Source organism: Arachis ipaensis, chromosome B10, assembly GCF_059453495.1.
Source record: "Arachis ipaensis isolate K30076 ecotype BB chromosome B10, ASM5945349v1, whole genome shotgun sequence".
NCBI classification, from domain to species: Eukaryota; Viridiplantae; Streptophyta; class Magnoliopsida; order Fabales; family Fabaceae; genus Arachis; species Arachis ipaensis.
The window spans coordinates 88,698,438-88,770,526 of record NC_142435.1 but is presented as its reverse complement, the minus strand read 5'-3'; the positions used below and the strand labels follow the sequence as shown (position 1 = coordinate 88,770,526).

At 38.4% G+C, this 72,089-nt stretch overlaps 2 non-coding genes across 2 annotated transcripts; both read right to left on the bottom strand.

Moving 5' to 3' along the window:
* Window positions 1–30,291: 30,291 nt before the first annotated feature.
* LOC148580794 (small nucleolar RNA R71) lies at window positions 30,292–30,399 on the bottom strand. The gene has a single exon (XR_015899144.1). It is a non-coding gene; the product is annotated as a small nucleolar RNA R71 (small nucleolar RNA).
* A 19,227-nt stretch (window positions 30,400–49,626) lies between these two features.
* On the bottom strand, window positions 49,627–49,734 carry LOC148580793 (small nucleolar RNA R71). Its single transcript, XR_015895515.1, has one exon. It is a non-coding gene; the product is annotated as a small nucleolar RNA R71 (small nucleolar RNA).
* Between the last annotated feature and the right edge of the window lie 22,355 nt (window positions 49,735–72,089).

Below are 72,089 nucleotides of genomic sequence, written 5' to 3'. Positions count from 1 at the left end.
GTGGAACTGGAACATAAAGCCTACTGGGCAACCAGATTCCTAAACTTTGATGCCAAATTAGCTGGAGAAAAAAGATTGCTACAGTTGAATGAGCTAGAGGAATTCAGATTCACTGCTTTCAAAAATGCCAAGCTTTATAAAGAGAAATAAAAAAGGTGGCACGACAGAAAGATGTCATCTAGAATCTTTGAACCAGGACAAAAGGTTTTGTTGTTTAACTCTAGGCTCAGGCTATTCCCTGAAAAACTAAAATCCCGGTGGAGGGGACCATATGTGATTACAAGCGTATCACCATATGGTTATGTGGAGCTTCAAGATATTGATACTGCTAAGAAGTTCATTGTTAATGGACAGAGAATCAAGCACTATCTTGAAGGCAATATTGAGCAAGAGTGCTCAAGGCTGAAGCTAGATTAAAAGCTCAGCAAGGTCCAGCTAAAGACAATAAAGAAGCGCTTGCTGGGAGGCAACCCAGCCATGGGGCATCACTTCCTCTAAGCATTTTGCCCTATTCTTGATTTTATTTGTTTATATAAAGTTCATTGATACTAAGGTAAAGAGTCAATTGTAGAAGTTTACAGGGTTACAAAAGGATTCTGCACACAAAACAGAGAAAAAGAGCTCACTGGCAAGAAAACGCCAGTAAAAGTCTGTTTTGGGCGTTCAACACCCAAAAGAAGCATCCACTGGGCGTTGAACGCCAGTAAGGATAGCCATCTGGGCGTTTAACGCCAGATTTACAGCGTCCTAGGCGTTCAGAAAAATCCGCAGTGACAAAGGAGTTCCTAGCATTCAACGCCAGAAAGAAGCAACAGCTGGGCATTGAACGCCCAGGAGAAGCAGCAGTTGGGCGTTGAACACCCAAAACATGCAGCGTTTGGGCGTTCAAACGCCAGGATGGTGGGGAGGAGGTAAATTCGTTTTTACTTCATATTTTTCATTTTAATTTTAATTTTCATATTTCAATTCATGATTTCTTGCATAAACATGTTACAAACCCTGATTTCTAAAATCCCTAATTTCTAAAAATCCTACTTTAAAAATATCAAATGTATCTTAATCCATAATCACAAATCCTTTTTTTTTTCAATCCAACTCAACTCTTTTTCAAATTTTCAAAACAAATATATATCTTTTCATTCTAAAATCTTTTCAACTAATCAATATCTTTTTCAAATCTCCACATTATCTTTTTTCAAAATCCAAATTTATTTTTTTCAAATATCTTTCATATCTTTTCAATTTTAAATTATATCTTTTCTTATTATACTTATTTCTTTTTAAATCATATCTTCTATCTTATCTTTCTCTTTATTTTCGAAAACCCACCCCCCTCCCTTTTAAAAACACAATCGACCTCCCTCCTCTCATCCACCATTCGACACTAGCTCTCCTTCTATCCTTCTCCTTTCTTTTCTTTTGCTTGAGGACAAGCAAACCTCTAAGTTTGGTGTGTTTATCCGTGATCACTAAACCATACCCACTAAGATCATGGCTCCTAAAGGAAAACAACCCACTCCAAGAGGCAAGAAAGAGAGTGTTCCAAAACCACTTTGGAATCAAGGGAGGTTCTTAACCAAAGAACATTCAGACCATTACTACAAAATAATGGGTCTAAGATCAGTGATCCCGGAAGTCAAGTTCGATCTGAAAGAAGATGAATATCCGGAGATCCAAGAGCAGATTCGAAACAGGAACTGGGAAGTCCTAGCTAATCCTGAAATGAAAGTGGGAAGGAATATGGTTTAGGAATTCTACGCTAATATGTGGCAAACAGACAGGCAGAGAATATCTGGAACTGCCTTCTATGACTATAGGACTGTGGTCAGAGGAAAGATTGTTCACATCCACCCTGACAAAATCAGGGAGATCTTTAAGCTACCTCAGCTGAAAGATGACCCAGACTCCTTCAATAGGAGAATGATGAAAACAAACAAGGGTCTGGATAAGATTCTAGAGGATATATGCATCCCTGGAGCCAGGTGGACCACCAACACGAAGGGTGCCCCAAATCAACTCAAGAGAGAAGATCTCAAACCAGTCGCCAGAGGATGGCTGGACTTCATTGGGCGTTCTATATTGCCCACCAGTAACCGTTCTGAAGTCAATATTAGAAGAGTAGTGATGGTCCATTGCATTATGTTGGGAAAAGAAGTAGAAGTCCATCAACTGATCCCATCTGAATTCTACATACTTGCCAACAAGAACTCCAAGGATGCCAGGTTGGCTTATCCAAGCCTAATCTCTATGCTTTGCAAAGATGCTGGAGTAAAGATGGGAATAACAGAGTATATCTCAGTGGAGCAGCCAATCACTAAAATCACAATAGAAAAATAACAAGTGCAGGATGACCCCATCAAGAGGAGGGCGCAAGAATTCCTACCAGAACTCCCTCAATTTGAATACTGGGAACATCTTGAAGCATCTGTTACTAAGTTGCAAGAAGCTATGGACCAAATGAAGGAAGAACAGTAAAATCAAAACAGCATGCTCTACAAACTACTCAGAGAACAAGAAGTGCAAGGGCGTGAATTGAACGAATTAAAGCGTCAGAAATTATCTCTTGAAGGGCGAAGCACTCCACAAACTAAAGAGGCATCCACTTCCCAACTTCAAGGTTGTTGAGTTCTGATCTTAACCTTAACCCTGTGATAACTGTTCTTATTTGTGCTTTACCTTAGAAGTTACATATAAGTAGTAGTAATTAGTATCTATATTTTGATTTTATCTCCAATTAAGCTATAATTTATTTTTCTCATCATCATTAAACATGAATAAAATAGAAGATTTTCTTTAGGATAAGGAGGCAATATTTTTCGAGTTTTTAATACAAGAAAAAGCAGTGAATACAAAGCTTCCAAAAAAAAAAGCAAGCAGAAAAAGCCAATAACCCTTAAAACCAAAAGGAAAGGGTAATAAAAAGGATCCAAGGCTTTGAGCATCAGTGGATAAGAGGGCCTAAGGGAATCAAATCCTGGTCTAAGCGGCTAAACCAAGCTGTCCCTAACCATGTGCTTGTGGCGTGAAGGTGTCAAGTGAAAACTTGAGACTGAGCGGTTAAAGTCAAGGTCCAAAGCAAAAAGAAGAGTGTGCTTAAGAACCCTGGACACCTCTAATTGGGGACTTTAGCAAAGCTGAGTCACAATCTGAAAAGGTTCACCCAATTATGTGTCTGTGGCATTTATGTATCCGGTGGTAATACTGGAAAACAAAGTGCTTAGGACCATGGCCAAGACTCATAAAAGTAGCTGTGTTCAAGAATCAACATACTGAACTAGGAGAATCAATAACACTATTTGAATTCTAAGTTCCTATAGATGCCAATCATTCTGAGCTTCAATGGATAAAGTGAGATGCCAAAACTGTTCGGAAGCAAAAAGCTACTAGCCCCGCTCATTTAATTAGAATCTGAGCTTCACCCAAAAACTCTGAGATATTATTGTTTCTTGACTCATTTGTATTCTATTTTATTTGTCTAGTTGCTTGGGGACAAGCAACAGTTCAAGTTTGGTGTTGTGATGAGCGGATATTTTATACGCTTTTTGGGGTTAATTTCATATAGTTTTTAATATGTTTTAGTTAGTTTTTAGTCTATTTTCATTAGTTTCTAAGAAAAATTCATATTTCTAGACTTTACTATGAGTTTGTGTGTTTTTCTGTAATTTCAGGTATTTTATGGCTGAAATTGAGGGAGCTGAGCAAAAATCTGATTCAGGCTGAAAAAGGACTGCTGATGCTGTTGGATCCTGACCTCTCTGCACTCGGAATGGAATTTCTGGAGCTACAAGAGTCCCATTGACGCGCTTCCAATTGCGTTGGAAAGTAGACATCCAGGGCTTTCCAGCAATATATAATAGTCCAGACTTTGCTCAAGGATAGACAACATAAACTGGCGTTCAACGCCAGTTCCATGTTGCAGTCTGGCGTCGAGCGCCAGAAACACGTTACAAGTTGCAGTTCAACGCCAGAAACAGGTTACAGCCTGGCGTTGAACGCCCAAAACAGCCCAGGCACGTAAGAAGCTTTAGTCTCAGCCCTAGCACACACCAAGTGGGCCCCAGAAGTGGATTTCTGCACTATCTATCATAGTTTACTCATTTTCTATAAACCTATGTTACTAGTTTAGTATTTAAACAACTTTTAGAGATTTATTTTGCATCTCATGACATTTTAGATCTGAAATTTGTACCTTTTGGCAGCATGAGTCTCTAAACCCCATTGTTGGGGGTGAGGAGCTCTGCAGCGTCTCGATGAATTAATGCAAGTACTTATGTTTTCCATTCAAACATGCGTGTTCCTCTCTAAGATACTCATTCGCGCTTAACTATGGAGAGGGTGATGATCCGTGACACTCATCACCTTCCTCAATCCATGAACATTTGTCTGACAACCATCTCTGTTCTACATTAGAATGAATGATTATCTCTTAGATTTCTTAATCAGAATTTTCGTGGTATAAGCTAGATTGATGGCGGCATTCATGAGAATCCGGAAAGTCTAAACCTTGTCTGTGGTATTCCGAGTAGGATTCTGGGATTGGATGACTGTGACGGGCTTCAAACTTGCGAGTGCTGGGCGTAGTGAAAGACGCAAAAGGATAGTAAATCCTATTCCAATATGTTCAAGAACTTCCAGATGATTAACCGTGCTGTGACAGAGCATTTGGACCATTTTCACTGAGAAGATGGGAAGTAGCCATTGACAATGGTGACACCTTACATAGAGCTTGCCATGGAAGGAACTTTGCACTTTTTCATGCATGAGGGAAGAGGAATACAAGAGAAAAGCTGGAATTCAGAAGACAAAGCATCTCCAAAACTCCAACATATTCTCCATTACTGCGTAACAAGTATTATTTGTGTTATGCTCTTTTACTTTTTACAATTCAAACTAAAAATTATTATTGATATTATATCCTGACTAAGAGTTACAAGATAACCATAGCTTGCTTCAAGCCAACAATCTCCGTGGGATCGACCCTTACTCACGTAAGGTATTACTTGGACGATCCAGTGCACTTGCTGGTTAGTTGTGCGAATTTGTGAAGAATTGTGATTTCCAATTTCGTGCACCAGAACTCAAGACTATACAAGGAGAAGATGAAGGCTATACATGATCAGCACATCAAGAGAAAAGAGTTCCAACCTGGGGACTTAGTCCACCTTTACAAATCTCGACTGAGGCTCATACCAGGCAAGTTGAGATCAAGATGGGAAGGTCCATATAGAGTAGAGAAGGCCGAACCGTACGGAGTTTATCACCTAAGCCATCCTTCAAGCTCTGAACTCATCAAAGTTAATGGACATTGTTTGAAGCTATACCATGGAGAGAGGATACAGAAGAACAAGGAGCTCGAGATCTTCCTCTTGGAAGATCCCCACATAGCCGAAGATTGAGCTTGTGGAGCGTCCAACTTACGGACGTTAAAGCAAAGTGCTAGGTGGGAGACAACCCACCATGGTATGATCGTTTTTTTCTTTATTTTTAATTTTCTTATTCAATAACTCTTCTCTTTATTAGTACATTTCGTGCATCTGCATTTACATACTTTAAAAAAAAAAAAATTTTCACGCGATGTGACCGCATCATTGACGCGTCCGCGTTGCAAGGAGATGGGAAAAAATAATAACCGAACAGAGAGTCACGCAGGAGCGTGGCTGGAGGTGTGCCAATGGCACAAATTACCCCACGCGACCGCGTCGCTGACGCATCCGCGTCACTAGGGAATATTGGCCTCCCACGCGACCGCGTTACCGACGCGACCACGTCAATCAGTTTCAGTGCAAGTCGTGCGACCGCGTGCCCCACGCGACCGCGTCGCTTGCGCCGCACAGCTTCCCTAATTTACCAACTATCTTATCTTTTTCTCCCCAAATCCTATTTTCTCTTTTCCCTCCTTATTCCTTCTTTCTTCCTTCTTCCTTCTTCCTTCTTTCTCACTTTTTACACTCTCACACTCTCTCTCACCCCCATTAACAAGGTTTTTCTATTCTTCTTCCCCCCTTACTTTTCTATTTTTCATCTTATTTTTATATGTTATCTTCTTTTCTTTTCTTTTTACTTTCATTATTCATATTTTCTTTTTCTTTCTTTTTCCTTTTTACTCGGTGTTAGAATTTTATTTGAGTCATTTTTTCTCATTATATGCTTATGGATTGTTCTAAATTTGTTTGGCAATTATATATTACTTTTTAAAGGGTTGCTTGCATGTTCAATTTAATACTTTCTATACCCTAATTATCATGCATGCTATGTGTTTGTGAAAAAGCCCATATGGCATTATGCACTTTTCTACGTTACTCTACTATTCAATGCTTGCCTTTCACAAATTCCCTTTACTATTGTATTAATTGAAAATTAATTGTCAATACAAACGTGATGGTTTGTTAGGAGTGATGCTTGATCTATGCTACTCATGCCTTTGCCAGCATGCCAATAAACACCTTGCATTCACTTGTCATCATATGCACTAACTATTTTCCATTGCTGAATTTTCACATGTAGTCATGACCATGTGTTAACATCATTTACCTTTTACTATGCATTCATCACCACCCTCCTCCGTTCTCTCCCTTGCTCTATCTCTTTGAATTTAATTTACTTTCTCTTCCCTTTTTCAAAATGGCCACCAAGAAGGGCAAAGAGAAAGCTACTCCCAAATCAACAGCAAGGAGAGGAACAAAGAGAGCACTAGTGGCAGAGCCCTCTTCAACTGCGGTTAAACCCTCAACAAAAAGAACTAAGAGGATTATAAAGGTTAATGATAAAGAAAGAGCCTTCCCAGCAAAGGACACTGCGCGATTTCCCAATCGCTACTGTGAGCAGATGTTCCCTATCCTGGCAGAACGGAGCTACAACAACGAATACTTTCTTATCCTCCCACCCAATATTGCTACTTTTGTTGAACCACAAATTGAACGAAGACAATGGGATTTCCTACAGAGACAGCCGAGGCAGGTCAATCTTTCTTGGGTAGTCGAGTTCTACTCCAACTTTCACCTGTCAACCCTGCAGTCTGTCTTTATCCGTCAGAAGAAAGTCCCCATTACAGAAGAGGCCATTCAAAAAGCTCTAGGTCTTCCCCCTGTTCAAGAAGGATTGGACGCTGATGAGCGGATAATTTATACGCTTTTTGGTATTATTTATAGTATATTTTTAGTAGGATCTAGTTACTTTTAGGGATGTTTTTATTAGTTTTTATGCTAAATTCACATTTCTGGACTTTACTATGAGTTTGTGTGTTTTTCTGTGATTTCAGGTATTTTCTGGCTGAAATTGAGGGACTTGAGCAAAAATCAGATTCAGAGGTTGAAGAAGGACTGCAGATGCTGTTGGATTCTGACCTCCCTGCACTCAAAGTGGATTTTCTGGAGTTACAAAACTCCAACTGGCACGCTCTCAATTGCGTTGGAAAGTAGACATCCAGGCTTTCCAGCAATATATAATAGTTCATATTTTGATTAAGGATAGACAATGTAAACTGGCGTTGAACGCCAGTTCCATGCTGTATTCTGGAGTCAAACGCCAGAAACAGTTTGCAAAGTGGAGTTAAACGCCAGAAACAGGTTACAAACTGGGTTCAACTCCAAGAAAGACCTCTACACGTGTAAAGCTCAATGCTCAGCCCAAGCACACACCAAGTGGGCCCCAGAAGTAGATTTCTGCATCAATTACTCATTCTGTAAACCCTAGTAACTAGTTTAGTATAAATAGGACTTTTTACCATTGTATTTAGACTCTCTTTGATTAGTTTTATGCTATCTTAGATCACGTTTGGGGGCTGGCCATTTAGCCATGCCTGGACCTTATCACTTATGTATTTTCCATGGTAGAGTTTCTACACTCCATAGATTAAGGTGTAGAGCTCTGCTGTTCCTCATGAATTAATACAAAGTACTATTGTTTTTCTATTCAATTCAATTTATTCCACTTCTAAGATGTTCATTCGCACCCAAGAACATGATGAATGTGATGATTATGTGACGCTCATCATCATTCTCACTTATGAACGCGTGCCTGACAAACACTTCCGTTCTACATGCAAACAAGCTAGAATGAGTATCTCTTGGATATCTAATACAGGGGACCGAGTCCGAGTTATTAGTATCTTCGTGGTATAAGTTTTTCGCGCCGTTGCTAGAGATCACAATTTCGTGCACCAAGTTTTTGGTGCTGTTGCCGGGGATTGTTCGAGTTTGGACAACTGACGGTTCATCTTTTTGCTCATATTAGGTAACTTTATTTTAATTTGAAGTTTTTGTTTTTATTCTTTTAATTTTCGAAAAAAATTTCCAAAAAAATAAAATAAAATAAAAATATTTTCAAAAATATATTTTTCTTCAGAATTTTTTAAGAATGAATTCTAGAGTTTCATGAAGCACGTTGAAGCCTGGCTAGCTGTAAAGCCATGTCTAATTTCTTATGGACTGAGGCTTCCAAACCATCATCACAAGAGCAAGCTAGCTGTTCCTAATCCACCTGCTACTGTATGACTGATTTGTATTCTAAAGCTTGGCTGGCCATTGGCCATGTCTAGTGTTTTGGACCGGAGCTTTCACTGAAAGCTTGGCTGGCTAGTGAGCCATGTCTAATTCCTGGACTGGAGCTTTAGACTAAGAGTGCAAGATTCCTGGAATTCATATTAAAAATTTTGAAATCCTGATTTTTCTTTTTCAAATAATTTTTGAAAAAAAAAATCCAAAAAAATTTATAAAATCATAAAAATCAAAAATATTTTTATGTTTCTTGTTTGAGTCTTAAGTCAATTTTTAAGTGTGGTGTCAATTGCATGTTTTTACTCTTCTTGCATTTTTCGAAAGTGTGTTCATATGTTCTTCACGATCTTCAAGTTGTTCTTGGTAAGTCTTCTTGTTTGATCTTCAAAATTTCTTGTTTTGTGTCTTTTGTTATTTTTCTTATGCATTTTCAATTTGTTAGTGTCTATACATGAAAAATTTTTAAATTTGGTGTCTTGCATGTTTTTCTTTCCTTAAAAATTTTCAAAAATAAGTTCTTGGTGTTCATCTTGACATTCAAAGTGTTCTTGGTGTTCATCTTGACATTCATAGTGTTCTTGCATGCATCATTGGTTTTGATCCAAAATTTTCATGTTTTGGGTCATTTTTATGTTTTTCTCTCTCATAAAAAAATTCCAAAATAAAAAAAAATATATATCTTGTCCTTTTTTCTCTCAAAATTTTGAAATTTCGGGTTGACTTTTTTAAAAATTTTTAAAATTTAATTGTTTCTTATGAGTCAAGTCAAAATTTCAATTTTAAAAATCTTATCTTTTTCAAAACTTTTTCAAAAATCAAATCTTTTTCATTTTTTCTTTATGATTTTCGAAAATTTCAAAAATTATTTTCAAAAATCTTTTTCTTAATTTTATTTAAAAATTTTCGAAACTTAACTAACAAGTAATGTGATTGGTTCAAAAATTTGAAGTTTGTTACTTTCTTGTTAAGAAGGTTCAATCTTTATATTCTAGAATCTTATCTTTTAGTTTCTTGTTAGTCAAGTAATCAATTTTAATCTTAAAAATTAAATCTTTTTAATTATATCTTTTTATCATATCCTTTATATCATATCTTTTTCAAAATTTTATCTTTTTCAAAAAAAATTTGATTTTAAAATATCTTTTCCAACTTCTTATTTTCTTATCTTTTCAAAATTAATTTTCAAATCTTTTTCAATCAACTAACTAATTGACTTTTTGTTTGTTTCTTATCTTTTTCAAAACCACCTAACTACTCTTCTCTCTCTAATTTTCGAAAATACCTCCCTCTTTTTCAAAAATTCTTTTTAATTAATTAATTATTTTAAATTTTAATTTAACTTAATTTCAATTTTAATTTTCAAATTTTAACCTTAATTTTTATTTTTAATTTGTCTAAATTTTTGAATTCTTCTCTCTCTCATCTCCTTCTATTTATTTAATTACTTACTAACACTTCTCTTCATCTCATATCTCTGCTCATATCCTCACCCTTGTGTTTGGATTATCCATTCTTCTTCACTCTAATTCCCTTTCTTCTTCTACTAACAATAAGGAACCTCTTTACTATAACATAGAGGATTCCTCTTCTTTTCTTGTTCTCTTCTCTTTCATATGAGCAGGAACAAGGAAAAGGGCATTTTTGTTGAAGCTGATCCAGAACCTAAAAGGACTCTGAAGAGTAAACTAAGAGAAGCTAAATTACAACAATCCAGAGACAACCTTACTGAAATTTTTGAACAAGAAAAGGAGATGGCGGACGCACCTAACAACAATAATGCAAGGAGGATGCTTGGTGATTATACTACACCTACTTCCAAGTTTGATGGAAGAAGCATCTTAATCCCTACCATTGGAGCAAACAATTTTGAGCTGAAACCTCAATTAGTTGCTCTAATGCAACAGAACTGCAAATTCCATGGACTTCCATCAGAAGATCCCTATCAGTTTTTAACTGAGTTCCTGCAGATTTGTGAGACTGTTAAGACTAATGGAATAGATACTAAATTCTACAGGCTTATGCTTTTCCCTTTTACTGTAAGAGACAGAGTTAGAACATGGTTGGACTCACAACCTAAAGTTAGCCTGAACTCTTGGGATAAGCTGGTCACAGCCTTCTTGGCTAAGTTCTTTCCTCCTCAAAAGCTGAGCAAGCTTAGAGTGGATGTTCAGACCTTCAAGCAAAAAGATGGTGAATCCCTCTATGAAGCTTGGGAAAGATACAAGCAGATGACCAAAAGGTATCCTCCGGACATGCTTTCAGAATGGACCATTCTGGATATATTCTATTATGGTATGTCTGAGTTCTCCAAGATGTCACTGAACCATTCTGTAGATGGATCTATTCACCTAAAGAAAACGCCTGCAGAAGCTCAAGAACTTATTGACATGGTTGCAAATAATCAATTCATGTATACTTCTGAGAGAAATTCCGTGAATAATGGGACGCCTTAGAAGAAGGGAGTTCTTGAAATTGATACTCTGAATGCCATATTGGCTCAGAACAAAATGTTGACTCAGCAAGTCAACATGATTTCCCAAAGTCTGAATGGATGGCATAATGCATCCAACAGTACTAAAGAGGCATCTTCTGAAGAAGAAGCTTATGATCCTGATAACCCTGCAATAGCAGAGGTAAATTACATGGGTGAACCTTATGGAAACACCTATAATTCATCATGGAGAAATCATCCAAATTTCTCATGGAAGGATCAACAAAAGCCTCAACAAGGCTTTAATAATGGTGGAAGAAATAGGCTCAACAATAGCAAGCTTTTTCCATCATCTTCTTAGCAACAGACAGAGAACTCTGAACAAAATACCTCTAATTTAGCAAACTTAGTCTCTGATCTGTCCAAGGCCACTCTAAGTTTCATGAGTGAAACATGTGATGCCAGGGCATTTTGGCCAGTTTTACTGACCTTTTCTTTACTGTTTTAGGGTAGTTTCATGCATTTTCTTAGGAAATAAGCAAGTTTTGGGTAGAATTTCACTTACATCTTGATTTAAGCATACATTGTGCACTTTACATGATTTCATGAGAATTTTACATGAATTAGATGACAAATTGGATGATGCATGTCTCATGATGTGGATTAGAACTTTGATGCACTTTATTGCTTGATTTCAGGACAAAGGAAGCAAGAAAGAACCACGTTAGCAGCCACGTTAGTCTAACTAACATGACCACTAACGTGGAATGGGAGCTAGCTTGCAACGTTAATGAGAAAAGTAATCGCCAATAACGTCCTCGAAGCCATCATAGCCCACGTTAAGAGTCACGTTAACTAAGTTAACGTGAACTCTAATGTGGAAGAAAGAAAGTGGAGCCAACGTTAGTGACACTCACCTTTGCCACTAACGTTGGACCAAGTTCATATTGGCCACGTTAGCCTCCACGTTAACTTAGTTAATGTGGACTCTAACGTTGGGAAGCAAAAGAGTGGCCAACGTTAGTGACACTCATTATTGTCACTAACGTTGGGCTAAGCCACCTTGAGCTACGTTAACTTAGTTAACGTGGAAGCTAACGTAGAGAAAGCAAACAATCGCCAACGTTAGTGACACTCACCTTTGTCACTAATGTTGGAATAAGCCACAATGAGCCACCATGACCCACGTTAACTCCCACGTTAACTTAGTTAACGTGGAAGCTAACGTTGAGGATAGGATGATGAGCCAATGTTAGTGACACTCACCTTTGTCAGTAACGTTGGAGATGGCTATCATTACCACGTTAGAAGCCACGTTAACTTAGTTAACATGGACTCTAACGTGGGAAGTAGGGGCACCTTGGAACGTTAGTGACAAAGGTAAGTGTCACTAACGTTCTCGAAGAATTGGCAAGCCTACGTTAAGAGTACGTAAGGAGGGAGGACTCTCAACGTTATTGGAAAAGGTGAGTCCCAATAACGTGTGCGAAGGACCAAGAGGCAACGTTGGTGGTCACGTTGGTGCCACTAACGTTGAAGTTAACGTGGATCATCCCTGGGTGGGGAACGTTAGTGAAAAAGGTGATTGTCACAAACGTTCTCGAACCCACACTCTCACTTAACGTTAACGCCACTAACGTCCTGAGCTAAAGACCCTTCCTACTTCTCACTTTCTCTCTGCAAGTAAAGCTAAGCCCACTGAAGAGTATAACTACTTCAAACTCAAGATCCAAAGGCCCATATCCAAGACTTGAAGAACCAACTAGAAGATCAGAAGAGTAGTATATATAGGGGTAGTTTTAAATTAGAAAGCAGCTTTTTGGGGGATGGGAAATTGAGAACTACTCTCTGTATAATTTACTTTCTCTGCACTTCTAGTTCTAGTTTTCATGATGTATTCTCCATCTTTATTTTCCATTTCCAGAGCTATGAACAACTAAACCACTTTCATTGGGTTAGGGAGCTCTGTTGTAATTTGATGGATCAATACTAATTTTCATTACTCTTCTTCTATCTTTTCTCTTGATTTTACTAGAAAGCTTTCAATCTTCATCAAATTGGGTAGTTATCTTGGAAAAGAAGCTATTCATACTTGGATCTCTTCTGAACCTTGGAAGAGGAATGAAGAGATCATGCTAGAAATGCCTTCTCATGTTGGACCAAATTGGGTTTGGTTGGGTATGGTGACTATAATCCTACCAACACTTGATTTGGGAATGCATGTGGTATAATCAGTGACCATACTTCATCTCTTCTCATGAGCAATTGACCAAGGAATTGGCTATTGATCAAGATTTGAGAGATTGAATTACGAAGGAATTGGAATTCGATCACTTAAGATTGCCAAGGAGATCAATGAATGCATTGATTGAGGAAGAGATGAAAATGAACTTGATCCAGAGAATGCAACATCTCCTAAGCCTAATGAATCCCCATTTTTAATCTTTCCCATTCTCTTTAATTTCTGCAATTTACTTTTATGAGCATCTTCCCCATTCCCATTTATAATTCTGCAATTTACTTTCTGTTATTTACTTTCAGCTCTTTACTTCCACCATTTAATTTCCTACAACTCTCAAACCAAATTCTGCTTCGCTCAACTAGAAAATTCCTCTAATTAAAGTTGCTTGACCAATCAATCCCTGTGGGATTCGACCTCACTCTATTGTGAGTTTTTACTTGACGACAATTCAGTATACTTGCCGAAGGAAAATTGTTGAGAGACAAGTTTCCGTGATATCAAGTTTATGGCGCCGTTGCCGGGGATTGATTTTGTATCAACAATGACTAAATTGGAGGATAACTAGATTGGACATCTTTCTTTTGTTTGATTTAAATTTCTGTTTAAGTTAATTACTTTCAGTTTTAGTTATTTTCCTCCCTTCTCCCCTACTCCTTTTTCTTAGTTATTTACCATTCAGTTCACTAACCCACTAACTATTTGATATATTACATCACTCACACTAACAGCAATTTTAACAAGAGTACTATCTGCATCTATTTCCTTGCTTGTGCCTTGTTGGTTGTATGACAGGGAGAAGAAGTGGGGCTTCAACTTCCTTTGATTCTGAACCTGAGAGGACCTTCCTTAGATTAATGAGGGAAGCAAGAGGAAAGAGAGTAGTTGGTGCTGAGGAAGAGGAGGAGTACTTTGAACTAGATATGGATGAAAACATGGAGAACCATCATGAAGAAGAGGCTCACAACCATGGCAGAGAAGGTCCAGCGAATCAGGCTGGACAAGAGAAAAGAGTTCTGGGTTCTTACATCAACCCAAACCCAGGAAACTGTGGAAGCAGCATCCAAAGGCCAACCATACATGCCAACAACTTTGAACTAAAGCCACAACTCATCACCTATGTTCAGAACAATTGTTCATTCGGAAGAGGTGTCCAAGAAGACCCCAATTAACATCTAACCACCTTTCTTAGGGTATGTGATACTGTGAAGTCTAATGGTGTTCATCCTGACACCTATAGACTACTTCTGTTCCCTTTCTCACTTAAGGACAAGGCATCTAAATGGATGGAATCCTTCCCAAAGGAGAGTTTAGCAACCTGGAAAGATGTGGTAAACAAATTCTTGGCAAGATTCTATCCTCCTCAACGGATCAACAGGCTGAGAGCTGAGGTGCAAACATTCAGGCAGCAGGATGGTGAGACTCTATATGAAGCATGGGAGAGGTTTAAAGACCTGACAAGAAGGTGTCCACCAGATATGTTCAATGAATGGGTGCAACTACACATTTTCTATGAAGGCCTCTCTTATGAATCAAAGAAGGCAGTAGACCATTCATCTGGGGGATCTCTGAACAAGAAGAAGACCATTGAAGAAGCCATAGATGTCATTGAGACTGTAGCGGAGAATGACTACTTCTATGCTTCTAAAAGAGGCAACACTGGAGGAGTGATGGAGCTAAACAATGTGGATGCACTGCTGGCCCAAAACAAGCTTATTACCAAGCAGCTGGCTGACCTCACCAAGAAGATGGAGAGGAACCAAGTGGCAGCAATCACCACCTCATCAGCAACCCAAGAGAGAGTGAATACTGAGGCAGAAGAGGAGCAAGAACAAGCCAACTACATTGGAAACTCACCCAGGCAGACCCATGATCCATACTCCAAAACCTACAACCCTGGATGGAGGAATCACCCAAACTTTGGGTAGGGAAATCAACAAGATCAAGGCCAGGATCAGAGACGACACAACTCTAACAACCATGCAGCTCACCAACATTCCACACAGAGATCATATCAGCACCACTTTAACAACACCTTTCCACATCCATACCAAAACCAAAATGACCTAACTCACCCATCCACTCTCAACTCACCATCATCTGAAGAAAGACTCTCCAAAATTGAGACTCTGATTGAAGGCATATGCAAAGAGATTCAAGATAATAAGGTATTCAAAGAGGAGGTGCGAGCTAGTATTAAGAACCAGGGGGACACCATCAAGAGGCTGGAATTTCAAGTGGGATACTTATCTGAAAAGATTCCCAAACCTACTGATAGCTTCCCAAGTGACACAGAGAAAAATCCGAGAGGTGAAGCAAAGAAAGTCTGATGGGAAGATTGCAAGATGGTTACTATAAGTAATAAGGAGACTGAGGAAAAGCAAAACAAGCCATTAGAACAACTTAGAGAGACATCAGCAGAGAAATAGGAAAAGGATCACCAAGAACCCAAAATTTCATAAAAAGAGCTGACACAGAAGGAGCTGCTGAAACTCTATGCACCTTTTCCCCAATTACTCAATGGTGCTGTAGAGAAGAGAATATACTCAAAGTTTCTTGACCTGTTTGCATCCCTCCATATAAACATACCATTCATCAAGGCTCTCCAACAAATGCCATCATACATTAAGTATATGAAGGAGCTGCTGACCAGGAAAAGCTCACTCAAGGGAGGACAAATAATAGTGATGAATAAGGAGTGCAGTGCTCTCATTCAACCAGAGTTGCCTATAAAAAGGAAGGACCCAGGGAGTTTTCACATCCCCTGTGCCATAGGAGAAACAATGTTTGATAAAGCACTCTGCGATTTGGGAGCAAGCATCAACTTAAATGCCTTTATCCCTTATGAAAAGGCTGCAGATCAATGAGATAATACCCACAGATGTAGTTATCAGGCTGGCTGACAAAACTCAAAAACAAGCAATAGGAGTGGTTGAAAATGTGCTGGTGAAGGTGGAAAAATACTTCCTTCCCACAGACTTTGTCATCTTGGACATGGAAGAAAGTCACACTCACCCAATCATATTGGGAAGACCTTTCATAGCTACAGCCAGAGCACTCATAGATGTGGAGCGAGGGAAGCTAATTTTGAGGATCCATGATGAACAACTCAGCTTCAATGTCTTCAAACTCTCACAAGAAACAGATCATAATGAGATACTGAGGGAGGAGGCAAGCACTGAAGCACAACCAACACCTCTGGGAAACTAATTGGTTGAAGAACAAGGCAATCAGCAGCTGTCACAGCTCAAGGAAAATAAGGAGGAACCTAAACCACTAGAGTCATATGAGACCAGCAACAAAATTCCCTTAGAAGAGGAGGTCACAAAGAGCAAGGCAACATCAAAAGGGACAAAGAAGAAGACACCAAGGAGGTGGAGGAACAAGAAGATCCCTACAGAGAACTTCTCTCCAGGGGATAAAGTGATCTCAGCCTACTTCCCAGATATTCCACCTCATCTCCCCACTATTCCATCTCAGTTACCCAAGGTCTTCACCATCAACAGAGTTCTTTCCTTAGAACATGTGGAGATCCTTGATGAAGCCAATGGATATAGGTCTACTGCAAGAGGGGAAGATCTGAAGCATTACCAACCACCATGACAAAGGCAAAACGTCAAGCTAGTGACGCTAAAGAAGCGCTTCATGGGAGGCAACCCATATTTTACATGCTTTTAAAAGTAGTTAATAATGCAAGGTTCATGGATTTCAAATCAACTTGACATGGACTTGAATGAATCATTGTGTGCAACATATAGTGAAGAACAAGTTTGGTGTTCAAGGCACACTAAGAGAACATCAATGTAACCCATATCATGTCACTCTTGGGGGCCTTGAACAAATCTTTTACACCACACGGAACAAGTTTGGTGTTGCCAATGTTGCACACATGGATGTTGAGTTAGTCAATTGGTTTGCTCTAATGAATAGCACTTAGTTAGTTAAAACAAAAACTTTAAAAAGTAGTTATTCTTTTAATTTTGCCGCCACTTTCCACACATATTTTTTTTAATCACAATTCTTTTATTTTGTAGGAGAAAAGAAAGGGGTATTGAAGTGGATTGAGTGGACAATTGAAAGGAGAAATTTCGGCCACTTCATGAAGGGGGAGTACACACTTGTCCTCAAGGGGAATACATTGGAAAATGTGGCCATACAACATTGGAAGAAGGATACTCTTGCAGACCGAACCAATTCCCTTTATAAAGTTGATGATCCTTGTCCCCTTCCCATGATAAACCCCATCCGTCCGTCACACAACAACTCCATCAATCCACACCTTCCATTCACTCACCACCTTTCTATATAAGTAATCCGTATTCCGTACCCCACCTTCACATTCCACTACCACTCTTCACACCTCTCCCTTTTCGGAACCAAGCACTTCCTACCCCATTAAAAACACTCTCACCAACTCCCTTCATTGCACCAAATCCTAATCAACCGAAGCCCATTCTCCACACCCTTTCTTTTCAAAAGTCACTCATGGCATCATCAAGCTCTAAAAGAAGAAAGGAAAAGGAGCCTATGGAGCAACGCCCTTTTGATGAAAAGATGTTCAGAACTTCTTATCATGCATTACAGTACGGATGGATGGTTGATAAAGAGATCGTCTATGAGCTGGGCTTTCAAGTCAAAAAAACTGAGTGTCCCGAAATCACAAAGAAGGTGGAAAAGAGAAGATGGGAGCTCCTCACTGATCCGGTCACTAGGGTAAATACAAATCTTGTAAGAGAATTTTATGCAAATGCTGTTCATTATGATAAGGCAGATGAGTCTTATACAAGTTTCGTAAAAGGAAAGACCGTGGATTTCAGTCCCATGAGTGTCATGAGAGCATTAAAGTTGCGGTCTATACCGTTTGAGGAAGAGAGCTATCATTCAAGAATTGATAACAGCCCAAATTATGACTAGATTGTGCGAGATATATGTGTACCAGGTGCTGACTGGGTGCGAGATACTGAAAGGAAACCCAAGTTTATTAAGAGAGGGGACCTCACTCCTGAAGCAAAGGGGTGGTTCGAAATTGTAAGGAGATCCATCCTCCCCGCAGGGAACAACTCAGAGGTAAATCTCAAAAGAGCCATAATGGTACACTGTATACTCAAAGGAGGAGAGATCAAGGTTCATGAACTCATAGCCCAAGGCATTAGGAAGAGGGCCAAAAATAGCGATTCTAGAGAAAAGTTAGGCTACCCCAGCACTATTTTCCAACTCTGCGACAAGGCTGGGGTGGTGTTTGAAGATGAAAACCCCGAGTGGATCAAAGAGGGCATTCCCATTACAGTCCGAAGGATGAATACTGTTGCATCCCCCTACCTCAACGGAGGCCAAGAAATAGGCCAGCCCATCAAGTAGTAGAAGGACAAGACCTAGAAGAGCAAGCCCCAGCCACCTTGAACATGCACCAATTACAAGAAGCCATTGATGGCTTATCTAGGCAATATTGGGAAAATCAAGAGGCACAGAAGGAGCTCCAGCTACAAATGATGAACCGCCAAGAAGAATCATTTTCTAGATGGACGAATCAACAAAGGGGAGTGGGAGAAGCAAATGATGGAGCAGCAATTGGAACAAGGAAAATAATGGGGTGAATCTTTCCACAAGATAGAACAAAGGCAAATTGAACAACAAGAATCTATCCAGAAGCTAATCAACATCCAAGCACATCAAGGTGCACACATACATGAGATGCATCGAAAACAAATAGAACAAGTAGAACTCTTTGACGAGCACAGGGCATTTTCTGAAGGGGTTTACATGAGTGAAAGTGGAAATCATGTAAACATGCTAGCAAGGCTTGGATACTTAGTTGGACAGCTACCTAATGTACATCCGGGAATCACAAAATATGACGAAGTGAAGGATGAGTTAGCACGAGAAGAAAGAGTAAGGGTGGAGAAGAGTCATGAATCGGTAAAGAAGGCACTTGAAGACTAGAAAAGAGCCAGACTAGCACAGATGCAAGGAAGGACAAGTAGACACAAAGAGGACAAGTAAGAGGAAGAGCATGGGCAACCCCATGAGTAAAAGGTGGTGGAGTCCCTCTTTGTTCCATCTTTTTCAAGCTTTAAATAAGGAAAATCATGTATGAAATAGAACATGTTCCATGGTAGTTTATAAATTTTCAATTCTGTCTTTAAGTTTTTCATTGCCTAGGTTTATGATTACTAGTCAAGTTGCCTGTTTACAATTCCATCCTGCTTATTGTGTTGCTTGTCTCCTTTTGAATCAAATAAAAAGAGAATGTTTGTTATCAAAGACCAGAGTGGAGTTCATATTGTGGAGTAAGTTCCTTAGTGTGTGATGTGGTCATAAGTTAGCTAAGTTGATTCACCAACAAGAGTGGGAAGACAACTATCTGTCCTGAATCATATGCTTGAAACACACCCCATGAGACTAGCTAAATAACAAGATCCTAATAAGAAAAAGGGGAAAAGAACAATAAGAGTTGAAAAAGAAAGAAAAGTTAATAAAGAATAAGGCTAGGCACCAAGGGTTTGAAACTTGAGAGATGTGTCTGTGGTGCTCCTGTACCAAGGATCTGCTTGGATGAATAAGTTCGTAGGAGTGCTTCATCACTTGGTAACTTGGGTTAACTAACCCGGAATTATCAACTGAAAATCCACTATCAAGAGCAACCTTGCTACAGAACATTTAGTAACCCAAAGAGGTGCTGGACACCAAGGTCTCAAGAAAGGAAATAACAAACCATGTGCCTGTGGTGTGTATGTATGGGGGAAAGAGACTTGAGGGAGTAAGTCCTTAGGGGTGTCTTAACACCTAGCACCTTGAACCAACTGGTTCGGGAGTGCTGGCTGAAAGCTTATCTTAAAGAGTCGCCCCTCACAGAGCACTTAGCCTAAGAACACAAATAAGCCCTAAAAACAATAAAAGGATCAATGAATAAGAGTCTCATAGGATGCAATCAAGTGAGTATTCCAGGACATGATAAAGGTCTGAAAGCCAGTGAAGGAATGAACCTAAGTTGCTATGCATGAAACCACCATAAAACCAAGGATATGACCTCCACAATAATGACTCATTCCTCTTGGCATTCCATTCATCATTCTCTTGTTCCAGTACTTGCTTAGGGACAAGCAAGCTTTAAGTTTGTTGTTGTGATGCCAGGGCATTTTGGCCAGTTTCACTGACCTTTTCTTTACTGTTTCAGGACAGTTTCATGCATTTTCTTAGGTAATAAGCAAGTTTTGGATAGAATTTCACTTACATCTTGATTTAAGCATACATTGTGCACTTTACATGATTTCATGAGAATTTTACATGAATTAGATGATAATTTGGATGATGCATGTCTCATGATGTGGATTAGAACTTTGATGCACTTTATTGCTTGATTTCAGGACAAAGGAAGCAAGAAAGAACCATGTTAGCAGCCACGTTAGTCTAACTAACGTGACTACTAACGTGGAATGGGAGCTAGCTTGCAACGTTAATGAGAAAAGTAATCGCCAATAACACCCTCGAAGCCATCATAGCCCACGTTAAGAGTCACGTTAACTAAGCTAACGTGAACTCTAACGTGGAGGAAAGAAAGTGGAGACAACGTTAGTGACACTCACCTTTGCCACAAACGTTGGACCAAGCTCATAATGGCCACGTTAGCCTCCACGTTAACTTAGTTAACGTGGAATCTAACGTTGGGAAGCAAAAGAGTGGCCAACGTTAGTGACACTCATCATTGTCACTAACGTTGGGCTAAGCCACCTTGAGCTACGTTAACTCCCACGTTAACTTAGTTAACGTGGAAGCTAACGTAGAGAAATCAAACAATCGCCAACGTTAGTGACAATCACCTTTGTCACTAACGTTGGAGATGGCTATCATTACCACGTTAGAAGCCACGTTAACTTAGTTAACGTGGACTCTAATGTGGGAAGTAGGGGCACCTTGGAACGTTAGTGACAAAGGTAAGTGTCACTAACGTTCTCGAAGAATTGGCAAGCCTATGTTAAGAGCCACGTTAACTAAGTTAACGTGAACTCTAACGTAGGGAGGGAGGACTCTCAACGTTATTGGAAAAGATGAGTCCCAATAACGTGTGTGAAGGACCAAGAGGCAACGTTGGTGGTCACGTTGGTGCCACTAACGTTGAAGTTAACGTGGATCATCCCTGGGTGAAGAACGTTAGTGAAAAAGGTGATTGTCACTAACGTTCTCAAACCCACACTCTCACTTAACGTTAACGCCACTAATGTCCTGAGCTAAAGACCCTTCCTACTTCACACTTTCTCTCTGCAAGTAAAGCTAAGCCCACTGAAGAGTATAACTACTTCAAACTCAAGATCCAAAGGCCCATATCCAAGACTTGAAGAACCAACTAGAAGATCAGAAGAGTAGTATATATAGGGGTAGTTTTAAATTAGAAAGCAGCTTTTTGGGGGATGGGAAATTGAGAACTACTCTCTGTATAATTTACTTTATCTGCACTTTTAGTTCTAGTTTTCATGATGTATTCTCCATCTTTGTTTTCCATTTCCAGAGCTATGAACAACCTAACCCCTTTCATTGGTTTAGGGAGCTCTGTTGTAATTTGATAGATCAATACTAATTTTCATTACTCTTCTTCTATCTTTTCTCTTGATTTTACTAGAAAGCTTTCAATCTTCATCAAATTGGGTAGTTATCTTGGAAAAGAAGCTATTCATACTTGGATCTCTTCTGAACCTTGGAAGAGAAATGAGGAGATCATGCTAGAAATGCTTTCTCACGTTGGACCAAATTGGGTTTGGTTGGGTATGGTGACTATAATCCTACCAACACTTGATTTGGGAATGCATGTGGTAAAATCAGTGACCATACTTCATCTCTTCTCATGAGCAATTGACCAAGGAATTGGCTATTGATCAAGATTTGAGAGATTGAATTACTAAGGAATTGGAATTTGATCACTTAAGATTGCCAAGGAGATCAATGAATGCATTGATTGAGGAAGAGATGAAAATGAACTTGATCCGGAGAATGCAACATCTCCTAAGCCCAATGAATCCCCATTTCTGATCTTACCCATTCTCTTTAATTTCTGCAATTTACTTTTACGAGCATCTTCCCCATTCCCATTTACAATTCTGCAATTTACTTTCCGTCATTTACTTTCAGCTCTTTACTTCCAGCATTTACATTTTCTGCTCTTTACTTTCCCGCCATTTAATTTCCTGCAACTCTCAAACCAAATTCTGCTTTGCTCAACTAGAACATTCCTCTAATTAAAGTTGCTTGACCAATCAATCCCTGTGGGATTCGGCCTCACTCTATTGTGAGTTTTTACTTGACGACAATTCGGTATACTTGCCGAAGGAAAATTGTTGAGAGACAAGTTTCCGTGATATCAACAAGGTCCTCCATATGAAATTTGGAGACACAAGTGGGCCAACTGAGTAAGAAAATCACTGAAACACCCCCTAGTACTCTCCCAAGCAATACAGAAGAGAATCCAAAGAGAGAATGCAAGGCCATTGATATAACAATCATGGCCGAACCCACAAAAGAGGAAGAGGACGTGAATCCCAGTGAGGAAGACCTCCTGGGACGTCCAGTGATCAACAAGGAGTTTCCCTTTGAGGAACCAAAGGACTCTGAGGCTCATCTGGAGACCATAGAGATCCCATTAAACCTCCTGATGCCATTCATAAGCTCTGATGAATATTCTTCTTCTGAAGAGAATGAGGATGTTACGGAAGAGCAAGTTGCCAAGTACCTTGGCGCAATCATGAAGCTAAATGCCAAATTATTTGGTAATGAGACTTGGGAAGATGAACCTCCCTTGCTCATCAATGAACTAAGTGATCTGGATCAACTGACATTACCTCAGAAGAAATAGGATCCTGGAAAGTTCTTAATACCTTTTACCATAGGCACCATGACCTTTGAAAAGGCTCTGTGTGACCTTGGGTCAGGGATAAACCTCATGCCACTCTCTGTAATGGAGAAACTGGGAATCTTTGAGGTGCAAGCTGCCAAAATCTCATTAGAAATGGCAGACAACTCAAGAAAACAGGCTTATGGACAAGTAGAGGACGTGCTAGTAAAGGTTGAAGGCCTTTACATCCCTGCTGATTTCATAATCCTAGACACTGGGAAGGATGAGGATGAATCCATCATCCTTGGAAAAAATTTCCTAGCCACAGTAGGAGCTGTGATAGATGTTAACAAAGGAGAATTAATCCTTCAATTGAAGGGGGACTACCTTGTGTTTAAGGCCCAAGGCTATCCTTCTGTAACAATGGAGAGGAAGCATGAAAAGCTTCTCTCCCTGCAGAATCAACCAAAGCCCCCACAGTCAAACTCTAAGTTTGGTGTTGAATCCCCACATCCAAACTCTAAGTTTGGTGTTGGGAGTCTATAAAATTGACCTGATCACCTGTGTGGCTCTGTGAGAGCCCACTGTCAAGCTATCGACATTAAAGAAGCGCTTGTTGGGAGGCAACCCAATTTTTATTTATTTAATTCTAATTTTATTTTTATTTTTCTTTTATATTTTATTAGGTTCATGATCATGTGGAGTCACAAAATAAATACAAAAATTAAAAACATAATCAAAAACAGCAGAAGAAAAATCACACCCTGGAGGAAGGACTTATTGGCGTTTAAACGCCAGTAAGGAGCATCTGGCTGGCGTTCAACGACAGAACAGAGCATGGATCTGGTGTTGAACGCCAGAAACAAGCAACATCCTGGCGTTTAAATGCCAGGAATACACCCTGAGAAGAGCTGGCGCTGAACGCCAAAAACAAGCATGAAGCTGGCGTTCAACGCCAGAAACATGCTGCACATGGGCGTTGAACGCCCAGAACAAGCATCAATTCGGCGTTTAAATGCCAGAATTGCATGCAAAGGCGTTTTACATGCCTAATTGGTGCAGGGATGTAAATCCTTGACACCTCAGGATCTGTGGACCCCACAGGATCAATTCAGGATTTGTGGACCCCACAGGATTCCTACCTACCTCCACTCATACTCTCCCCTCTTCTCATTCATCCTCTCTTCCTAATAAACACCCTTCCCTAAAACCCTTCACCAATCACCTCAATCTCTCTTCCCTATTACCACCTACCACCACTCACATCCATCCACTCTTTCCCATTTTACGTTAAAAGAAAAATTTTGGTGTATGTACCTTTTGAAAGAAATAATATATATATATATATATAAAGAAAAAAAAGAAAAAGAAAAGAAAAGAAAAGAAATGATAATAAGAATGTAAATAAAGGATGCTTATGTGGTTGAATTGGAAAGAAAATGCATGAGTGGATGTGAGATAGGAGAAGAATGGGAAGTTAGGTTGTTCTCTTTTGTGTAAATGGGTTAACATAGGATTAGGTGGGATACTTGAGCTAATCAAAGATCCAATCTATTAGCTCGCTTTACTATATTAATCATTTGTTTTATTCATGTTTTCTCCCAATTCCATGCTTTTCTTCCACTCTTATCAAGCCATTCCAACCTATTACACCTGAAATCACTCATCAAAACTATCAAGGTATCGAATGCAATAAAAGTAATTAAATTAAGCACAAAATAGCATGTTTTCACAATTGAGCTCAATTTAGAGAGAAAACACAAAAGTATGTTATTTGGATGAATAAATGTGGGTTTATATGATGAAATCCACTCAAATTAAACCAAAATATATCGTCAAATATGGATTTATCAATGTCCATTCCACCTTGTGTAAGGATTGTTAATTGATTTGGTTTCCACTAACACTAAGCCTTCCATTAATTGAGTTGGTAAGGACTTGTGGATTGAGATCAATTATGCCCTTTTGACTAATTCTCGATGTTAGAATTGACTAATTGGGATTAATTCCACACAATTACTATGTTTGTGGTCCATAACTAGGATAGGAATTCCTAATTCCTGAATTCCTACCAAGTGTCCTTTTTGCCATTTAATTTCCTTTTCATTGCTTTTACTTGCTTTCCATTTAATTAATTGTCATTTTAATTTCTTGTCTCTTATAATAAAAAATCCTCAAATTTCCCCATAGCTAATAATAAGAGCATTTCATTGCAACTCCTAGGGAAGACGACCCGAGAGTCTAAATACTCTCGGTTAATTTGATTTAAATTGTGACTATCTTTATAATTTAAAATTTGATTGGGAGTTGATTGTTGATTTAGACTAGCAACGAAGGAATTCTATTTTCTAAAAATCTAGATCAACAATAAATTCCTTATCTATCAGCGTTCCATTGATTAGATTTGAAAACTTGTTTTTGAACTTACTTGAAGTATTCTTATGGAACATAGAAAAGAGCTTGAACAAAGTACCTACTGAGATTTGAGCTTAAATGGATGGTTGCACATTTTCAACCACAAATTTTGTTCTTGTGTGTTATACTCCTTTCATGATTGTAATCTTAAATTTGCTTGAATCTTTAGGTCTTATATTTGATGTTTTGAATGCATTTAGTATGATTGAGGCCTTTATTGAATTGAACTCACTAACCCATATGGCCAAACCTTACATTCACCTTTGTAAACCACTTTTGAGCCTTTAATTCCCCTTTTATTCTAATTTTAAGCACATCCTTTGTCCTAAGCGAAAAACCATTATTGTCCATAAATTGTATCTTTGATTAGCCTGGGTTTCAAGAGTGTGTGTTAATTAAGTACGGGAGAATTTGTGGAAAAATATTGGTAGTTAGTTTTCTTTGGGTATTCATTGAGAAAATTTGGAAAAATGGGTAAACACTCATGCATTCATTACTTGAAACATATATATCTCTTTTTGTTGATAAAAGAAAAATGTTGGTGTACATATTTTCTTTAAAAAAAGAGAAAGAAAAAGAAATGAAATGACAATAAAAATGTAAATAAAGGATGTATATGTGTGTGAATTGGAAAGTAGATGCATGAGTGAGTGTGAGAAAAAGAATTGAATGGGAAGTTAGGTTGTTCTCTTTAATGTACATAGGTTGATATAGGATTAGGTGGGATACTTGAGCTAATCAAAGATCTAATCTATTAGCCCACTTAACCATATTAATCCTACCTGATGAGCGGATAATTTATACGCTTTTTGGCATTGTTTTTAGTATGTTTTTAGTAAGATCTAGTTACTTTTAGGGATGTTTTCATTAAATTTTATGTTAAATCCACATTTCTAGACTTTACTATGAGTTTGTGTGTTTTTCTGTGATTTCAGGTATTTTCTGGCTGAAATTGAGGGACTTGAGCCAAAATCAGATTCAGAGGTTGAAGAAGGACTGCTGATGCTGTTGGATTCTGACCTCCCTGCACTCAAAATGGATTTTCTGGAGCTACAGAACTCAAAATGGCGCGCTTCAATTACGTTGGAAAGTAGACATCCAGGGCTTTCCAGCAATGTATAATAGTCCATACTTTGCCCAAGTTTAGACGACGCAAACTGGCATTCAACGCCAGCTCTCTACCCAATTCTGGCGTCCAGCGCCGGAAACAAGTTGCAAAGTGGAGTTCAACGCCCAAACTGGCACAAAAGCTGGCGTTCAACTCCAGAAAGAGCCTCTGCACGTGTAACACTCAAGCTCAGCCCAAGCACACACCAAGTGGGCCTCGGAAGTGGATTTATGCATCAATTACTTACTTCTGTAAACCCTAGTAGCTAGTTTATTATAAATAGGACATTTTACTATTGTATTTGACATCTTTAGAATCATCTTTTGATCATTTTTAGATCTCTAGACCTCCATGGGAGGCTGGCCATTCGGCCATGCTTACCCTTTATTCACTTATGTATTTTCATACGGTAGAGTTTCTACACTCCATAGATTAAGGTGTGGAGCTCTGCTGTTCCTCAAAGATTAATGCAAAGTACTACTGTTTTTCTATTCAATTCAACTTATTCCGTTTCTAAGTTATTCATTCGCACTTCAACCTGAATGTGATGAACGTGACAATCATCATCATTCCCTATGAACGCGTGCCTGACAACCACTTCCGTTCTACATTAGATTGAATGAGTATCTCTTAGATCTCTTAATCAGAATCTTCGTGGTATAAGCTAGATTGATGGCGGTATTCATGAGAGTCCGGAAAGCCTAAACCTTGTCCGTGGTATTCCGAGTAGGACTCTGGGAATGAATGACTGTGACGTACTCAAAACTCGTGAGTGCTGGGCGTAGTGACAGACGCAAAAGAATAGTAAATCCTATTCCAGTATGATCGAGAACCTCCAAGATGTTTAGCCATGCAGTGACAGCGCATCAGACCATTTTCACAGAGAGGAATAGGATGCAACCAACGACAAGGGTGATGCCTCCAGACGATTAGCCGTGCTGTGACAGAGCATTTGGACCATTTTCCCGAGAGAGATCGAAAGTAGCCATTGGCACCGGTGACATCCTTACATAAAGCCAGCCATAGAAAGGAGTAAGATTGATTGGATGAAGACAGCAGGAAAGCAGAGGTTCAGAGGAACGAAAGCATCTCTACACGCTTATCTGAAATTCTCACCAATGATTTACATAAGTATTTCTATCCTTATTTTATTAATTAATTTCGAAAACCCCATTACTATTTTATATCCGCCTGACTGAGATTTACAAGATGACCATAGCTTGCTTCATACCAACAATCTCCGTGGGATTCGACCCTTACTCACGTAAGGTATTACTTGAACGACCCAGTGCACTTGCTAGTTAGTTGTGCGAAGTTGTGAACCATGGTATTGGCATCATGTTTTTGGTGCCATTGCCAGGGAAAGAAAGAGCAATGAATTTTACATAATCAAAGTGTAATCACAATTTCTGCGCACCAAGTTTTTGGCGCCGTTGCCGGGGATTGTTCGAGTTTGGACAACTGACGGTTCATCTTGTTGCTCAGATTAGGTAATTTTCTTTTTGTTTTATTTTCAAAAATTTTTCAAAAACCTTTCAAAAATTTCTCCTTTGTTTTCGAAAAAAAAATAAAAATGTTTTCAAAAATATTATTTCTTCTTCAGAATTTTTAAGAATGAAACATGTTGAATCCTATATGGCTGTAAAGCCATACCCAAACTGCTTTGGGATTGGTCTTCAACTAATCACCTCAATGGATGTAATTTACATACTAAAGCTTGGCTGGCTTTTAAGCCATACCTGACCCTTTGATTGGAGCTTTAGACTAAAGAGCATAAGATTCCTGGAATTCATATTAAAAATTTTGGAATCCTTATTTTTCTTTTTCAAAATGATTTTCGAAAAAATTAAAAGAAAATACAAAAAAAAATTCATAAAATCATAAAAATAAAAAATATTGTGTTTCTTGTTTGAGTCATGTATCATGTTATAAGTTTGGTGTCAATTGCATATTCATATTGCATTTTTCGAAAATTCATGCATTCATAGTGTTCTTCATGATCTTCAAGTTGTTCTTGGTAAGTCTTCTTGTTTGATCTTTGCATTTGCATGTTTTGTGTCTTTTCTTGTTTTTCATATGCATTCTTGAATTCTTAGTGTCTAAGCATTAAAGAATTCTAAGTTTGGTGTCTTGCATGTTTTCTTTGCATTAAAAATTTTTCAAAAATGTGTTCTTGATGTTCATCATGATCTTCATAGTGTTCTTGGTGTTCATCTTGACATTCATAGCATTCTTGCATGCATTCATTGTTTTGATCTAAAAATTCCATGCATTGAGCATTTTTAGTGTTTTTCTCTCTCATCATTAAAAATTCAAAAATCAAAAAAATATCTTCCCCTTTTTCTCTCTTAAAAATTTGAAAATTTGAGTTGACTTTTTAAAAAATTTTTAAAAATTCAATTGTTTTTATGAGTCAAATCAAATTTTCATTTTAAAAATCTTCTCTTTTTCAAAATCTTTTTCAAAAATCAAATCTTTTTCATTTTTTTTAGTTATTTTCGAAAATTTTAGAAAATATTTTTCAAAAACCTTTTTCTTATCTTTATCACCTAAATTTCAAAAATAACATCGTCAATTAATGTTTTGATTCAAAAATTTCAAGTTTGTTACTTACTTGTTAAGAAAGATTCAAACTTTAAGTTCTAGAATCATATCTTATGATTTCTTGTGAATCAAGTCATTAATTGTGATTTTAAAATTCAAATCTTTCTCAAAAACTAATTTCTATCATATCTTTTCAAAAATATCTTCTTATCTTATCTTTTTCAAAAAATTGATTTCAAAATATCTTTTCTAACTTCTTAACTTCTTATCTTTTCAAAATTTGTTTCAACTAACTAACTAACTTTTTGTTTGTTTCTTATCTTTTTCAAAACTACCTAACTAACTCTCTCCTCTAATTTTCGAAAATATCTTCCCTCTTCTTCAAAAATTCTTTTTAATTAACTAATTATTTTAATTTTTGATTTTTTATTTTCGAAAATTACTAACCTTTTTCAAAAACTATTTTCAAAAATCACTAACTCTTTTTCAAAAATTATTTTCGAAATTTTCCCTCTCTCATCTTATTCTATTTATTTATTCCTCTACTAACATCTCTCCCTCACCCACCAAACACCCGAACCCTCTCTCTCTCTCTTTCTGAGTTCAGATTTTTCTCTTCTTCTTTTCTTCTACTAACAATATGGAACCTTTTTACTGTGACATAGAGGATTCCTCTTCTTTTCTTGTTTTCTTCTCTTTCTTATGAGCAGGAACAAGGAAAAAGGCATTCTTGTTGAAGCTGATCCAGAACCTGAAAGGACTCTGAAGAGAAAACTAAGAGAAGCTAAATTACAACAATCCAGAGACAACCTTATTGAAAATTTCGAACAAGTAAAGGAGATGGCAGCCGAAACCAACAATAATAATGCAAGGAGAATGCTTGGTGACTTTACTGCACCTAATTCCAATTTACATGGAAGAAGCATCTCCATTCCTACCATTGGAGCAAACAATTTTGAGCTGAAACCTCAGCTAGTTTCTCTGATGCAGCAGAACTGCAAGTTTCATGGACTTCCATCTGAAGATCCTTTTCAGTTCTTAACTGAATTCTTGCAGATCTGTGATACTGTTAAGACTAATGGAGTAGATCCTGAAGTCTACAGGCTCATGCTTTTCCCTTTTGCTATAAGAGACAGAGCTAGAATATGGTTGGACTCTCAACCCAAAGACAGCCTGAACTCTTGGGATAAGCTGGTCACGGCTTTCTTAGCCAAGTTCTTTCCTCCTCAAAAGCTGAGCAAGCTTAGAGCGGATGTTCAAACCTTCAGACAGAAAGAAGGTGAATCCCTCTATGAAGCTTGGGAAAGATACAAGCAGCTGACCAAAAAGTGTCCTTCTGACATGCTTTCAGAATGGACCATCCTGGATATATTCTTTGATGGTTTATCTGAGCTATCAAAGATGTCATTGGATACTTCTGCAGGTGGATCCATTCACCTAAAGAAAACGCCTGCAGAAGCTCAAGAACTCATTGACATGGTTGCTAATAACTAGTTCATGTACACTTCTGAGAGGAACCCTGTGAGTACTGGGATGCCTATGAAGAAGGTATTTCTTGAAATTGATACTCTGAATGCCATATTGGCTCAGAACAAAATATTGACTCAGCAAGTCAATATGATTTCTCAAAGTCTGAATGGAATGCAAGCTGCATCCAACAGTACTCAAAAGTCATCTTCTGAACAAGAAGCTTATGATCCTGAGAACCCTGCAATAGCAGAGGTAAATTACATGGGTGAACCTTATGAAAACACCTATAATCCATCATGGAGAAATCATCCAAATTTCTCATGGAAGGATCAAAAGCCTTAACAAGGCTTTAATAATGGTAGAAGAAACAGGTTTAGCAATAGCAAGCCTTTTCCATCATCCACTCAGTAACAGATAGAGAATTCTGAGCATAATCCATCTAGCTTAGCAAATCTAGTCTCTGATCTATCTAAGGCCACTGTGAGTTTCATGAATGAAACAAGATCCTCCATCAGAAATTTGGAAGCACAAGTGGGCCAGCTGAGTAAAAGGATCACTGAAATCCCTCCTAGTACTCTCCCAAGCAATACAGAAGAAAATTCCAAAAGGAGAGTGCAAGGCCATTGACATAACCAAAATGGCCGAACCCAAAGAGGGAGAGGAGGACGTGAATCCCACGGGGGAAGACCTCCTGGGACGTCCAGTGATCAATAAGGAGTTTCCCTCTGAGGAACCAAAGGAATCTAAGACTCATCTAGAGACCATAGAGATTCCATTGAACCTCCTTATGCCATTCATGAGCTCTGATGAGTATTCCTCTTCTGAAGAGAATGAGGATGTCACTGAAGAGCAAACTACCAAGTTTCTTGGTGCAATCATGAAGTTGAATGCCAAATTATTTGGTATTGAAACTTGGGAAGATGAACCTCCCTTGTTCACCAATGAACTAAGTGATCTGGATCAACTGACATTGCCTCAGAAAAGACAAGATCCTGGAAAGTTCATAATACCTTGTACCATAGGCACCATGATCTTTAAGGCTCTGTGTGACCTTGGTTCAGGAATAAACCTCATGCCTCTCTCTGTAATAGAGAAACTGGGAATCTATGGGGTGCAAGCTGCTAAAATCTCATTAGAGATGGCAGACAATTCAAGAAAACAGGCTTATGGACAAGTAGAGGACGTGTTGGTAAAGGTTGAAGGCCTTTACATCCCTACTGATTTCATAGTCTTGGATACTGGAAAGGAAGATGATGAATCCATCATCCTAGGAAGACCTTTCCTAGCCACAGCAAGAGCTGTGATTGATGTGGACAGAGGAGAATTGATCCTTCAATTAAATAAGGATAACCTTGTGTTTACAACTCAAGGATCTCTCTCTGCATCCATAGAGAGGAAGCATAAAAAGCTTCTCTCAAAGCAGAGTCAACCAAAGCCCCCACAGTCAAACTCTAAGTTTGGTGTTGGGAGGCCACAACCAAACTCTAAGTTTGGTGTTGAACTCCCATATCCAAACTCTAAGTTTGGTGTTGGAGAGTCTCAACAATGCTCTGAACATCTGTGAGGCTCCATGAGAGCCCACTGTCAAGCTGTTGACATTAAAGAAGCGCTTGTTGGGAGGCAACCCAATTTTTATTTATCTAACTATATTTTTCTTAGTTATATGTCTTTATAGGTTCATGATCATGTGGAGTCACAAAATAAATATAAAAATTGAAAACGGAATCAAAAACAGCAAAAGAAAAATCACACCCTGGAGGAAGCACCTGCCTAGCGTTCAACGCCAGAACAGAGCATGGTTCTGGCGCTGAACGCCCAAAATGGGCAGTGTCTGGGCGTTGAACGCCCAAAATGGGCATCATCTGGGCGCTGAATGCCAGAATTGCACCCTGGAGAGGAGCTGGCGCTGAACGCCCAGAACAAGCATGGTTCTGGCGTTCAACGCCAGAAATGGGCAACAAATGGGCGTTGAACGCCCAAAATGGGCACCAACCTGGCGCTGAACGCCCAGAGTTGTGTGCAAGGGCATTTTACATGCCTAATTTGGTACAAGGTTGTAAATCCTTGAACACCTCAGGATCTGTGGACCCTACAGGATCATCTCAGGATCTGTGGACCCCACAGGATCCCCACCTACTTCCACTCACTCTCTTCTCCCTTCTCAATCATCCTCCATTCCCAATAAACACTCTTCCCCAAAACCCTTCACCTATCACCTCCATCTCTCTTCCCTATTAACCCTTCACCACTCACATCCATCCACTCTTCCCCATAAACCTACCTCATAAAATCCACCTACCTTCAAAATTCAAAATCAATTTCCCACCCAAACCCACCCTAAATGACCGAACTTAACCCCCCTCCCTTCCCTATAAAGAGCCTTCCATTCTTCTTCATTTTCACACAACACAACCTTTTCTTCTCTTCTTGGCCGAAACACACCTCCCCCCTCTTCTCCATATTTTCTTCTTCTTCTTCATCTATTCTTTCTTCTCTTGCTCGAGGGCGAGCAATATTCTAAGTTTGGTGTGGTAAAGCATAAACTTTTTGTTTTTCCATTACCATTGATGGCACCTAAGACCGGAGAATCCTCTAGAAAAGGGAAAGGGAAGACAAAAGCTTCCACCTCCGAGTCATGGAAGATGGAAAGGTTCATCTCCAAAGCCCATCAAGACCACTTCTATGATATTGTGGCCAAGAAGAAGGTGATCCCCGAGGTCCCTTTCAAACTCAAAAAAATGAGTATCCAAAGATCCGACATGAAATTCAAAGAAGAGGTTGGGAAGTTCTAACAAATCCCATCCAACAAGTCGGCATCCTAATGGTTCAAGAGTTGTTTGCCAATGCATGTTACAATGGTTCGGGGGAAATACTTAGATTTTAGTCCAGAAAATGTGAGGTTGGCATTTAACTTGCCAAACATGGAAGAGAACGCACGCCCCTATACAAGGAGAGTCAACTTTGATCAAAGGTTGGACCAAGTCCTCATGGACATATGTGTAGAAGGAGCTCAATGGAAGATTGACTCAAAAGGCAAACCGGTTCAACTAAGAAGACTGGACCTTAAGCCTGTAGCTAGAGGATGGTTGGAGTTCATTCAATGCTCAATCATTCCCACTAGCAACCGGTCTGAAGTTACTATAGACTGGGCTATCATGATCCATAGCATCATGATTGGAGAAGAGGTGGAAGTTCATGAGATTATACCTCAAGAACTCTACAAGGTGGCTGACAAGTCCTCCACTATGGCAAGGTTAGCCTTTCCTCACCTCATTTGCCACCTATGCAATTCGGCTGGGGTTGACATAGAGGGAGATATCCTCATTAAAGGGGACAAGCCCATCACTAAGAAAAAGATGGAGCAAGCAAGAGAGCCCATTCATGGAGCTCAAGAGGCGTATGAAGCTCATCACCATGAGATCCCGGAGATGCCTCAAATGCATTTTCCTCCACAAAACTATTGGGAGCAAATCAACATCTCCCTAGGAGAATTGAGTTCCAATATGGGACAACTAAGGGTGGAACATCAAGAGCACTCCATCATCCTTCATGAAATAAGAGAAGATCAAAAAGCAATGAGGGAGGAGCAACAAAGACAAGGAAGAGACATAGAAGAGCTCAAGGACATCATTGGTTCCTCAAGAAGGAAACGCCACCATCACTAAGGTGGATTCATTCCTTGTTCTTATTTCTTCTATTTTTCGTTTTCTATGTTATGTGCTTATCTATGTTTGTGTCTTCATTACATGATCATTAGTAGTTAGTAACTATGTCTTAAAGTTATGAATGTCCTATGAATCCATCACCTCTCTTAAATGAAAAATGTTTTAATTCAAAAGAACAAGAAGTACATGAGTTTTGAATTTATCCTTGAACTTAGCTTAATTATATTGATGTGGTGACAATGCTTATTGTTTTCTGAATGTATGCTTGAACAGTGCATATGTCTTTTGAAGTTGTTGTTTAAGAATGTTAAATATGTTGGCTCTTGAAAGAATGATGACAAGGAGACATGTTATTTGATAATCTGAAAAATCATAAAAATGATTCTTGAAGCAAGAAAAAGCAGCAAAGAACAAAGCTTGCAGAAAAAAAAATAGGCAAAAAAAAATAGAAAGAAAAAGAAAAGCAAGCAGAAAAAGCCAGTAACCCTTAAAACCAAAAGGCAAGGGCAAATAAAAAGGATCCCAAGGCTTTGAGCATCAGTGGATAGGAGGGCCTAAAGGAATAAAATCCTAGCCTAAGCGGCTAAACCAAGCTCTCCCTAACCATGTGCTTGTGGCGTGAAGGTATCAAGTGAAAACTTGAGACTGAGCGGTTAAAGTCAAGGTCCAAAGCAAAAAAAAAAATAGTGTGCTTAAGAACCCTGGACACCTCTAATTGGGGACTTTAGCAAAGCTGAGTCACAATCTGAAAAGGTTCACCCAGTTATATGTCTGTGGCATTTATGTATCCGGTGGTAATACTGGAAAACAAAGTGCTTATGGCCACGGCCAAGACTCATAAAATAGCTGTGTTCAAGAATCATCATACTGAACTAGGAGAATCAATAACACTATCTGAACTCTGAATTCCTATAGATGCCAATCATTCTAAACTTCAATGGATAAAGTGAGATGCCAAAACTATTCAAGAGGCAAAAAGCTACAAGTCCCGCTCATCTGATTGGAGCTATGTTTCATTGATAGTTTGGAATTCATAGTATATTCTCTTCTTTTTATCCTATTTGATTTTCAGTTGCTTGGGGACAAGCAACAATTTAAGTTTGGTGTTGTGATGAGCGGATAATTTATACGCTTTTTGGCATTGTTTTTAGTATATTTTTAGTAGGATCTAGTTACTTTTAGGGATGTTTTCATTATTTTTTATGTTAAATCCACATTTCTGGACTTTACTATGAGTTTGTGTATTTTTCTATGATTTCAGGTATTTTCTGGCTGAAATTGAGGGACTTGAGCGAAAATCAGATTCAGAGGTTGAAGAAGGACTGCTGATGCTGTTGGATTCTGACCTCCCTGCACTCAAAATGGATTTTCTAGAGCTACAGAACTCAAAATGGCGCGCGTCCAATTGCGTTGGAAAGTAGACATCCAGGGCATTCCAGCGATGTATAATAGTCCATACTTTGCCCAAGTTTAGACGATGAAAACTAGCGTTCAACGCCAGCTCTCTACCTAATTCTGGCGTCCAGCGCCTGAAACAAGTTGCAAAGTGGAGTTCAACGCCCAAACTGGCACAAAAGCTGGCGTTCAACTCCAGAAAGAGCCTCTGCACGTGTAACACTCAAGCTCAGCCCAAGCACACACCAAGTGGTCCCCGGAAGTGGATTTATGCATCAATTACTTACTTTTGTAAACCCTAGTAGCTAGTTTATTATAAAAAGGACATTTTACTATTGTATTTGACATCTTTGGAATCATCTTTTGATCATTTTTAGATCTCTAGACCTCCATGGGAGGCTGGCCATTCGGGCATGCTTACCCTTTATTCACTTATGTATTTTCATATGGTAGAGTTTCTACACTCCATAGATTAAGGTGTGGAGCTCTGCTGTTCCTCAAAGATTAATGCAAAGTACTACTGTTTTTCTATTCAATTCAACTTATTCCGCTTCTAAGATATTCATTCGCACTTCAACCTGAATGTGATGAACGTGACAATCATCATCATTCCCTATGAACACGTGCCTGAAAACCACTTCCGTTCTACATTAGATTGAATGAGTATCTCTTAGATCTCTTAATTAGAATCTTCGTGGTATAAGCTAGATTGATGGCGGAATTCATGAGAGTCCGGAAAGTCTAAACTTTGTCCGTGGTATTCCGAGTAGGACTCTGGGATTGAATGACTGTGACGTACTCAAAACTCGTGAGTGCTGGGCGTAGTGACAGACGCAAAAGGATAGTAAATCCTATTCTAGTATGATCGAGAACCTCCAAGATGATTAGCCATGCAGTGACAGCGCATCGGACCATTTTCACAGAGAGGAATAGGATGCAACCAACGACAAGGGTGATGCCTCCAGACGATTAGCCGTGCTGTGACAGAGCATTTGGACCATTTTCTCGAGAGAGATCGAAAGTAGCCATTGGCACCGGTGACATCCTTACATAAAGCCAGCCATAGAAAGGAGTAAGATTGATTGGATGAAGACAGCAGGAAAGCAGAGGTTCAGAGGAACGAAAGCATCTCTACACGCTTATCTGAAATTCTCACCAATGATTTACATAAGTATTTCTATCCTTATTTAATTAATTAATTTCGAAAACCCCATTACTATTTTATATCCGCCTGACTGAGATTTACGTGACCATAGCTTGCTTCATACCAACAATCTCCGTGGGATTCGACCCTTACTCACGTAAGGTATTACTTGGACGACCCAGTGCACTTGCTGGTTTGTTGTGCGAAGTTGTGAACCATGGTATTGGCATCATGTTTTTGGTGCCATTGCCAGGGAAAGAAAGAGCAATGATTTTTACATAATCAAAGTGTAATCACAATTTCTGCGCACCACTACCCTTACTACCCTAGCCCCATTACAACCCTCCAAAGACCTCATGATATTCACATTCATTCATCAAGTATTAGTTGATTGTTAGATGACTTGCAAATCTTTGAAAAACATGATTAAAAGAGGATTGAGTGATTAAGCCCTAAACATTGTGCGACTAGAGTGTATACACATCCGGTGAGGGGTTCGATCGCTTAATTCTATGATTTCATCTCTCATATTGTGTCTTCTTGAAAGTTGTTGAAAGTAATTTTTGAAAACTTCAAATCAATTCTTTTAACATTGGTCATGTTACTATGTTTTCTCACCTTGGCCCTAAGACATGTTTTGGATTGATTGAGATTCTATTGTTTGTTTTTGCCAAACTCAATATGAGCCATAGTATAGATATAGATAGATAGCATTTAGTATAATTGCATGCATATAAGTAGTTGCATTTAATAAATTGCTTCCCTCCTTATCCTTCTCCTTTGATTGTGATTAGCATGAGGACATGCTATTGTTTGAGTGTGGGGAATTGATGAATCCATATTTGACGATATATTTTGGTTTGATTTGAGCGAATTTCATACCTTAAACCCACATTTATTCATCCAAATGGCATACTTTTATGTTCTCTCCCTTAATTGAGCCTAATTGTGAAAATATACTCTTTTGTGCTTAATTTAATCAATTTTATTCTATTTACATTCCATTCGATACCTTGATGTTATTTGTGAGTAATTTCAGATCTAGAAGGTAGGAATGGCTTGGTAAAGAAGGCAGAAGAGCATGCAAGAGGGAGAAAACATGAAGAAAACAAAGGAGAAGCACACATTGGAGTGTGCGTGCACACAACCCACTGTGCGTACGCACAAGAATCACAAAGCCACGTGTGCGTACGCACAATATCCTGTGTGTGCATACAAGAAGAAAATCAGTATGTGTGCGTACGCACATACTTGTGCGTACGCATAAGTCCCGGCACGTGACTCACTTAATGTAAATCGCTGGAGGCGATTTCTGGGCCGCCAGAGCCTAGTTTTGGGACTTTCTGAAGCTGATTCTTGCTATATCAAAGGGGACCTCACTCCATGTGAAAAGGGGAAAATTAGAGTTAGTTTAGCATCATGTAGGTCATTTTCTAGGGAGAGAAGTTCCACCTTCTCTCTATAAATTAGGGTTTATAGTTTGATTTCTTTGTAATTTCTCTTTTTAATTTTTGTCTACCTTTCTTTGTTCTATCGTCTTAATTTCCTTAGTTTATCTTGTTAATTTCTCATTTTGGCTACTTTTTATGTTTATGAGCACCCTTGTTATTTTGATTTCCTTTTAATGCAATTTATATTTTGTGTTCCTTTATTGCTTAATTCACTTGTTATTCTTACTTTCCTTGCTTGGTACTTGTAGAATTTATTATTTTTTGTTATTTTATTATGCTTTCTTTTCATGCCTTCCAAGTGTTTGATAAAACGCTTGGTTGGATTTTTGCCTAGTTTTCACACTCTTGGTTGGGAAATTGGGTGATTGGGTGAACTTGAGTTGTAGATGTCCATTCCACATTCTGTGAGGATTGTTAATTGATTTAGTTTCCACTAACACTAAGCCTTCCATTAATAGAGTTAGTAAGGACTTGTGAATTGGGATCAATTATGCCCTTTTGACTAATTCTCGATGTTAGAATTGACTAATTGGGATTAATTCCACACAATTATCATGTTTGTGGTCCATAACTAGAATATGAATACCTAATTCCCCAATTCCTACCAAGAGGCCTTTTTACCATTTAATTTCCTTTTTATTGCTTTAATTGCTTACCATTTAATTACTTTCCATTTTAATTTCTTGTCCCTTATTATCAAGACCCCAAATCCCCATAGCCAATGATTGAACACCTAATTGCAACTCCTAGGGAAGACGACCCGGGGGTCTAAATACTCTCAATTTATATTTGCTTTGAATTGTGACAATTCCTTGAATTAAAATTTGATTAGGGAGTTAATTGTTGATTTAGACTATACTAGCAACGAAGAGATTCTATTTTGTGAAAATCTAGATCGACGATAAATTCTCTTTATCAGGGCTTAAGGTCAACCCTTTTTAGTTGAATGGGCTTGCCTTAGGAATCCCTTTTCCACTGTGCTCCTTCCACACAGATATATTAAAGCACTTGATCCAGTCTCTGATCAAAGTTAACTCTCCTAGTCTAAGGATGAGGATCTCCTTGCATTAGAGGCAAGTTGAATGCCAACCTCACACTTTCCGGGCTGAAATCTAAGATTCTTCCTCAGACCATGGTGATCTAATTCCTTGGATTTGGGTTCACACTAGTGTCATGGTTTTTAGTAACCCATGCATTAGCATAGAACTCCTACACCATAAGAATCCCAGCATCCTGAATAGGATTGGTTAGGAATTTCCAACCTCTTCTCCAGATCTCTCTTTGGATTTTCGGATACTCATTCTTCTTGAGCATGAAAGGGACCTCGGGGATCACTTTCTTCTCACCCACTACTTTATAGAAGTGGTCTTGGTGGGCTTTGGTGATGAATCTCTCCATCTCCCAAGATTCAGAGGGATTGGCTACTGCCTTTCCTGTCCTCTTTCTAGAGGAGACTCTAACCTTGGGTGCCATGAATGGTAATGGAAAGAAAAAGCTATGCTTTTCCCAAACCAAACTTAAAACTTTGCTCGTCCTAAAGCAAAAATAAGGGAAAGAGAGGAATGGAGTAGAAAAAGAAGTAAATAGAGGGATATAGAGGGAGAGAGAGGGCTCGGCCTTGTGAGTATTAAGAGTGTATGAGAGGTGTGTGTATGAAGCGTTATAGAAAAGGGTATTTATAGGATGGGGGTAGGTTAGGTTTCGGCCAAAGGGTGGGCTTTGGGTGGGAAATTTGATTTTGAGGTGGGTGGGGGTAGGTGGGAGTTATGATGGTTTGGGAAAATGGTATGGTTGTGATTGGGCTAGGGTTTATAGGGAAGTGAGTATGGGCAAGTGTGAAAGTAAGTGCGGTAGGTAGGGTAGGTGAAAGATGTTGTGGGACGCACAGGTCCTGAAAGGCTAGGGAATCCAAATTCCCTGCTTCTCTGCACTGGCGTTTGAACGCCCAAGGGCTGCTCCCTGGCTAGGGTTCAACACCAGCAATGCTGCCCATGATGGGTGTTGAATGCCTAGCAGGGATACCCTGGCACGCGTTCAACTTTAACACTCCATCCAGAGTGTTCTGTTTTCACTGCTGTGAAATTTTATCTCTGTTCTGAATGCTACATATAATCATGACCCTAAAAGAAAAACAAAACAAAATAACAGGAAATAAATAATTAATTAAGGTAGGGTTGACTCCCAACAAGCGCTCTTTTAACGTCACTAGCTCGACGGTTAGCTCCTTACGGAGGTGAGAATGGACTCAGATTTTTGCTCCTTACAGTGAATTTTCTTCCTGTCCTCTCTTGAATAAGCTCTACATGCTCTAGAGATAGGACACGATTCACTGTATATGGTATGGCTGGCTGATGAATCCACATTTCATGATATTTATTTGCTCTATTTTGGTGGATTTTATTAACCTTTTCTACACTTATTCCTTTAAATAGCATAATTTTGTAATTCTCCCTAAATTTGTGCTTAATTATGAAAACTTGCTTTTTAGACCTTAAAATAGCTAATTTTATTCCACTTTTATTCTATTTGATGCCTTGATGTGTTTGATGAGTAATTTCAGGATTACAAGGCTAATATGGATGGAAGAAGTGATGGAAAAGCATGCAAAAAGGGAGAAAGCATGAAGAAATGAGTTTTGGAAGATTCAGCTTCCGTGCGTGCGCACAGTGATGTGTGCGTACGCACACACGCACAAGTTCGGCAACGCGTATGCGTGACCCACGCGTACGCGTCGGTGCCATCACGTGACTCACTTAATGGAAATCGCTGGGGGCGATTTTTGGGCCTCTAGAGGCAGTTTTGGGACTCTCTGAAGCTGATTCTTCCTATATCAAGCAAGGCCTCATTCCATGTGAAGGGGGGAGAAATTAGGGTTAGATTTTAGTCATGTAGTTCATTTTCTAGAGAGAGAAGCTCCCCCCTCTCTCTAGAACTTAGGGTTTTTAGTTTAATTTCCTTGTAATTGCTACTTTTAATTCTTGTTTTAATCTAGTTTCTTCTACCTTTCTTGGTTCTATTATCTTAATTTCCTTGTTTATCTTGTTAATTTCTCATTTTAGTTGTCTTTTATGTTTATGCACACTCTTGTCACTTAAATTTACATTTAATTCAATTTATGTTTTCATGTCATTTATTGCTTTATTGAGTTGCTATCTTTATTCTCCTTGCTTGGTAGTTGTAGCATTTATTATTCCTTGTCATTTAATCATGCTTTCTTTACATGCCCACCAAGTGTTTGACAAAATGCTTGGTTAGGTTTTTCCATAGTTTTTCTCACTCTTGGTTGAGAAATTGTGTGGTTTGGGTGAATGGTAGTGGGAAATGATGATTCACACTTTTCACATCTCCGCACAACTAACCAGCAAGTGCACTGGGTCATCCAAGTAATAAACCTTACGTGAGTAAGGGTCGATCCCACGGAGATTGTCGGCTTGAAGCAAGCTATGGTCATCTTGCAAATCTCAGTTAGGCGGATTCAATTGGTTATGAGGTTTTGATAATTAAAATATAAATAAAACATAAAATAAAATAAAGGTACTTATGTGATTCATTGGTGGGAATTTCAGATAAGCGTTTAGAGATGCTTTGTTGCTTCTGAATCTTTGCTTTCCTATTGTCTTCTTCCAATCATGCGTGCTCCTTTCCATGGCAAGCTGTAAGATCATCTCAGTGAAAATGATCCTCCACGGTTTCTGCATGGCTAATCAACTGTCGGATTTCTCATCTCAGATGAAAAATACCTGGCACAGCTACCGCATGGCTAATCATCTGTCGGTTCCTGCTAGCGTCAGAATAGAATCCATTGATCCTTTTGCACACTGTCACTGTGCCCAACATTCGCAGGTTTGAAGCTCGTCACAGTCATCCCTTCCCGGATCCTACTCGAAATACCACAGACAAGGTTTAGACTTTCCGGATCCCAGGAATGCTACCAATGTTTCTAGCCTATACCACGAAGATACTAATCTCACAGACTCGGTCCGTGTATTAGATATCCAAGAGAATATACTCTGGCTGTCGTCCAATGACTACATTGAACATCATGTAGACCGCTTTGTGGTTGTTAGCCACGCGGATCTTGGCTAAGCGAGTAACGAAGATTGGGTGATTGTCACGGGTCACCCCTTTATTCTGACTTAATTAAATTGAGTACGAGAGTATATCTTGGAGAAGAAGTAGGCGTGAATTAAAAGAAAAACAATAGTACTTGCATTAATTCATGAAGAACAACAGAGCTCCACACCTTAATCTATGGGGTGTAGAAACACCACCGTTGAAAATACATAAGAGAAAAAAGTCTAGGCATGGCCGTGAGGCCAGCCTCCAAACGTGAAATATGGCATAAACTAGATGCGAATACAATAGTAAAAAGTGCTATTTATACTAAACTAGTTACTAGGGATTACAGAAAATAAGTAACTAAGTACAGATAGTGCAGAAATCCACTTTCGGGGCCAACTTGGTGTGTGCTTGGACTGAGCATTGAAGCTTTCACGTGCATAGGCTGTTCCTGGAGTTAAACGCCAGCTTGGGTGCCAGTTTGGGCGTTTAACTCCAATTTTGGTGCCAGTTTGGGCGGTTTACGCCAGAAAGTTTTAGGCTGGATTTGGACGCCAGTTTGGGCCATCAAATCTCGAAAAAGTATGGACTATTATATATTTCTGGAAAGCCCAGTATGTCTACTTTCCAACGCAATTTAAAGCGCGCCAATTGGGCTTCTGTAGCTCCAGAAAATCCACTTCGAGTGCAGGAGGGTCAGAATCCAACAGCATCTGCAGTCCTTTTTCAACCTCTGAAACAGATTTTTGCTCAGTTCCCTCAATTTCAGCAAGAAAATACCTGAAATTACAGAAAAATACACAAACTCATAGTAAAGTCCAGAAATGTGATTTTTTTATAAAAACTAATAAAAATATAATAAAAAGTAACTAAAACATACTAACAACTATGCAAAAATAATGCCAAAAAGGGTATAAATTATCCGCTCATCACAACACCAAACTTAAATTGTTGCTTGTCCCCAAGCAACTAAAAAAAATAGGATAAAAAGAAGAGAAAATACAACAAATTCCAAACTTATCAATGAACTTAGTTCCAATTAGATGAGCGGGGCTAGTAGCCTTTTTGCTTCTGAACAGTTTTGGCATCTCACTTTACCCTTTGAAGTTCAGAATGATTGGCATCCATAGGAACTTAGAATTCGGATAGTGTTATTGATTCTCTTAGTTCAGTATGTTGATTCTTGAACATAGCTACTTTATGAGTCTTGGTTGTGACCCTAAGCTTTTTGTTTTCCAGTATTACCACCGGATACATAAATGCCACAGACACATAACTGGGTGAACCTTTTCAGATTGTGACTCAGCTTTGCTAGAGTCCTCAGTTAGAGGTGCCCAAAGCTCTTAAGCACACTCTTTTTACTTTGGACCACGACTTTAACCGCTCAGTCTCAAGCTTTTCACTTGACACCTTCACGCCACAAGCACATGGTTAGGGACAGCTTGATTTAGCTGCTTAGGCCAGGATTTTATTCCTTTGGGCCCTCCTATCCATTAATGCTCAAAGCCTTAGATCCTTTTTACCCTTGCCTTTTGGTTTAAAGGGTTATTGGCTTTTTCTGCTTGCTTTTTCTTTTTCTTTCTTTTTTTTCATAATTTTTTTGCAAGCTTTTGCTTTTCACTGCTTTTTCTTGCTTCAAGAATTAATTTTATGATTTTTCAGATTATCAATAATATTTCTCTTTTTTCATTATTCTTTCAAGAGCCAACAATTTTAACATTCATAAACAACAAATTCAAAAATATGCACTGTTCAAGCATTCATTCAGAAAACAAAAAGTATTGCCACCACTTCAAAATAATTAAGCTAATTTCAAGATAAAATTTGAAATTCATGCACTTCTTGTTCTTTTGCAATTAAAAACATTTTTCATTTAAGAAATGTGAAGGATTCATAGGACATTCATAGCTTTAAGACATAGACACTAGACACTAATGATCATGTAATAAAGACAAAAACATAGACAAAACATAAAGCATAGAATTCGAAAAACAGAAAAATAAGAACAAGGAAATTAAAGAACGGGTCCACGTTAGTGATGGCGGCTAGTTCTTCCTCTTGAAGATCTTATTGAGTGTTTGAACTCCTCTATGTCTCTTCCTTGCCTTTGTTGTTCCTCTCTCATGGCCTTTTGGTCCTCTCTGATTTCATTAAGGATAATGGAGTGCTCTTGGTGCTCCATCCTTAGTTGCTCCATGTTGGAACTCAAATTTCCTAAAGAGGTGTTGAGTTGCTCCCAATAATTGTATGGAAGAAAGTGCATCCCTTGAGGTATCTCAGGGATTTCTTGATGAGGAATTTCCTCATGCTCTTGTTGAGGTCCATGAGTGGGCTCTCTTGTTTGCTCCATCCTTTTTCTAGTGTTGGGTTTTTGAGATGAATTTCTCCATCTCCCATGACTCGAAGTTGGAAGCAACTACCTTCTCTTTCCTCTTTCTAGAGGTTTTTCCAGCCTTAGGTGCCATTAGTGGTTATGGAAAAATGAAAAAGCAATGCTTTTTCCACACCAAACTTAAAATGTTAGTTCGTCCTCGAGCAAAAGAAGAATGAAAGGAGTAGAAGAAGAAGAAATAGAGGAGATGGAGGGTAGTGTTGGTTTTGGCCAAGGGGGGAAAGAATTGTTTGTAATGTGTGAAAGTGAAGGTAGTAATGAGGGGTATTTATAGGGTAGGAGAGAGAGGGAATTCGTGTGAGAATGGGTGGGTTTGGGAGGGAAATGGTTTGAATTTGAATGGTGAGGTAGGTGGGGTTTATGATGGATGCATGTGAGTGGTGAAGAGAATATGGGGAAGAGGGTAGGATTTGATAGGTGAATGGTGTTTGGGGAAGAGGTATTGATGGGATTGGTCAAGGATATTTGGGGAAGAGTGTTATGGAAAGGTGTGAAGAGGAGAGAAGAAGAGGTGGGGTAGGTGGGGATCCTGTGGGATCCACAGATCCTGAGGTGTCAAGGAATTCTGCTCCCTGCACCATTCTGGCATTCAAACACCCTCAGTGTGCCAATTCTAGCGTTAAACGCCAGCTCTTCTACCTTTTTTGGCGTTAAACGCCAGTCTGCTGCCCCTTTCTGGCGTTAAATGCTAGTCTGTCTGCCATTTCTGGCGTTTAACGCCAGCCAGACGCCAGACACCCTTTTCTGGCATTAAACACCCAGAGTGCTGCCCATTCTGGCGTTTAACGCCCAGAATGCTGCAAGGCTGAGTGATGAGCGGATAATTTATACGCTTTTTGGCATTGTTTTTACATAGTTTTTAGTAAGATTTAGTTAGTTTTTAGTATATTTTTATTAGTTTTTAAATAAAAATCACATTTTTGGATTTTACTAAGAATTTGTGTATTTTTCTTTGATTTCAGGTACTTTCTGGCTGAAATTGAGGGACTTGAGCAAAAATCACATTCAGAGGCTGAAGAAGGACTGCAGATGCTGTTGGATTTTGACCTCCCTGCACTCAAAATGGATTTTCTGGAGCTACAGAACTCCAAATGGCGCGCTCTCAATTGCGTTGGAAAGTAGACATCCAGGTCTTTCTAGCAATATATAATAGTCCATACTTTTCCTGAGTTTAGATGATGAAAACTGGCGTTCAAATCCAGCTCTCTACCCTATTCTGTAGTCAAACGCCAGAAACAGGTTGCAAAGCAGAGTTAAACGCCAGAAACATGTTACAAACTGGCGTTTAACTCCAAAAAGAGTCTCTACACATGAAAGCTTAATGCTTAGCCCAAGCACACACTAAGTAGGCCCGGGAGTGGATTTCTGCATCATTTACTTATTTCTGTAAACCCTAGTAACTAGTTTAGTATAAATAGAACTTTTTACTATTGTATTTACATCTTCGGATCTATCTTTGATCAATTTTATGCTATCTTAGACCTTTATGGGGGCTGGCCATTCGGCCATTCCTGGACCATTATCACTTATGTATTTTCAACGGTAGAGTTTCTACACACCATAGATTAAGGTGTGGAGCTTTGCTGTTCCTTGAGTATTAATGCAAAGTACTATTATTTTTCTATTCAATTCAAGCTTACTCCTATTCTAAGATATTCATTCGCACCCAAGAACATGATGAATGTGATGATTATGTGACGCTCATCACCATTCTCACTTATGAACACGTGCCTGACAACCACTTCCGTTCTACATGAAGATAAGATAGAATGAGTATCTCTTAGATATCTAATACAGGGGACCGAGTCCGAGATATTAGAGTCTTCGTGGTATAAGTTAGAACCCATGGACGGCCATTCCTGAGATCCGGAAAGTCTAAACCTTGTCTGTGGTATTCCGAGTAGGATCCGGGAAGGGATGGCTGTGATGAGCTTCAAACTCGCAAGTGCTCGGTGTAGTGACAGACGCAAAAGAATAGTAAATCCTATTCCAGTATGATCGAGAACTGACAGATGATTAGCCATGCAGTGACAGTGCATTGGACCATTTTCATAGAGAGGACGGGATGTAGCCATTGACAACGGTGATGCCCAATATATAGCTTGTCATGAAAAGGAGTAGGAATGATTGGATGAAGACAGCAGGAAACCAGAGGTTCAGGAGGAATGAAAGCATCTCTATACGCTTATCTGAAATTCTCACCAATGAATTACATAAGTATCTCTATCTTTATTTTATGTTTTATTTATCCTTTAATTATTAAAACTCTATAACCATTTGAATTCGCCTGACTGAGATTTACAAGGTGACCATAGCTTGCTTCAAGCCGACAATCTCCGTGGGATCGACCCTTACTCATGTAAGGTTTATTACTTGGACGACCCAGTGCACTTGCTGGTTAGTTGTGCGAAGTTATGACAAAGTGTGATTCACGTTTGAGAGCACCAAGTCTTTGGCGCCATTGTTGATGATTACAATTTCGTGCACCAAGTTTTTGGCACCATTGCTGGGGAGGGAACGAACAACAATTTCGCATTTGTTTCGAGCAATAACAGTGCCAAATTTTTGGTCCGGCAACAACACCAAGTTTTTGGCGCCGTTGCCGGGGATTGTTCGAGTTTGGACAACTGACGGTTCATCTTGTTGCTCAGATTAGGTAATTTTATTTTAATTTAAAGCTTTTTACTTCTTATTTTTGAAAAAAAAAATTTCAAAAATACAAAAAGAAAAAAATTTATTAAATTATTCTATGTTCTTCAGAATTTTTTTAGAAGGAATTCTGGAATTTCCTGGGAAATGTTGAAGCCTGGCTGGCTCTAAAGCCATGTCAAAATTCTTTTGGACTGAGGCTTCCTCCTCACATGCTTGAATTATGTATGCTGAAGCTTGGCTGGCCATTGGCCATGTCTAGTATTTTGGACTGGAGCTTTCACTGAAAGCTTGGCTGGCTAGTGAGTCATGTCTAATTCCTGGACTGGAGCTTTAGACTAACATTGCAAGATTCCTGGAATTCCTATTAAAAATTTTCGAAATCCTTATTTTCTTTTTCAGAATTAATTTTCGAAAAAAATAAAAAAATTAATAAAATCATAAAACCAAAAATATTTGATGTTTCTTGTTTGAGTCTTGTGTCAATTTTTAAGTTTGGTGTCAATTGCATATTTTGAATTCCATTAAAATTTTTGAAAACTCATGCATGGTGTTCTTCATGATCTTCAAGTTGTTCTTGGTAAGTCTTCTTGTTTGATCTTCATATTTTCTTGTTTTGTGTCTTTTCTTATTTCTCATATGCATTTTTGAATTATTAATGTCTCAACATTAAAAATTTCTAAGTTTGGTGTCTTGCATATTTTTCTTTTCTTAAAAATTTTAAAAAATAAGTTCTTGATGTTCATCTTGACATTCAAAGTGTTCTTGGTGTTCATCTTGACATTCATAGTGTTCTTGCATGCATCTTTTATTTTAATCCAAAAATTTTTATGTTTTGCATCAATTTTATGTTTTTCTCTTTCTTCATTAAAATTCAAAAATCAAAAAAATATCTTTCCCTTTTTCTCTCAAAAACTTTCGAAAATTTGATTTGATTTAGTCAAAAGTTTTTAAATTTAATTGTTTCTTATGAGTCAAATCAAATTTTCAATTTAAAAATTCTATCTTTTTCAAATATTTTTCAAAAATCAAATCTTTTTCATTTTTCTTTTATGATTTTCGAAAATTTCAAATTGATTTTCAAAAATCTTTTTTTATTTTCTTTCATAATTTCAAAACCTTTACTAACAATTAATGTGATTGATTCAAAAATTTTAAGTCTGTTACTTGCCTATTAAGAAAGGTTCAATCTTTAAATTTTAAATTCATATCTTTTTGTTTCTTGTTACTCAAGTAATCAACTTTAATTTTCAAAATCAAATCTTTTTAAATTTCTTTTTCAAAATAAGTTTCAATCACATCTTTTTCAGAATTAATTTCAAAATCTTTTCTAACTTCTTTTCTAACTTCTTATCTTTTCAAAATTTGATTTTCAAATCTTTTTCAATTAACCACTTAACTTTTTGTTTGATTCTTATCGTTTTCAAAACTACCTAACTACCTCTCTCTCTCTAATTTTCGAAAATCACCTTCCTCTTTTTTAAAATTCCTTTTTAATTAATTAATTATTTTAAATTTAATTTAATTTCATTTTCTTTTTAATTTTCGAATTCTAACTGTGATTTTAAATTAAAAACAAAAATATTTTTATTTTATTTTATTTAATTTTTGAATTGTCTCATCTCTCATCCCCTTCTGTTTATTTATTCATCTACTAACACCCCTCTTTCACTCAAGAATTCGAACCCATTCCTCTCCCTTGTGTTTGGATTCTTATCTTTTTTTTTGCTACTCTTCTCTTTTTATACTTACATAAGGAATCTCTATATTGTGACATAGAGGATTCCATATTTTCTTTTGTGTTCTCTTCTTTTTCATATGAGCAGGAGCAAGGATAAGAACATTCTTGTTAAGGCTGATCCTGAACCTGAAAGGACTCTGAAGAGGAAGCTAAGGAAAGCTAAAGCACAACTCTCTGGAGAAAATCTGACAGAAATTTTCGAAAAAGAAGGAGACATGGCTGAAAATAATAACAATGCAAGGAAGATGTTTAGTGATTTTACTGCACCAAATTCCAATTTACATGGAAGAAGAATCTCAATCCCTGCCATTGGAGCAAACAATTTTGAGCCAAAGCCTCAATTAGTTTCTCTGATGCAACAGAACTGCAAGTTTCATGGACTTCCATCAGAAGATCCTTTTCACTTCTTAACTGAATTCTTCCAGATCTGTGACACTGTTAAGACCAATGGGGTTGATTCCGAGGTCTACAGACTTATGCTTTTCCCGTTTGCTGTAAGAGACAGAGCTAGAATATGGTTGGATTCTCAACCTAAAGATAGCCTGAACTCTTGGGATAAGTTGGTCATGGCTTTCTTAGCCAAGTTCATTCCTCCTCAAAAGCTTAGTAAGCTTAGAGTGGATGTTCAAACCTTCAAACAGAAAGAAGGTGAATCCCGCTATGAAGCTTGGGAGAGATACAAGGAACTGACCAAAAAGTGTCCTTCTGACATGCTTTCAGAATGGACCATCCTGGATATATTCTATGATGGTCTGTCTGAGCTATCAAAGATGTCACTGGACCATTCTGCAGGTGGATCCATTCACCTAAAGAAAACACCTGCAGAAGCTCAGGAACTCATTGACATGGTTGCAAATAACCAGTTCATGTACACTTCTGAAAGGAATCCTGTGAGTAATGGGACGCCTCTGAGGAAGGGAGTTCTTGAAATTGATACTCTGAATGCCATATTGGCTCAGAATAAAATATTGACTCAGCAAGTCAATATGATCTCTCAGAGTCTGAATGGATTGAAGGAATCATCCAACAGTACTATAGAGGCATCTTCTGAAGAAGAAGCTTATGATCCTGAGAACCCTGCAATAACAGAGGTGAATTACATGGGTAAACCCTATGGAAACACCTATAATCCCTCATGGAGAAATCATCCAAATTTCTCATGGAAGGATCAACAAAAGCCTCAACAAGGCTTTAATAATGGTGGAAGAAAAAGGTTTAGCAATATCAAGCCTTTTCCATCATCCACTCAGCAACAGACAGAGAATTCTGAGCAGAATCTATCTAGCTTAGCAAATATAGTCTCTGATATATCTAAGGCCACTTTAAGTTTCATGAATGAAATAAGGTCCTCCATTAGAAATTTTGAGGCACAAGTGGGCCAGCTTAGTAAAAGGGTCTCTAAAACTCCTCCTAGTACTCTCCCAAGCAATACAGAAGAAAATCCAAAGAGAGAGTGCAAGGCCATTGATTTGACCATCATGGCTGAACCTACAAGGGAGAATGAGGACGTGAATCCTAGTGAGGAAGACCTCCTGGGACATTCAGTGACCAATAAGGAGTTTCCCTTTGAGGAACCAAAGGAATCTGATGCTCATCTAGAGACCATAGAGATTCCATTGAACCTCCTTCTGCCCTTCATGAGCCCTGATGAGTATTCTTCTTCTGAAGAGAATGAAGACGTCACTGATGAGCAAGTTGCAAAGTATCTTGGTGCAATCATGAAGCTGAATACCAAATTATTTGGTAATGAGACTTGGGAAGATGAACCTCCCTTGCTCACCAATAAACTGAATGCATTGGATAGTCAAAAATCTCAAAAGAAACAGGATCCTGGTAAATTCTTAATTCCCTGTAACATAGGCACCATGACCTTTGAGAAGGCTCTGTGTGACCTGGGGTCAGGAATAAACTTAATGCCACTCTCTGTAATGGAGAAACTTGGGATCTTTGAGGTGCAAGCTGCCAGAATCTCTTTAGAGATGGCAGACAAGTAGAGGACGTGCTAGTAAAGGTTGAAGGCCTTTACATCTCTATATGCTTATCTGAAATTCTCACCAATGAATTACATAAGTATCTCTATCTTTATTTTACGTTTTATTTATCCTTTAATTATTAAAACTCTATAACCATTTGAATCCGCCTGACTGAGATTTACAATGTGACCATAGCTTACTTCAAGCCGACAATCTCCGCGGGCTCGACCCTTACTCACGTAAGGTTTATTACTTGGACGACCCAGTGCACTTGCTGGTTAGTTGTGCGAAGTTGTGACAAAGTGTGATTCACGTTTTAGAGCACCAAGTCTTTGGCGCCATTGTTGATGATCATAATTTTGTGCACCACTGGGTGTTAAACGCCTATTCTGCTATCCTTACTGGCGTTTAAACGCCAGTAAGCCTGTCCTCCAGGGTGTGCTATTTTTGATGCTCTTTTTTATTTTGCTTTAATTCTATAGCTGTTTTTATGACTTCACATGATCATCAACCTAAAGAAAACATAAAATGACAATGGAATATAAATAAATATAATTAAATAACATTGGGTTGCCTCCCAACAAGCGTTTTTTTAATGTCAATAGCTTGACAGTGAGCTCTTAGAGAGCTTCAGAGAGACTCAAAGCTTGATGATGGCCTCCCAACACCAAAGTAAGAAGTTGAGTGTGGAGGCTCTGTTTGACTCTGTACTGGGAGAAGCTTTTCATGCTTCCTCTCCATGGTTACAGAAAAAGATCCTTGAGCCTTAAACACAAGGTATTCCTCATTCAATTGAAGGACTAACTCTCCTCTGTCCATGATAAACCATTATTTTATGATTTATATTATGTTTAATTAAGTGGTTTTATCAAGTCTTTACCCACTTATTCATATGATTAGCATGATATTACAATTCCTTCCCAAAATTATTCCATGGTTGAAAACTTCCTTCCTAGAGATCTTTTAATTATGTATTTTAACTCTCCTTTATCCCATTCGATGCCGTGATCCATGTGTTAAGTGTTTCAGGCTTCATAGGGCAGGAATGGCTTAGAGAATGGAGAGGAAGCTTGCAAAAATGGAAGGAACACAAGAAACCAAGGAGATGACCAGCGAACAATGACGCGAGCGCGCGAAAAGAAGAAATTGCAGCGACGCGAATGTGTGCCTGATGCGAACGCATGGATTGAAGTCTGCACGAACGACGCGAACGCGTGACAAGGAAAATCGCTGAATGATGCGAACTCGTCGACGACGCTTACGCGTGACTTGCGCGATCCGCAGAAATTACAGAATACACTGAAGACGATTTCGGGCCGCATTTTTACCCAGTTTTCAGCCCAGAAACACAGACTAAACAAGGGAACATGCAAAAACTCAAGAGGCATCCACACACATTCAGATACATTGAGATTAGGATTACTCTTAGTTTTAGATCTGAATCTAGATTAGCTTTACATTGATAGTTTATGCTTTTGCTTTGGAATTTTGGATGCTGAAGAATCATTACCTCCGTAAAGACATTACTTTAGTTTGTTTCCTTATTCCTTTACTTTTATTCATTGCTCATTGACCCTATTCAATTAAGTATGTTGCATTTTGAATTTATTAATATATAGAGTTATTTTTAATTTTAATTTATTTTAATTCTCTATTTTATTTTATTTGTTATGTCTTCTTATATTTTTATGAATATTAATTCTATGTCAATGGAGTAGATTTTCTACTTGATATAGGGGTTGATTAAGAAGAGATGCTTGAGTTGGAATGCTCAAGTGCTTGGTTAAACTGAACATTGTTGGCTAATTCTGTGTCTACTAATGCTAGACCTTCCCAAGGGAAAGGACTAGGATCTGTGGATAAGAATCAGTTCAATCACCTGACTTTCCTTTACTCAGTAAGGGTTAACTAAGTGAAAACAACAACCACTTTACATTACACTTGAGAAGATTCCAACAAGGATAGAACTTCCGATTAATCAATTCCCCAGTAAAGGCCTTTTATATTAATAATAATTCTTAGTTTTATTGTTTCAATTTACAATTACTTTAATTACTCATTATCCAATTCAAACCTTTTGGAAAATTTCTAATTGATAAATTAGCACTCTTTCCATCAACTCGTTGGGAGACGACCTGGGACTCATACTCCCATTATTTTTAATTCTAAATTTTGTGACAACCCTTTTTAAATTGAGAAGTCGGATTTTAGCTGGTTGAGAACTGTACTTGCAATGCAATTTGTTTATTATTTTTTTAACTGGTCGATTTCTGCCACCATCAGTCCACATCAATCACAGCTCTTGCTGTGGCTAGGAAGGGCCTTCCAAGGATGATGGATTAATCCTCTTCCTTCCCAGTGTCTAGGATTATGAAATTAGCAGGGATGTAAAAGCCTTCAACTTTCACTAAGACATCCTCTACAAGTCCATAAGCCTGTTTCCCTGAATTGTCTGCCATCTCTAGTGAGATTCTTGCAGTTTGTACCTCAAAGATCCCTAGTTTCTCCATTATAAAGAGTGGCATGAGGTTTATACTTGAACCAAGGTCACACAGAGCCTTCTTAAAGGTTATGGTGCCTATGATGCAAGGTATTAAGAACTTTCCGGGATCTGGTTTCTTCTGAGGTAATTTCTGTTGAACCAAGGTATTTAGTTCATTGATGAGCAATAGGGGTTCATCCTCCCAAGTCTCATTACCAAATAACTTGGCATTCAGCTTCATGATTGCTCTTAGATAGTGAGCAACTTGCTCTTCAATAATATCTCCATCCTCTTTAGAGGAAGAATATTCATCAGAGCTCATGAATGTCAACAGTAAGTTCAGTGGAATCTCTATGGTCTCTATATGAGCCTCAGATTCCTTTGGTTCCTCATTATGGAACTCCTTAGTGGTCAGTGGACGTCCATTGAAGTCTTCCTCACTGGAAATCACTACCTCTTCCTCCTCTATAGGTTCGGCCATGTTGGTTATATTTATGGCCTTGCACTCTCTTTTGGGATTCTCTTCTGTATTGCTTGGGAGAGTACTAGCAGGAATTTTAGTAGCTCTTTTACTCAGCTGACCCACTTGTGCCTCCAAATTTATGATGGAGGACCTTATTTTAGTCATGAAACTGAGAGTGGTCTTAGATAGATCAGAGACTATGGTTGCTATGTTAGAGAGGCTCTACTTAGAATTCTCTGTCTGTTACTCAGAAGATGATGGAAAAGGCTTCCTATTGCCAAACCTATTTCTCCCATCATTATTGTTATTAAAGCCTTGATGAGGCTTCTGTTGATCCTTCCATGAGAGATTTGGATGATTTCTCCATGAAGGATTCTAAGTGTTTCCATAGGATTCTCCCATATAATTCACCTCTTCCATTGCAGGATTCTCAAGGTCATAAGCTTCTTCTTCAGAGGAAGCTTCTTTAGTACTGCCAGATGCAGCTTGCATTCCAGTCAGACTCTGAGAATTCATATTGACTTGCTGAGTCAATATTTTATTCTGAGCCAATATTGAATTCAGAGTATCAATCTCAAGAGCTTCTTTCTTCTGAGTTATCCCATTATTCACAAGATTTTTTTCGGAAGTATACGTGAACTGGTTATTTGTAACAATTTCAATGAATTCCTGGGCTTCTGCAGGCGTTTTCTTTAGATGAAGAGATCCACCAGCAGAGTGATCCAATGACATCTTGGACAATTCAGACAGACCGTCATAGAATATACATAGGATGCTCCATTCTGAAAGCATGTCAGAAAGACACCTTCTGATCAATTGCTTGTATCTTTCCCAAGCTTCATAGAGGGATTCACCTTCCTTCTGTCTGAAGATTTGGACTTCCACTCTAAGCTTGCTCAACTTTTGAGGTGGAAAAAATTTGGCAAAGAAAGCATTGACCAACTTTTTCCAAGAGGTCAGGCTTTCTTTAGGTTGTGAGTCCAACCATGTCCTAGCTCTGTCTCTTACAGCAAAGGGGAAAAGCATAAGTCTGTAGACCTCAGGATTAACCCCATTGGTCTTAATAGTGTAACAGATTTGCAAAAATTCAGCTAAGAACTGATGAGGATCTTCCAATGGAAGTCCATGAAACTTGCAATTCTGCTACATTAGAGAAACTAATTGAGGCTTAAGCTCAAAGTTGTTTGCTCCAATTGCAGAAATTGAGATGCTTCTTCCATAGAAGTCAGAAGTGGGTGCAGTAAAGTCACCAAGCATCTTCCTTGCATCTCCACCATTATTGTTATTTTCGACTGCCATGTCTTCTTCTTTTTTGAAAATTTCTGTTAGGTCCTTTCCAGAGTTTTGTGCTTTAACTTCTCTTAGTTTTCTCTTTAAAGTCCTTTCAGGTTCAGGATTAGCTTCAACAAGAATGTTCTTATCCTTGCTCCTGCTCATATGAAAAAGAAGAGAACATAAAAGAAGAGGAATCTTCTATGTCACAGTATAGAGATTCCTTTATGTGAGTAGAAGAATAGAAGAATAGAATGAAGAAGGGAGAAGAAGAAGAATTCGAACACAGAGAGAGAGAAGGGATTCGAATTTTAAGAAGAGAAGTGTTAGTGAATAAATAAAATAAATAGAAAGAGATGACAGAGAAAATTCGAATATTAATTAAAATAAAAGAAAAATATTTTTGTTTTTATTTTAATTATAAGTGAGAATTCGAATATTTAAGAAATAAAATAAAATAAATTAGAATTGAAAATAATTGGTTAAATAAAAAGAATTTTGAAAAAGGGGTTAGTGGTTTTCGAAAATTAGAGAGAGAGAAAAGTAGTTAGGTGGTTTTGAAAAAGATAAGAAATAGTAAACTTTTGAAAATCAAACAAAAAAGTCAAGTGCTTAATTGAAAAATATTTGAAAATAAATTAGAAGTTAGAAAAAAGATTTTGAAATTAAGTTTTGAAAAAGATATGATTGAAATTTATTTTGAAAGAGATTTGAAAAAGAAATTAAAAAGATTTGATTTTGAAATTAAAGTTGATTACTTGACTAACAAGAAACTAAAAGATATGATTCTAGAATTTAAAAATTGATCCTTTCTTAATAGGCAAGTAACAACTTGAAGTTTTTGAATCAAAACATTAATTGTTAGTGATAAATTCAAAAATTATGAAATAAAATTAAGAAAGAGATTTTGAAAATTTTATTCTGAAGGATTTTTGAAAAACATGAAAGAAAAATGGAAAAGATTTGATTTTGAAAAAAATTTGAAAAGATAGAATTTTTAAATTGAAAGTTTGACTTGACTAACAAGAAACAACTAAATTTTGAAAATTTTTTAACAAATCAATTCAAAATTTCAAAAATCATGAGTAATATAAGGGAAATATATTATTTTTGATTTTTTTGAATTAGTGAAGAGAGAGAAAAAGATATCATTTTGTTGTTTTTCTTTTTTTTTTTCATTAAACAGCAAAAATGAAACAAAACATAAAAATTTAAGATCAAAACAATAAATGCATGCAAGAATACTTTGAATGTCAAGATGAACACCAAGAACACTTTGAAGATCATGATGAAAATCAAGAACATATTTTTGAAAATTTTTAAGAAAAAAAAGACATGCAAGACACCAAACTTAAAAATTTTTAATGTTTAGACACTAATAATTCAAGAATGCATATGAAAAACAAGAAAAGACACAAAACACGAAAATGTAAAGATCAAACAAAGAAAATCATCAAGAACAACTTGAAGATCATGAAAGAACACATTGCATGAATTTTTCAAAAATTTAAGATAATTAGAACATGCAATTGACACCAAACTTAAAATTTGACACAAGACTCAAACAAGAAACACAAATTTTTTTTTTAGTTTTATGATTTTATTAATTTTTTTTGTATATTTTCGAAAATTATTTTGGAAAAAGAAATTAAAGAGATACAAAATTTTTAATCAGAATTCCAGGATAAATGCAATGTTAGTCTAAAGCTTCGGTCCAAGAGAATTAGACATGGCCAAATGGCCAGCCAAGCTTCAGCATACAAATATAGACATGTCCTTTCTACAATGGAAAGTAGAAACCTCGGTCCAAAAGATTAGACATGGCTTAACAGCCAGCCAGGCTTCAACATATCTCAAGAAACTCTAGAATTTGTTCTTAAAAACTCTGAAGAACATATATTTTTTTTGAAAATTTTTATGAATTTTTCGAAAACTAAATAATTTTTTTTTAATTTTTCGAAAACTAAAATTAAAAAGCTTAAACATAAAATAAAATTACCTAATCTAAGCAACAAGATGAATGATGCCAAGGAATCTTAGGCTAGTTTCACTAGCATTTTTCTGTTATTTTTAGTTGTTTTATGCATTTTCTTGAGCCTTAAGTAATCATTTGGGCCAAATAGTCATGCTTGTCTTAAATCATTCAAACATGAAGATTTTGATGCAAATTCCATGAGTTTTTAGTTATATTCCTTGAATGCTATGAATGAAAGATTTCTCATGAAATTTTGCAAGACTTTGATGCAGTTGTTTGGATGATTTCAGGGAAGAAGAGGCTAGGCAAGGAAGCAACAAAATCAATAAAGGAAGCTTGAATATCACATGTGGAGTTTAAGTTCCAGTTTAAGCTTAAACTGGAGCTTAAACGCCAAAACCATGAGAGCTAAGGAAATGCTGAAAGTGGCGTTTAACCTCCAGTTTAACCTTAAACTGGAAGTTAAACGCCAGAATTAGAAATGCACCAGGGAGCATTTCCACGTTTAAGCTCCAGTTTAACCTTAAACTGGAGCTTAAACGTGTTCGACTATTTTTTCTCCTCCAGGGTTGCTTTCTCATTTCCACGTTTAAGCTTCAGTTTAACCTTAAACTGAAGCTTAAACGTGCTCGAGCTTGTGCCTCCAGGGAGTGCCAGCGTTTAAGCTCCAGTTTAAGCTTAAACTGGAGCTTAAACGTGTTATATGGAACAGCTTGACCATGCCTTCTTCAAACATAAATAACTTGAGCTACAAAACTCCAAATGAGGTGATTCAAAATGCATTGGAAAGAAGACATCTAGAGCTTTCCAAGCATATATGGCATGCATGGTGGATACTAAAAATGGAGGGAGAAAACAGCCCCGTAATGTGCATAGAAGAGCATAGTACCAACATGCAATCAGGCCAGCTGACCTCTTCACCTTCCATGGAGTATAACTCGAGTTGTGGAACTCCAAATGATGCGCTTCCAGTTGCATTGGAAAGTAGACATCCAGAGCTTTCCAACGATATATAGAAGTATGGGGTGGACAATGCAACTGAGCTCCCAAAATTGGCATTTTCGAGCACGTTTAAGTGACTTAAACGTTGGCTTAAACGCTGTCAAACCAACCAGCAACCTTGTCACCTTCAATCAAGCATAACTTGAGCTATAGAGATCCAATTGAGGTGCTTCCAGTTGCGTTAGAAAGCTGACATCCATAGCTTTCCAACGAGGTATAATAGTCTATATTTGGCATCAAATTGGCAAGGTTGACAAGAGAACAAAGTGACGACTCAAGAAAGGGGGGTGCAACATTTGAGTGTAGTTTAATGGATCATTATCCTTTTTGGATCAATTATGTCACTCTACCCTTCAAGCAAGCAAGGCCCATCAACAACACCAAATCAAGGCCACAAGAATCATCTAGAATAGTTTATTTTCATTTGATTGTAATTTGCTTTGAATTTCATTTTCATTTTGTAATTTAGGGAGCCTATTTAAAGGCCTTAGTTTCTGCATTTGAGAGGGGGGATTGAAGGGGAATCCAGCCCCTGAGGGGGACTTTTACAAACTTTTTGAGAGGGGGGAACTTTGGATCATTTTCTTTTAGTTTTGTAATTGAATTCAGAGCTATGACTCACTAAACCCCTTTCATTGGGTTAGGGAGCTCTATTGTAATTCAATGAATCAATAATAGTTTTATCTTCTTCTTCAATCTTTTCTCTTGAATTTTGTTAGAAAGCTTCTCGATCTAATTCCATTGGGTAGTTGTCTTGGGAAAGAAACTACCCATAATTGGAATCCTTCGGAACCTTGGGAAAGGAATGGAGGATTCATGCTAGAGAAGCTTTCTCACAGTGAATTGGATTGGGGTTTGGATGGATATTGTGACATGTAATCCTACCAAATTGTGGTTCATGAAACTGTGTGGTATAATCAGTGATCGAGCATCATCTCTTCTTATGAACATTTAAACCAAGGGATTGGGAATTTGTTTGTTTTTAGAGAGAATTGGTGAGCCAAGGGATTGGGATCCAATCATATAAGATTGCCAAGCAAAATTTAATGAATGCATTGGTTGAGGAAGGGATAAAAGTTGTTTTGATTCGGAGATCTCAATATCTCCTAACACCCAATGAACTCCCCATTTCTGATTTACCACTTTCTCTTTACATTCTGCAATTAAATTCATGCAATCACCCCCATCCCTTTTAATTTCAGCAATTTAGCTTTTCGCTCTTTAATTCATGCAATTTTACATTCCGCAATTCTCATCTAAATCTTGATTCCGCTCAACTAGAACATACTTCTAATCCGAATTGCTCACTCAACCAATCCTTGTGGGATTCGACCTCACTCTATTGTGAGTTTTTACTTGACGATAACCGGTGCACTTGCCGGAAGGAATTTTGCCGATCGTGCAATTTCCTAAATCGTAGCATATCAAGTTTATGCACATCAATGAACCGTCAGTTGTCCAAACTCAAACAATCCCTGGAAACGGTGCCAAAATCTTGGTAGTGGGAAATCGTGATTCACACTTTTCACATCTCCGCACAACTAACCAGCAAGTGCACTGGGTCGTCCAAGTGATAAACTTTAGGTGAGTAAGGGTCGATCCCACGGAGATTGTCAGCTTGAAGCAAGCTATAGTCATCTTGTAAATCTCAGTCAGGCAGATTCAATTGGTTATGAGGTTTTGATAATTAAAATATAAATAAAACATAAAATAAAATAAAGGTACTTATGTGATTCATTGGTGGGAATTTCAGATAAGCGTTTGGAGATGCTTTGTTGCTTCTGAATCTCTGCTTTCCTATTGTCTTCTTCCAATCATGCGTGCTCCCTTCCATGGCAAGCTGTAAGATCCTCTCAGTGAAAATGGTCCTCTACGGTTTCTGCACGGCTAATCAACTGTCAGATTTCTCGTCTCGGATGAAAAATACCAGGCATAGCTACCACATGGCTAATCATCTGTCGGTTACCGCAAACGTCGGAATAGAATCCATTGATCCTTTTGCACACTGTCACTGCGCCCAACATTCGCAGGTTTGAAGCTCGTCACAATCATCCCTTTCCGGATCTTACTCGGAATACCATAGACAAGGTTTAGACTTTCTGGATCCCAGGAATGCTGCCAATGATTCTAGCCTATACCACGAAGATACTAATCTCAAGGACTCGGTCCGTGTATTAGATATCCAAGAGAATATACTCCAGCTGTCATCCAATGACTACGTTGAATATCATGTAGACCGCTTTGTGGTTGTCAGGCACGCTGATCTTGGCTAAGCGAGTAACGAAGATTGGGTGATTGTCACGAGTCACTCGTTCATTCTTACTTAACTGAATTAAGTACGAGAGTATATCTTGGAGAAGAAGTAGGCGTGAATTGAAAGAAAAACAATAGTACTTGCATTAATTCATGAAGAGCAGTAGAGCTCCACACCTTAATCTATGGGGTGTAGAAACTCCACCGTTGCAAATAAATAAGAAAAAAAGGTCTAGGCATGGCCGTGAGGCCAGCCTCCAAATGTGAAATATGGCATAAACTAGATGCGAATACAATAGTAAAAAGTACTATTTATACTAAACTAGTTACTAGGGATTACAGAAAATGAGTAACTAAGTGCAGATAGTGCAAAAATCCACTTCCAGGGCCCACTTGGTGTGTGCTTGGACTGAGCATTGAAGCTTTCACATGCATAGGCTGTTCCTGGAGTTAAACGCCAGCTTGGGTGCCAGTTTGGGCGTTTTACGCCTGAAAGTTTTACGCTGGCTTTGGATGCCAGTTTGGGCTATTAAATCTCGGGCAAAGTATGAAATATTATATATTTCTGGAAAGCCCAGGATGTCTACTTTCCAACGCAATTGAGATCGCACCAATTGGGCTTCTGTAGCTCCAGAAAATCCACTTTGAGTGCAGGAGGATCAGAATCCAATAGCATCTGCAGTCATTTTTCAGCCTCTGAATCAGATTTTTACTCAGGTCCCTCAATTTTAGCCAGAAAATACCTGAAATTACAGAAAAATATACAAACTCATAGTAAAGTCCAGAAATGTAATTTTTGCATAAAAACTAATAAAAATATAATAAAAAGTAACTAAAACATACTAAAAACTATGCAGAAACAATGCCAAAAAGGGTATAAATTATCCGCTCATCAGTGAAGTTGAGTAGTTGACTTATCCTCGATGTAGGGTTGACTAATTAGGATTAATCCACACACAATCATCATGTTTGTGGTCCACAACTAGGATAGAAATCCTTAATTATCCACTTCTTGGCAAGAGTCTTTTTTAGCATTTAATTGCCCTTTTATTTCTTTCTTTACTTGCCTTCTTTTAATTTCTTACATATTAAGTTACCTTCTTGCACTTTAAATTTCTTGCCAATTGCCATCATCCAATCACCATTTCCTTCCATAGCCAATCATTGACACTTAATTGCAACTCCTAGGGAAGACGACCCGAGGTTTAATTACTCTCGTTTTAAATTAGAAATATTAAACTTTGATGTTTGGGATTTAATTTTCCGGTTTGGTCTATACTTACAACGTAAGTTATCTTGAGTGTGAAAATCCAAATCGACGTCAATTCTTAACTCATCAAGTTTTTGGCGCCATTACCAGGGAGTTGCAATGGTGTATATTTTTGGCTATTGTACATATTGTAAATATTGTGAATAGCTTATTTTTGGTTGATTGTACATATGTTGCTTATTTTAGGTTAATGTGAATATGTGAGAATGTGAATATGTGAATAGCTTGTTTTGATTGATTGCTTCTTTTTGCTAGTTTTAGGATTTCATTTTATTTGTTCTTACTACCTTTGATTTTCACTTTCTCTTTATCCTATGAATTCTCACCCATTATATTGTGAGTTTTGTTGCTATTGTGTATAGGAATTGAAAATTTCAATTGCTTGTTTCCTAGAAGGAATGGAAGGAATTCATAACAAGATTGGGTGTACAAGCTTGGGGATCTCAATTGCCTTAGAGGATACAAGTTTGGGTGAGAGCTCTCCATAAGTCCAACTTAAGGACATTAAACCAAAGTGCTAGGTCGGAAACACCCCACCATGGTAACATTGTTCCTACCCTTTTCTTTTTGTATATATTTTGACTTATTTGCTTTTTGTTATGCTTGGTTAGCTTAGAATTGGTTTAATTTTGAGTTTAGATAGGTTAATTTTGGTTTGGATGATGAATTTATGGGTTCTTGCATGTTTTGGTGTTGAGTTTTGATTGAGCTAAGGCTTGGTGCCAGAGAAAAATTTTTGAAAAAAACAGGGCATCTGTGCGTGCGCACACGACTTCTATTTTTTGCGTTCTGTGCGTGCGCACCGATGGTGCACGAAATTGTTACGTATTACTCTCTTACAATTTCGCACAACTAACCAGCAAGTGCACTGGGTCGTCCAAGTAATACCTTACGTGAGTAAGGGTCGATCCCACGGAGATTGTTGGCTTGAAGCAATCTATGGTTACCTTGTAACTCTTAGTCAGGAAAACAATAAAACAATTCACTTATCAAATCTGATTGCAAGGAATGAAAGAGCATGAAATAAATACTTATTATGCAGTAATGGAGAATATGTTGGAGTTTTGGAGATGCTTTGTCTTCTGAATTTTAGCTTTTATCTTGTATTCCTCTTCCCTCATGCATGAAAAAGTGCAAAGTTCCTTCCATGGCAAGCTCTATGTAAGGTGTCACCGTTGTCAATGGCTACTTCCCATCTCCTCAGTGAAAATGGTCCAAATGCTCTGTCACAGCACGGCTAATCATCTGGAGGTTCTCGATCATACTGGAATAGGATTTACTATCCTTTTGCGTCTATCACTACGCCCATCACTCGCGAGTTTGAAGCCCGTCACAGTCATCCAATCCCAGAATCCTACTCGGAATACCACAGACAAGGTTTAGACTTTCCGGATTCTCATGAATGTCGCCATCAATCTAGCTTATACCACGAAGATTCTGATTAAGGAATCCAAGAGATAATCATTCATTCTAATGTAGAATGGAGGTGGTTGTCAGACACATGTTCATGGATTGAGAAAGGTGATGAGTGTCACGGATCATCACCCTCTTCATAGTTAAGCGCGAATGAGTATCTTAGAGAGGAACACGCATGTTTGAATGGAAAACAGAAGTACTTGCATTAATTCATCGAGACGCTGCAGAGCTCCTCACCCCCAACAATGGAGTTTAGAGACTCATGCTGCCAAAAGGTACAAATTTCAGATCTAAAATGTCATGAGATACAAAATAAATCTCTAAAAATTGTTTAAATACTAAACTAGTAACCTAGGTTTACAGAAAATGAGTAAACTATGATAGATAGTGCAGAAATCCACTTCCGGGGCCCACTTGGTGTGTGTTGGGGCTGAGACTTAAGCTTCCCATGTGCCTGGGCTGTTTTGGGCGTTCAACGCCAGGTTGTAACCTGTTTCTGGCGTTGAACTCCAACTTGTAACTTGTTTCTGGCGCTGGACGCCTGACTGCAACATGGAACTGGCGTTAAACGCCAGTTTACGTCGTCTATCATTGAGCAAAGTATGGACTATTATATATTTCTGGAAAGTCCTGGATGTCTACTTTCCAACGCAATTGAAAGCGCATCAATTGGACTCCTGTAGCTCTAGAAATTCCATTCTGAGTGCAGAGAGGTCAGGATCCAACAGCATCAGCAGTGCTTTTTCAGCCTGAATCAGATTTTTGCTCAGCTCCCTCAATTTCAGCCAGAAAATACCTGAAAATACAGAAAAATATACAAACTCATAGTAAAGTCCAGAAATATGAATTTTGCCTAGAAACTAATCAAAATTAACTAAAAACTAACTAAAACATACTAAAAACTATATGAAATTAACCCCAAAAGGCATATAAAATATCCGCTCATCACAACACCAAACTTAAACTGTTGCTTGTCCCCAAGCAACTAGACAAATAAAATAGAATAAAAATAAGTCAAGAAGTAATAATATCTCAGAGTTTTTGAATGAAGCTCAGATTCTAATTAGATGAGCGGGACTAGTAGCTTTTTGCTTCCGAACAGTTTTGGCATCTCACTTTATCCATTGAAGCTCAGAGTGATTGGCATCTATAGGAACTTAGAATTTAGATAGTGTTATTGATTCTCCTATTTTAGTATGATGATTCTTGAACACAGCTACTTTATGAGTCTTGGCCGTGGCCCTAAGCACTTTGTTTTCCAGTATTACCACCGAATACATAAATGCCATAGACACATAATTGGGTGAACCTTTTCAGGTTGTGACTCAGCTTTGCTAAAGTCCCCAATTAGAGGTGTCCAGAGTTCTTAAGCACACTCTTCTTTTTGCTTTGGACCTTGACTTTAACCGCACAGTCTCAAGTTTTCACTTGACACCTTCACGCCACAAGCACATGGTTAGGGACAGCTTGGTTCAGCCGCTTAGACCAGGATTTGGTTTCCTCAGGCCCTCCTTTCCACTGATGCTCAAAGCCTTGGATCCTTTTTCTTACCCTTGCCTTTTGGTTTTAAGGGCTATTGGCTTTTTGCTCTTGCCTTTTGGTTTTAAGAGCTTTGGCTTTTTCTGCTTGCTTTTTCTTTTTCTTTCTCTATTTTTTTTCGCCATTTTTTTTTCTGCAAGCTTTTGTATTCACTGCTTTTTCTTGCTTCAAGAATCATTTCTATGATTTTTCAGATTATCAATAACATGTCTCATGTTCATCATTCTTTCAAGAGCCAACATATTTAACAGTCTTAAACATCAAATTCAAAAGACATATGCACTGTTCAATCATTCATTCAGAAGACAGAAAGCATTGCCACCACATGTAAATAATTAGAATTTTTCTTATTAAAAACTCGAAAAATATTGCCTCTTATTCTAAAGAAATTCTTCTATTTTATTCATGTTTAATGATGATGAGAAATTTAAATTATAGCTTAATTGGAGATAAAATCAAAAATATAGATACTAATTACTACTATATGACTCCTAAGGTAAAACTCAAATAAAAACAGTTATCACAGGGTTATGGTTAAGATCAGAACTCAACAACCTTGAAGTTGGAAAGTGGATGCCTCTTTAATCTGTGGAGTGCTTGGCCCTTCAAGGGATAATTTCTGACACTTTAATTCCTTCAATTCACGCCCTTGCACTTCCTGTTCTCTGAGCAGTTTGTAGAGCATGCTGTTTTGATTTTGCTGTTCTTCCTTCATTTGGTCCATGGCTTCTTGCAACTTAGTAACAGATGCTTCAAGATGTTCCCAGTATTCAAATTGAGGGAGTTCTGGTAGGAATTCTTGCGCCCTCCTCTTGATGGGGTCATCTTGCACTTGTTGTTTTTCCATTGTGATTTTAGTGATTGGTTGCTCCACTGGCATCCTTGGAGTTCTTGTTGGCAAGTATGTAGAATTCAGATGGGATCAGTTGATGAACTTCTACTTCTTTTCCCAACATAATGCAATGGATCATTACTGCTCTTCTAATATTGACTTCAGAACGGTTGCTGGTGGGCAATATAGAACGCCCAATGAAGTCCAGCCATCCTCTGGCGATTGGTTTGAGATCTTCTCTCTTGAGTTGATTTGGGACACCCTTCGTGCTGGTGGTTCACCTGGCTCCAGGGATGCATATATCCTCTAGAATCTTATCCAGGCCCTTGTTTGTTCTCATCATTCTCCTATTGAAGGAGTCTGGGTCATCTTTCAGCTGAGGTAGCTTAAAGATCTCCCTGATTTTGTCAGGGTGGATGTGAAGAATCTTTCCTCTGACCACAGTCCTATAGTCATAGAGGGCAGCTCCAGATATTCACTGCCTGTCTGTTTGCCACAGATTAGCGTAGAATTCCTAAACCATATTCCTTCCCACTTTCGTTTCAGGATTAGCTAGGACTTCCCAGTTCCTGTTTCGAATATGCTCTTGGATCTCTGGATATTCATCTTCTTTCAGATCGAACTTGACTTCCGGGATCACAGATCTTAGACGCATTATTTTGTAGTAATGGTCTGAATGTTCTTTGGTTAAGAACCTCCCTTGATTCCAAAGTGGTTTTGGAACACTCTCTTTCTTGCCTCTTGGAGTGGGTTGTTTTTCTTTAGGAGTCATGATCTTAGTGGGTATGGTTTAGTGATCACGGATAAACACACCAAACTTAGAGGATAGAAGGAGGGGGGGTGGGTTTTCGAAGTTAGGGAGAAAGATAAGATAGAAGATATGATTTAAAAAAGAGATAAGTATGATAAGAAAAGATATAATTTAAAATTGAAAAGATATGAAAGATATTTGAAAAAGATAAATTTGGATTTTTGAAAAAGATAATATGGAGATTTGAAAAAAAAATATTGATTAGTTGAAAAGATTTTTGAATGAAAAGAGATAGATTTGTTTTGAAAATTTTGAAAAAGAGTTAACTTGGATAAAAAAAATTTGTGCTTATGGATTAAGATACATTTGATATTTTAAAGTAGGGTTTTAGAAATTAAGGATTTTAGAAATCAGGGTTTGTAACATGTCTATGCAAGAAATCATGAATTGAAACATGAAAATTAAGATTAAAATGAAAAATATGAAGAAAAAACGAATTTACCTCCTCCCCACCATCCTGGCGTTTGAACGCCCAAACGCTGCATGTTTTGGGCGTTCAACGCCCAATTGCTGCTTCTCCTGGGCGTTCAACGCCCAGTTGTTGCTTCTTTCTAGCGTTGAACGCCAGGAACTCCTTTGTCACTGGGCGTTTTTCTGAACGCCCAGGACGCTGTAAATCTGGCGTTAAACGCCCAGAAGGAGCTTCTTTCTGGCGTTCAACACCCAGAAGATGCTTCTTTCTGGCGTTTAACGCCCAGATGGCTATCCTTACTGGCGTTCAATGCCCAGTGGATGCTTCTTTTGGGCGTTGAACGCCCAAAACAGACTTTTACTGGCGTTTTCTTGCCAGTGAGTTCTTTTTCTCTGTTTTGTGTGCAGAATCCTTCTGTAACCCTGTGAATTTATACAATTGACTCTTTACCTTAGTATCAATGAACTTTATATAAACAAATAAAATCATGAATAGGGCAAAATGCTTAGCGGAAGTGATGCCCCATGGCTGGGTTGCCTCCCAGCAAGTGCTTCTTTATTATTTTTAGCTGGACCTTGCTGAGTTTTTAATCTAGCCTCAGCCTTGAGCATTCTTGCTCAACATTGCCTTCAAGATAGTGCTTGATTCTCTGTCCATTAACAATGAACTTCTTATCAGAATCAATATCTTGAAACTCCACATAACCATATGGTGATACACTTGTAATCACATATGGTCCCCTCCATCAGGACTTCAGTTTCCCGGGGAATAGCCTGAGCCTAGAGTTAAACAACAGAACCTTTTGTCCTGGTTCAAAGATTCTAGATGACAGCTTTCTGTCATGCCACCTTTTTGACTTTTCTTTATAAAGCTTGGCATTTTCGAAAGCAGTGAATCTGAATTCCTCTAGCTTATTCAGCTGGAGCAATCTTTTTTCTCCAGCTAGTTTGGCATCAAAGTTTAGGAATCTGGTTGCCCAGTAGGCCTTATGTTCCAATTCCACGGGCAGGTGACAAGCCTTACCATACACAAGTTGGTACAGAGAGGTCCCTATAGGAGTCTTGAATGCTGTTCTATAAGCCCACAGAGCATCATCCAAGCTTCGTGCCCAATCCTTTCTACGGGTACTTACAGTCCATTCCAGGATTCTTTTTAGTTCTCTGTTAGAAACTTCAGCTTGCCCATTTGTCTGTGGATGATATCGAGCCGCCACCTTATGGCGAATCCCATACCGGACCATGGCAGAGTAAAGCTGTTTATTGTAGAAGTGAGTGCCCCCATCACTGATTAGTACCCTAGGGACACCAAACCTGCTGAATATATGTTTCTGGAGAAATTTCAGTACTGTTTTAGTATCATTGGTGGGTGTGGCAATGGCCTCTACCCATTTTGATACATAGTCAACTGCCACCAGAATATACATGTTTGAGTATGATGGTGGGAAAGGCCCCATGAAATCAATACCCCATACATCAAACAACTCAATTTCTAAGATTCCTTGTTGAGGCATGGCGTAACTGTGAGGCAAATTACCAGCTCTCTGGCAACTGTCACAGTTGCGTACAAACTCTCGGGAATCTCTATAGAGTGTTGGCCAGTAGAAGCCACATTGGAGAACCTTGGTGGCTGTTCGCTCACCTCCGAAATGGCCTCCATATTGTGATACATGGCAATGCCATAAGATCCTCTGCGCTTCTTCTTTAGGCACACACCTACGGATTATTCTGTCTGTATATCTCTTAAAGAGATAGGATTCATCCCACAAGTAGTACTTTGCATCAGTAATTAATTTTTTCTTTTGTTGCATGCTATACTCCTTGGGTATGAACCTTGTAGCTTTATAGTTTGCAATGTCTGCAAACCATGGTGTTTCCTGAATGGCGAACAAATGTTCATCCGAAAAGGTTTCAGAGATCTCAATAGATGGGGAAGACGCCCCTTCCACTGGCTCTATTCGGGACAGATGATCAACCACTTGGTTTTCTGTCCCCTTTCTGTCTCTTATTTCTATATCAAACTCTTGCAGGAGCAATACCCATCTTATAAGCATGGGTTTTGAATCCTGCTTTGTGAGTAGATATTTAAGAGCAGCATGGTCAGTGTACACAATCACTTTTGATCCTACTAAGTACGATCTAAACTTGTCAATGGCATAGACCACTGTAAACAATTCTTTTTCTGTGGTTGTGTAATTCTTCTGGGCATCATTCAAAACACGGCTAGCATAATAAATGACATGCAGAAGCTTATCATGCCTCTGCCCCAGTACTGCACCAATGGCGTGATCACTGGCATCACACATTAATTCGAATGGTAATGTCCAGTCTGGTGCAGAGATAACTGGTGCTGTGACCAGTTTAGCTTTCAGAGTTTCAAACGCTTGCAGGCACTCTGTGTCAAACACAAATGGCATGTCAGCAGCTAGCAGGTTGCTTAGAGGTTTTGCAATTTTTGAAAAATCCTTTATAAACCTCCTATAGAATCCTGCATGCCCTAGAAAACTTCTGATTGCCTTAACATTGGCAGGTGGTGGTAATTTTTCAATTACCTCTATTTTAGCTTGATCAACCTCTATTCCCTTGTTTGAAATTTTATGCCCAAGGACAATCCCTTCAGTCACCATAAAGTGACATTTTTCCCAGTTTAAAACCAGGTTGGTCTCTTGGCATCTTTTTAAAACCAGTGTCAGGTGATCAAGGCAGGAGCTGAATGAGTCTCCATATACTGAGAAGTCATCCATGAAGACTTCCAGAAATTTTTCCACCATATTAGAGAAAATAGAGAGCATACATCTCTAAAAGGTTGAAGGCGCATTACACAGCCCAAAAGGCATCCTTCTGTAAGCAAATACTCCTGATGGACATGTGAATGCTGTTTTCTCTTGATCCTAGGGATCTACTGCAATTTGGTTGTAGCCTGAATAGCCATCCAAAAAGCAGTAATAATTATGACCTGCTAGTCTTTCTAGCATCTGGCCTATGAATGGTAAAGGAAAATGATCCTTTCTGGTGGCTGTATTGAGCCTTCTGTAATCAATACACATGCGCCACCCTGTAACTGTTCTTGTAGGAACTAGTTCATTTTTTTCATTATGAACCATTGTCATGCCTCCCTTTTTAGGGACAACTTGAACAGGACTCACCCAGGGGCTATCAGAAATAGGATAAATAATCCCAGCCTCCAGTAATTTGGTGACCTCTTTCTGCACCACTTCCTTCATGGCTGGATTTAGCCGCCTCTGTGGTTGAACCACTGGCTTAGCATCATCCTCCAATAGGATTTTGTGCATGCATCTCGCTGGGCTTATGCCCTTAAGGTCACTTATGGACCACCCAAGAGCTGTCGTGTGTGTCCTTAGCACTCTAATTAGTGCTTCCTCTTCATGTGGATTTAAAGCAGAGCTTATGATCACTGGAAAAGTATCACCTTCTCCCAGAAATGCATATTTCAGGGATGGTGGTAATGGTTTGAGCTCGGGTTTAGGAGGTTTTTCCTCTCCCTGAGGAAATTTCAGAGGCTCTTTCAATTCCTCTGAATCCTCTAGATCAGGCGGAACATCTTTAAAAATGTTTTCCAGCTCTGATTCGAGACTCTCAGCCATGTTGATCTCGTCCACCAGAGAGTCAATAGGATCAACTTTTATGCAGTCTTTTGGTGTGTCTGGATGCTGCATGGCATTGACAACATCCAACTTAAACTCATCCTCATTGACTCTCAGGGTTATTTCCCCCTGTTGGACATCAATGAGAGTTCGTCCAGTTGCTAGGAAAGGTCTTCCTAGAATGAGAGTAGCACTCTTGTGCTCCTCCATCTCCAGCACTACAAAGTCAGTGGGAAAAGCGAATGGCCCAACCCTGACAATCATGTCCTCAATCACGCCTGATGGGTATTTAATGGAACCATCAGCAAGTTGGAGACATATCCGGGTTAGTTTAACTTCTTCAGTTAAACCAAGCTTTCTGATGGTGGATACAGGTATTAGGTTGATGCTTGCCCCAAGATCACATAAGGCTGTCTTGGTGCAGTTACCCTCTAATATGCCTGGTATCAGAAAGCTTCCGGGATCTTTAAGCTTTTCAGGAAAGCTTTTCAGAATGACTGCACTGCATTCTTCAGTGAGGAGAACTCTTTCAGTTTCTCTCCAATCCTTCTTATGACTTAAGATTTCTTTCATGAACTTGGCATAAGAAGGTATTTGCTCAAGTGCCTCTGCAAACGGAATCTTTATTTCAAGAGTCTTGAGATAATCTGTAAAGTGAGCAAATTCCTTATCCTGCTCCTCTTGGCGGAGTTTTTGAGGATAAGGTATCTTGGCTTTATATTCCTCAACCTTGGTTGCTGCATGTTTATTACCTACAAAAATGGTTGAAGAAGCCTTTTTAGAGGGGTTGTTATCCGCACTTGTGTGTGTCTTATCCCTCACTGGCATTTGAGTGCCAGAGTTAGAAGCTGGAGTGACTTTAGACGCCAACTCCTCATCTGTTCCTGGCGTCTGAATGCCAGAACTGTGCTTCTTTTGGGCATTCAACGCCAGTTCCTTGCTTGTTTCTGGCGTTGAACGCCAGTCCTGAGCATGGTCTGGGCGTTCAGCGCCAGCCCTCCACCCAATTTCTGGCGTTTTAACGCCAGAATTATTTTTTCCTGGGCTCTTACTATCCTCAGATGGATTTTGGGAGGTTTGCACATTTCTTGGCTTCCTGCTGCCTTGAGGTGGGGTATTTAATGTTTTCCCACTTCTTAATTGAACTGCTTGGCATTCTTCCGTTATTTGTTTTGACAACTGCTGCTTTGTTTGCTTTAATTGTACTTCCATATTTATATTAGCCATCCTTTTCTCTTGTAGTCTATCCTTGAATTCGGATAACTGCTTTGTTAGAAAGACCAATTGCTGATTGAATTCAGCAGCTTGTTCTACAGGACTGAGTTCAGCAGTTACTGTTTTAGCCTCTTCTTTCATGGAAGGGTCACTGCTTAGGTACAAATGCTGATTTCTGGCAACTGTATCAATGAGCTCTTGAGCTTCTTCAATTGTCTTTCTCATGTGGATAGATCCACCAGCTGAGTAATCTAGAGACATCTGAGCTCTTTCTGCAAGCCCATAATAGAAGATGTCTAACTGAGCCCACTCTGAAAACATTTCAGAGGGGCATTTTCTTAGCATCTCTCTGTATCTCTCCCAGGCATCATAAAGAGATTCATTATCTCCTTGTTTAAAGCCTTGGATGTCCAGCCTTAGCTGTGTCATCCGTTTTGGAGGAAAGTATTGATTCAGGAATTTTTCTGTCAGCTGTTTCCATGTCTTTATGCTAGCCTTAGGTTAGTTATTTAACCACCTCTTGGCTTGGTCTTTTACAGCAAATGGAAACAGTAA